The sequence below is a fragment of the Pieris napi genome, chromosome 18 (assembly GCF_905475465.1).
Source record: "Pieris napi chromosome 18, ilPieNapi1.2, whole genome shotgun sequence".
Classification (NCBI taxonomy): domain Eukaryota; kingdom Metazoa; phylum Arthropoda; class Insecta; order Lepidoptera; family Pieridae; genus Pieris; species Pieris napi.
This window is the reverse complement of record NC_062251.1, coordinates 3,616,345-3,688,433: the sequence shown is the minus strand read 5'-3', so window position 1 is coordinate 3,688,433 and position 72,089 is coordinate 3,616,345. Positions and strand designations below refer to the sequence as shown.

Below are 72,089 nucleotides of genomic sequence, written 5' to 3'. Positions count from 1 at the left end.
CTACCGTTATTTATTTATTTATAGAAAATCGACAGTAGTAATCTTAATGTATGGACAAATACTAGAACACTGACAAATCTAACCTTAATTTTTATAATGTTAACTAAACAAATATTGTATGGATTAATTAATAAAGCTTTAATCATAATAAAAATAAGATTTACACTATATATTATGATACAGTAAATATTGCACACAAAAGTTGGTGTCAATATTTTAGACACAGGATATATTTACCGTAAAAATAATATTTCAAAGAATTTATTTAATTCATAACACACATATATACACTCTTAACCTTCGTAGTAATAATAATTATTAAAAATGGATATATATACGTAGAAAATTAAATTTGTAAAAAGTTTGGACCTTGTGGCAGTGTAATGCTAGCATATGGTATTGCGATACTTATTCGTTGAGTGAAAGCAGTCTGTTTGACCACAGTGCCAACTTAAATCTTTAATTACAGCCTTGCGATTCTGTAACTCACTTTTGGAACTCACACAGCGGTTTTCACAGCGGCGGACGCGCTCAAATCAGTCGTAAAGCAGTAATTTTATGATTTGGCATTCTGATAAGGAGGGAACTTGTAGTTTATTGTTTGTATTGAGAGTTCGAAAAGTGAGTTACAGAATCGCAAGGCAGATTAAACGTCTTAGATGTCATTCCTACATTTTACGCTTATTTCTGGAAGCACGACAAATCGAATAGTATGTATATGATTCATCTTATATATAAAATTCTCGTGTCACAATGTTAATTAGGTACCATACTCCTCAATTCCGACCGATTTTCATCTAATTATATGCATATTCAGTAGGTCTTAGAATTGGCTACTATCTATCTTTTATATCCCTAAGTGATAAGGGGTGTCCCCAAAATTTTTATTTGTATTTTTTTGACAATTTTTTTGTTTTTATTTTTTTATGATACAGCATACAAAAATACATACAACCCTTAATTTTCACCTCTCTACGATCAACCCCTATTTTTTATTTTAGTATATGTATAGTTATTTTTATTGAACTAAAAAATTGTTTCCTATAAATGTTTCCTACATGGCAAAACAACGTTTGCCCGGTCAGCTAGTCTAAATGTCAGCTATCATAAATAAAATTTTATGTTGGTTTGTGTACGCTTCAAAAACTCAAAAATTTCTGCACCGATCGAGCATGACATTTTAGCATTATATATAATCCGCATAGAGGATTGTTTTTATCTATTTTTAAAAAAAAAAATTTTTTTTTCCACAAGTATTGCAAACTTAAACTTATATGAAATATTTTCATTGTTATGTTTCTCATTTCTCAACCATTCAATCACCATGTGCCATAGCGAAGCGTGGCAGGGAACAGCTAGTTTTACATATTATAATATCTAAACGTTTTACTTTACTAGTTTGAACTTATTAAAAATCTGATGGGATTAAATTAAAAGGCGTGCTGAATTTATAATCTCTATCAAGATTTAAAGAACGAGTTTAGGATGACCTTTTCGTAGGTTAATTGAATTCATTATAGCGATCTACAGGAAAAAAGTGTAAAAAATATTTGCAAACTAGTTTTGTACAGTCGCGAATATGAATAATGTTTCATTTTAACTTTAATAGTTCCCAAGCTCTGGCGACGCTTGTATCATAGGCTCCAGGTTTCAGATTATATGCCTTGACAACCCCAAGTTCAGTTAGCACAAGAATTTAACACACATACACATGTGGAACACATACACAGGGTACACACCCTATTATACTCAAATATCAATTTCGAAATAAGCTATTTGGACAAATATATATTTAAAAGCAAACGGAACTAAAACTAAATAGATAGTTTGAATATACAAGATAGCCTCCATTTTGATTTCGATTAAAATACAGAGCATATTTTGCATATAAAATACTAAAAACTTACTATATAGTAAGTTATTTGTATATGTTAATTGTTAGTTGTATATGTCGTGTATTCTAAATATATTTATATGTGTCGCAGCCAACTAGCTTATTTTGCCGTTCAATCAACAGCCTAGCCTCTTTACTAAACAGCGTAGTTTAACTGGCGGCCTCAAAGATATTGAGCCGTAGCATTTCTTACAACATTTAATAAACTGCCTATTTGTACGATCATGTGACAGAAATAAAAAAGATGAAAATTCTGACAAGAAATTCCTTATTTCATATATTTATAATGTAACTTATTAGTGTTTTGACGCTTACTCTTAGTGTCACTACACACTTCCACACAATTTTTCATTTAAATTAAATAAAACATGATCAAATTGGTTATTTGCCGACGTTTTATTGACATTTTGGAGTCGGTGGCCGAAACTGAAACTACTCGTAAATTGAAATGAACAGGATAGGCAAGTAATGTAACGTAATCGATTCAAGTCATTTGCCTTGCTGTTTAATCAATACCTAATCTTTCAGGCCGCTTGTTAAACGGCGAGGCTAGGCTGTTAATTAAACGGCTTATTATTCTAGTTGGCTGCGACAAATACAATTAATATAAAATTTTCAAAAAATAATACTAAATAAGTATAAGTTTTTTACTAACTATTTAAAAATTCTTTTTCACTTAACAAGATTAGGTAAGATATATTTTACAACGCTTTTTTTATAAATTGATCAGCCCACTACTGGATATCAAACTCTGAATAAGCTTCATTTGTTATATCGTTGTTACGGTATGAGATATGTTGATAAGATGAATTTAGGAACCTAAACTGTGCAACTGGATGCTTTAGTTTATTATAGACGTTATATGATGTTAATTTGATGAAAAACTAACAATTAGATACGTTTTTATGAATTTTTAATTGATTCTTATGAAATATTTGATACTTGTTTTATTTATAACTAGCTGGCCTGGCGAACATCGTACCGCCTAACAGTCGATTCTTTATTGTTTTTAAATACTTATTCTGCTATTCGGGACACCGGTCTAGCTAGTAAGATAAAAAAAAGAAAGTTGATAAGACAACAAATAAATCATGTCAAAAAATAATAATTTATCTTCCCGGAACCCCTCCACTAACACTTGAACTTTATGGTATGGTATTAAAGTTCAAATTGACTTTTAAGTATTATTACAAATATTATGTATGGGAATATAGAAAAGTGTTGTTTTAAGACTTTTTTTACTCGATTTTTTTAATTTTTCTCTCCGTAAGAACCATCCTCGTACTTCAAGGAATTTTATAAAAAAAGAATTGGCCAAATTGGTCCAGGCGTTGTTGAGTTATGCGTTTACCAACACATTTTGCGATTCATTTTTATATTATAGATATGAAGATTGTATAGTGCCTTGATCGCTCAAGGATTAAGTAACGAAACAGCGAGGGAATGCAAGCGTTAAAAAACACTGCCAGGCAAAAAACTTTTTAAATTTGTTTTAATTTTCTGTTCATTAATTTTTAATTGTTATATATTAGCGGACCGGGCGAACTTCGTGCTAACTTTAGTTCAACTAACTTTAGGATTTCATTAAGGTAATAATTTTTTTTTGCAAATATGAAATGTTTTATTGACAGTTTTACACATTAGAGCTCTTCTCTCTAGCGCCAATATTGCGATACTGCATGTTTAAACACTTTCTGATATCCAACATTTTTTGTTTTGTTATCCGTCGCAAGAACAAAGTGGTAGGTTTCTTTTATATGCGTATTTTTGTCACCAGATGGCACTTATTGCATTCGTTAATTTAATTTATTTTTATTTGATAACTTATCCGATATTACTTATTCTGCTATTCGGAGCGGAGAAGAATCTACCAAAAAAGAGATAACTAACATCGGTCCAGCCGATCTTGAGTTATAAGTGGTGTAACTAACACTTTGTTTTATCTATTTATAGATATGTTGGTTAAAAATCAGTAAATAATATTTGTACGGTGTAAATAAAGATATATATGAATAATATAATAAAAAACATACCGTCAACGCAATCACAGATTTAAATTCACCTTGAACACACAAACATTACGTCCAAACAGAACCGCGGTCACTTGTGTTTTAACTTGAGATTTTCCTCATCGCACAAGGCTGGTATTTGTGACATTAAGAACATCCATTTTGTAATAATGCATATTAACATGCCAATAAACTTATTGATTTTGCGTTCTTACAATATTTCTAGCTAAATAAAACAAATAATTCAAAGGCGCTACAACCTTTTAGCCCGTCACAGACTTAGCTATAATATATATTAATATTTTTATGGCTAGGCATATTACTATATATTTTCTATACTAATTTTCGCGAGACCGCACACTCAGCTATAATAATGGGTGTTTTTTTTAGAGGTATAGAACTTTAAATTGCAATAAAACAACGATGGATTATTGGACTGTCATGATTTTTTTTTTATTTGAAAGATAATCTTGTGGCAATACATTTTAAATATGATTTCTGGCATATGACTGCCACGGCTGGCTCGGATATAGTCCAATCTGGACGTCCAATTTTCGATGACTTTTTTCAACATTTGTGGCCGTATATCGGCAATAACACGGCGAATGTTGTCTTCCAAATGGTCAAGCGTTTGTGGCTTATCCACATAGACCAATGACTTGTGTTTCGACATACACTTGAGGATTAGCTTCACTCCAAATGCGGCAGTTTTGTTTGTTGATGTAGCCATTTAACCAGAAGTGTGCTTCATCGCTAAACAAAATTCGCTTATGAAAATCGGGAACAACGGACGGGAAAATTGGACTCCAGATTGGACTATATCCTAGCCAGCCGTGGCAGTCATATGCCAGAAATCATATTTAAAATGTATTGCCACAAGATTATCTTTCAAATAAAAAAAAAATCATGTCAGTCCAATAATCCATCGTTGTTTTATTGCAATTTAAAGTTCTATACCTCTAAAAAAAACACCCGATATATATTTCTGTGACGTCATCAAGCGATACCGTAATATACATTATTGCATATTACTATATATATATATATATAGCAAGACATCAATTAAATGAAGGCAAAATATATATTTCTCAGTGTGTGGTAGCTTGCTATAATATATATTATAGTACGGTATATTAATATATATTATAGCTAAGTCTGTGACGGGCTTTTAAGTTCTGGGCCTCAGATTTATGTATCTGTTTCATGATATGTCAATCTAAAAGGGAAATAGGTCGACTTATTGGGACAAAGGCAAGCTGGTGTCCACACGATGTTTTCTTCACCGTTCGAGCGAATGTTAAATACGCACATAGAAAGTCCATTGGTGCACAGCCGGGGATCGAACCTACGACCTCAGGGATGAGAGTCGCACGCTGAAGCCACTAGGCCTACACTGCTCTTCCGATGATAATTCCGTGCATTTTTAAGTTTGAATTCTTTTAAGCCATCTTGGATGCCGCGCTTCTAAACAATGACTTTGTGCTTGGACCAAACGATTTCGACTATGTGTTTGCGTGTTGTTCCCACGAGAATGTAAGTGCGTGCTCCTATTTCACCATGCCTCCTGCTGATAGAGGACAAATCTTTGTTTTTTTTTTAAATTTATGTTGTTATTATTAATTACTTGATATGTCATGTGGAACATGGTGTAATGGATGCAGCTCCTTACAAACGTTGTGTAAAAAAAAATGGCGATTAAAAAGAGTGGCGGAGAGTTTATTGCCAGTTCTTCTCTTCCATTCTACGCCCTTGATATGAGAACTGGCGGTAAATGTAACATTAGAAGCATTCATATGTATTTCTTTACTGACGAGTCATAAGTGTACATTATGTTACCAATATGATTAAATGATTTTTTACTTTACTTGTTTTGTTAATAAAGCTTAGTCTGTCGCTTTTGTAGGCATTATCATGTAAGAAACGTTTTAGTTGGAGTTTTTTCTCCGACTGCAAATCTGGCTACCACGAAAAAGTTTAATTTTTCAGATATAGCATGAGATTTTATATTTCGACTATTGGTTCAGTAGATCCAATATGAACTTTACCTATAATATTAGTATATAATTAGTATATAGTATATATATTATCTTGTGTTTTGCAGTAATTCAAGCGTACGCCAAAAGGCACCATACCAAAAGGTCGACCAAAAGCCAGATGGGCAGACGAAATTGTAGCATGCGCGGGTGGAAGTTGGCTAGACAGAGCTAACGACAGAGAAGGATGGAATTGGATTGGAATGGCTTTTGCCCGAATGGGGTCCATGCATTAAATTATAAAAATAATAATTATTATATTAAAATAAACTAAATTAATTAATAATCAAACAATAAATAAATTAAACAAACAATAATTTAGAATTTATAATTAGAAATCAAATAATTCATACAAGCGTAGCCACTGTTATTGATTATTATTTACTAATAAGTATCAAATTGTATTGTTAAATGTATATACTATGCATGGAATTAAATAAAGCTTTATTATTATTATTGTTATTATTATTATTATTGTTATTATTATTATTATTATATATTATTATTAGTTTCCTCTGGACTTGTTTTTTTTATGTTAATTAATTTGGTGTTAATTGTACAATCATAGTTTTTGAACACAAAGGTCGTGAGGTCAAATCACGGAGCTCAATCGGATTTTCGTATTGTTTATGCGTTGATATTAAACATAATATACAATCTAATAGCTTTAATATCATGCTGTGTTTACTAATTAATGTATTATTCATGAGAACTAAATATAATTTCTCCGTTTTGTCTGTCTCTTTTCATCTCAGCATAAACAATTTGCCAGAAAGAGACAAAAGACTTTAGTTATTACAGTTAAAATAATGCAATTAGATAACCTTTTTTTTATAAATTTGAGGGGGAATCTTTGATTAATAAGCTCGACAGTCACCAGTGGCGCTACAACCTTTTGAGGGCTGGGCCTCAAATCTGTCTCGTGATTTTTTTGAGCCTGACACACGCCGTTGACTTTTGTTTCTGGTTTCCTCACGGTTCTTTCCTTCATGAGCGACTGTTAAATGCGCACATAAAAACGTTGGTTTGCTGAGTTTCATCATCAGACGTTGAGGCAGAATACGAAATCCTTGAAAAGAGCGTACCATATCTTGAAAGGCCGGCAGCGCGCTTGCGAGCCTTCTGGCAGTGCGAGTGTCCATGGGCTTATCACTTAACATCAGATGAGCCTCTGCCTCCTGTAACATTAAAAAAAATCCACTTATATCACCTCGACGGCATCGTTCCACAACCGAGCGTTTTTCAAGGCAGATTCTAATAATCTGATTGATTGCCCGAACCTCTTATCTAAATTTAATATTCGAGTACCCTCTCGATATCCCATTGTTCCATTTGTCCCTCCTTTCCGTAGAACGCGGTTTGGTCAAAGCTCACTGATGTCCAGATTAATACGGGTTGCAGACCAAGAGCTAAGCTAAGTTAGTTTAGCTTAGCTCGCATAGCTGACGCGGTTTTCCATACTTGTGTGCAGACCGCAAACTATGCGAACTTTTTTTTTTTTTTTTTTTTTCGTGGGGAAATGCTTTACGCATACCCTCCCGCGGCACGGTTGACCTTGGTGAGGAAGGGTTATGTGGGACTCGCACAACAGTGCATACCCACTAAAACCCCACGGCGCCACCAGCAATCGCCCGGGGCAGGACACGGTAACAGCGTAGCCTTGTCCGCATCCAGCCACGCGATCAGCCGTTAGTATCACGGTCCTCTACGGCCACGAACGATGTGGAATGGACCTTGGCACAGCAAGGGCCTTTCACATCGGCCAATTCACCCTGTTTATAAAGCTGGGGGAGGTCGGGCACGATGCTTGCAGGGATGCGTCAGCATCCCTTCTTTTCGACGCATGAACCCCTGTTCCCCCGCTGGAGCAACTGCGTGCCCAAACTATGCGAACTAAGCTATGTGAGCTAACTAAAATATGCGAAGCTAAGTTAGTTGTGTATGCCGATGCGCAGCTACACGAGCTAAGCTAAGCCCCTCCCGCTACCCCGCACACCATTTGCACATCCTTCGCCACACTGACTGAGCTTTGGCTTAGCTGTTGGTGTGCACGCTATTATTTCTAGCTTAGCTTAGCCTAGCTTGCTTGGCATAGCTTAGTTTAGCCTTGGCATAGCTTAGTTTTCGGTATGCAACCGGCTTAAGCATTCTTATAAACGAGCTAGGTCTGGATATACATAGTTGCTCACCTCACAGTGTAAAATGGATTTTTGTAGATAGAATTTTTTCTTTGATAAGTAATTGTTTTGTATTTTTTTTGTTTTGTAATGTTTGTTTTGTTTAATAATCTCTTTATGATCTCTAAATGTATGTCATGTTTGCCTATAAGTGCTTGTCACATTAAAAATTGTATTTTGTGTTTGTCTCAGTGTGCAAAGCGTTGGAAAGCTTTTTATCAATAAAAAAAAAATAAAAAAAATTCTGACGCTCACCACCATTTGCCACCAGAACCTTATCGACTTAGGGTCCAAGATCACCGCACACGTGAGCCCTCTGGCATTGAGAGTGCCCATGGGCGGCGGTATCAACATCAGGTGAGCCCCGGGTTCATCAAAAACGATATCATGAGAGTCTATACTGTAGCCAATACTTGCGTTGATAGGTGATCACATCTAACCAGCTATCTTTGTTCTAGGAATTATTGAAATGACCTTACGATAAACAAACGAGAATTTCCCGCGGGTTTTTACAGAAAACGGCTCGTTACACATCTAAATTGCTTGATTTCAATCAAATCGTAGTTTTTCCCCTTGGTCTAAGATCCCTCTATACAACGACCTTCACCGAGGTGCTTATTTAATGAAACTTATTTTATATATAATTTAATATGTCAATAAATATAATCCATATGGGTTGCCTAGCAAATTTCAGTCCAGAGTATTTTTAATTAATTTAAAAAAAAAAAAAAATTTTAAACATTTCACCGGTATGATTATTAGATAAATTCTATACCAATCGAAAGTATGAAGCCCATAGAATATGCAAAAGTTAGGTTGTTTTTAATCAATTAATTATTTATGTGTATATTTTTTATGTGACACTAAAGTATATATACATCTTTAGTATAAAAGAAGGTTATAGTGATACATATAAAATACTATCCTGATTAAAAATATTGATTGAAAAAAGTTCAAAAAATTTACTACATGCTAATTATAAAAAAAAATTTTTTTTTAATATTAATTAAACATACTCTGGACTGGAATTTGCTAGGCAACCCATATGGATTATATTTATTGACATATTCAATTAAATATAAAATAAGTTTCATTAAATAAGCATCTCGGTGAAGGTCGTTGTATAGCGGGATCTTATACTACCTGTTTTATTAGTAACATCAAATGATTGAAACATTTTGCTATGCTACTAGACTGTTCACTTGTTGAATAAAAATGTAAGTACTAAATCTTAATATATATAAATTACGTGTCACGTTGTTTGTCCGCTATGGACTCCTAAACTACTTAACCGATTTCAATCAAATTTGCACACCGTGTGCAGTTTGAACTAACTTAAAAGATAGGATAGATTACATCTTCATTTATACCCGTAATATTATTTTATGGCAAATTATTTGTTTATTATTTGACAGTCACAATTCTAACAGATGGCGCTGTGTTGAAAGTGCCAACGTTTCACATAAGCTACAATTTAATGGCATAACCACCAAAAAAGCATGGTGGTCCCTATGACTGGTGTTCTCCTACCGTTTCCCTTGAATAGTTTACTACTATGTAATATAACAAAAATTTAGCAACAGCAAAGCTTGGCCGAGTCTGCTAGTAAAACTATATTTTTCAATTATTTCCTGATCCGATCTTTGGGTGTGTGTTTTCCTTACGATGTATTCCTTTGTACGAGCGACAACACAAAGAAAAGTCCTTTGGTGTAGCTGGGTTCGAATCTTCGACCTGATATGTGAGTTGCGTCTGAGGCACAAACTAGCTGCTGTGGTCTCTGGCAGAATGAACAGCGCTGTGGAACAGTCTGCTTCTTATAATGCTGAGCCAGGGCCAATAATAACCACAGCACACACGCATTACACACTTAAAACGTACCTTCTTCTTTTAAAGATGAAAAATTGTTATCTGTGTGTGTGTTTTATTTTTTCTTTGATTATTGTTATTCTGTGTGTGTGTGTGTGTGTGTTTTGTTAGTAATAAATGTTATGTCTATGGTAAATGTTATGTCATTAGGCCAACACTGCTGTTATCAGCACTACTCAACATTATTTGTTTAATTCCAACCAGTATTTCCTTTTTTTTGCTCACCTGATGTTAAGTGATGCCGCGGATGGGCAGTGTCCTATAGACACTCAAATTGCCAGAAGGCTCGCAAGTGCGTTGCCGGCCTTTCAAGAATTGGTACGCTCTTTTCTTTAAGGAACCTAAGTCGTATTGGTTCGGAAATACTTCAGTGGGCAGCTGGTTCCACATAGTGGTGGTGCGCGGCAAAAACTGCCTTGAAAAACGCTCAGTTGTGGAACGACGGACGTCGAGGTGATACGGATGGTATTTTGTATTCCGCCTTAACGTCCGATGATGAAACTCATTACTCAGTTGTAAGTATTAGTACTAAGTACTAGCAAAAAACTTATCCTCTTCCTTCCTGAGATGAAGATCTACCTTTTTTTTTAATATACAGCCCTTACATCCTAGCCTATCAGACACGCAATCAGGCAGATATGTGACCGAGTGGCTAAGCAGCAGGGGAGAGTGTCGAAATCTCCCCTCTCTTAAAAGGGGACATTTTTATCTTAAAGATCTATCTTTCAGCTATCTGCTATATGTATATAATCAAATAAACCAATCAGGATCAACTTCAACTGGAAGGATGGTGAACAAAACGACACACGAGACGCTTGACTTTTACGGAACGACTTTCAATTAGGGATGTGAAAAAATAATCGATATTAAAAAAATCTATTAAAATCGATTTTTTACGCGATTTTATATTTAAAATAATCGATTAATAATAATCGATTATTTTTATAATAATTGTAAATCGATCATAGTCGAAATTTCATCTGCCACCTCCCGACATTGTGTCTGGTCTTTTATACCCGGATCTCGAACTATTAGGGATATTCGATATACATCGATGTTTACAATGCGATACATTGAATCCGATTCTTTGAAGATGTATTGATATACTCGATGCAAATAAAAGTAAAATAAATTTATTCAGCAGCACAAGCGCGCTTTTTAATTGCGTACAATTAAAAAGACAACAAAAATACTGCAATGTACTACTGAAAAGGCATACACTCAGCATTTATCAAATTTCACCTAAAATCTATCAAAATGAGATTAAGTTAATTTCGATTTTGATTATTCTTAAACGTTAATTTGTGTTTATAATTTCTATTGTTTATTTTTAATTTAAAAAAACATGAAAAATAAAATATTTAGGGTGTTTATTTTGAAATTAATTAAAAATTAGGAAAAAATCGATTAATAAAAAAATCGATTATTTATTAATCGATTTTTTATGCAGAATGTCACATCCCTACTTGCTATATAATTCTAAGATGTCGTTATGCCATCGCGTTTTTTCACATGCCCAACGCCATCTATTGCTTAAACAACAAATTAGATGATGAAATTCAAGTGTTACGTAACTAATTTGGGGGGGGGGGGGTTGGTCCTTCTGTAAAACGTTACGATGCGGGGCGGGGATCGAATACGCGTTATTGTTAATATTATTTTCGACTTACACCCCATAATAGTAACTAAAGAGTCACTAGGTGGTGACGAAACGTTTTACTATACTTGGGTACTGAAAAACGTTACGGCGAGTTACATGGGGGGGGGGGTCGATAAATCCAAAAATTGCGTTACGTAATACTTGAACGCTCCCTTAGACAGGTGGTGTACTGTTCCTCCAACCCAAAGGGAGGAATGTTTAAGCAATGACTGGCCCGAATGTCGAAGTGGCTAAAGTCGAGACGTACCTGTTAACGTAAAATTGTAAACACCGTTAGATTGTAATCTATCTGCCGAGATTATAAACTGTCGAAAGATTGTGAACCTCAGCTTACTGCTTACAATTTAACGTATTATTATTCGGTGGATTGTACTACACTAACTTAGTTATCATTCAAACTTCTTTGGTCAATTACAGATTAATTTTACTTTCCAACAATTTCATATAACTACCGAATAATAATTTGTTAAATTGTAAGCAGTTCGTTGAGGTTCACAATCTTTCGACAGTTTATAATCTCGCGAGATAGATTACAATCTAACGGTGTTTACAATTTTACGGTGACATATATATCCTTAGTCAGAATTCCTTTGTTAGCGCGTTTCAGGGTTAGACGCCATCGCAGTAACTTGTAAGCGCAGATTTAAATCTACTAATTAAGTAAACATTAATTAACATTAATGAGTTTAGATTATTGTAGATAATTAAAATTATATGTTTTTCATATGAGGATAAAAATTCTTGTTTCCATTGAAATGTTACATTTGCTGAACATTTGTTAGAGGTCGCAATTTTATTTATGTAGAGGGGGTAAATACAAGCTTAAACCCAAGTTTGTGGGATTGGCACCCTTGTCCCCTGGCATTTTGGAAAAAGGGGTGAAAACAGGTTTTTGGCTATATCTCCTAAACTATCCATCGTACAAAAAATTTGTAAGAACATACTGTGTAGCAAATCGCTTTGCCAACAAATATGTTTGTGTGACGTTTTATTATAAATCCAAATATCTAAAAGTTTAAGAAAAAAATGTTTTTTTTAGCTTTTTTGCTTAATAACTTTTTTTTTTTGATTTTATCAAAAAAATATATCAGAACAATTTTGTACAGAATAGAGATTCTCAACAAAATTTCCGAAACGTGGCAAACTATGTAGGAAAATTAAGAGAATAGAATGAAGAAGAAGTAGAAACACAAATTTTTGTACGATTTTAGGAGATATAGGAGGAGAGTTTAGGAGACATAGCAGAAAACGTGTTTTCACCCCCTTTTTCCAAAATGGCGGCTGGGGGACAAGGGCGCCAATCCCACAAACTTGGAGTTAAGCTTGTATTGACCCCCCTTACATAAATAAAATCGCGTCCTCTATCAAATGTTCAGCAACAATTTGTTTAGACTCCAGTCACTATTGAATAATCTGAAATGGTTTTTAAAATCTTATAAGAATTTAGTAAAAGATATTTTTCGTAAAAAATTATTTTATTTAATTTCCATTGTGTATATCATAGGGTCAAACCCTTTGGCGGCCATTTTGCCGTCGATCCAGTCACGAAAGTTGGCTACGTCCACATAGACACTTGGAGTCCATTCTTGACCACACCCAATGCCCCACGCGACTATACCACTCTGCACGTATCTGTCATCCTCGTACTGGAATAAATTAAATACAATAAGATCTCTTACGGCGTGCTGGAGTGAGAGACAGCCGAGAGCCGGTGACCTAGTCCCATGCTAAGCTGGTGAAGCGTGTGATGGGTACTAGGCAACGGATATACATACATATTATAGATAGATAGACATATAAATACATATTTAAACACCCAAGACCTAAGCACAACACCAAATGCTCATCACATCGATGTTCGTCTCAGCCGGGGATCGAACCCATGGATTCGCAGTCAGGGGTACTAACCACTAGACCAATGAGTCGTTTTTTGTGTAATTTTAGTTAAGGCCGGAATTACATTACGAAATGGTTGGCATGCATGGGAGATCAGTTTCACGAAAGTAGTTTCTATATACGGGAAAGTAATTAGTGTCCTGAAATCGCAGTAATCATGGTCCCATCAGAATCAAAGCTTTATTTTTCTATATTCAATGTAGGTAAAGAGATGATTCTCTATAAACTTACAATGCTGCGTTTATTAGCAACTATCATAAGAATTCAGGGTGGCATCATGTACAGGGTGTCCCGTGGCAGATTTAGGATTTGAAATTCGAATATTTTTCTAACGGTTGCGCGGGGGACCAGGGAGAGGTTACAGGTTGGCGCTGCAATTGTGCGGATTGTTCAATAACGATGTCGCAGTGGACTGGCGCGCACCACGCTTTCGCAGTTGAAGCGTATTTTGAAGCTAATAAATCGAGCACTGTTGGTCGCCGAAGATTTTGTTCTCACTACAATATTCGTCGCTTAAGTGAAGCACCGAGGGAAAGTTTTATTAGGACGTGGGTCCAGAAGTTCCGTGCAACAGGTTCAATAGTTAACGAGCCAAGCCCAGGTCCTAGCCGAACGTCAAGGACTGCACAAAACATTGAACGCGTTGCAAACAGTGTGCAAGAAAATCCCCGCCACTCAGTGCGTAAGAGAGCGTCATGTTTGCGCCTTCCAAAAACCACGGTGCACCGTATTTTAAGCTTGGACATTAAATTCCATCCGTTCAAGATGAAATTGGTACAGGCACTTAAACCAAATGACTTCAGAGAACGCAAAGAGTTCTGTGATAACATGTTAAGTCGATCCCGAGCTGTTAACACCATTTCGTTTAGTGATGAAGCTCATTTCCATTTGAATGGCTTTGTCAATAAACAAAACTGTCGCTATTGGGCGCCAAGAGGACAAAACCCGCGATTGAAACACCAAACAGCATTGCATAGCCCAAAAGTAACTGTTTGGGCAGCTCTTTCTGTCAATGGAATAATTGGATCGTTTTTCTTTGAAAATTCTCGTGGAGCAACCGTAACTGTTGACGGTGATGTCTATCGCCCCATGCTTAGTGAGTATTTTATACCGAAACATAGAGAACATCCATCGAACAGCTCTCATACGTGGTTTCAACAAGATGGCGCCACGCCTCACACATCAAGAGCCACCATGAGCCTCCTTCGCGAAGAATTCCCCGGAAAATTGATAAGCCGATTTGGGGACATCGCATGGCCACCCAGATCGCAAGATTCACCCCATTAGATTTTTTTTAATGGGGTTACTTAAAGGGAAAAGTGTACGACAGTAACCCGACAGATCTATCGGATTTAAAAGAAAATATCGTGCGAGAAGTGAATGCTAATCCTCGGTCAGTTTTGCAGCACGTCACTCAGAATACTCTCGAAAGATTCCGCGAGTGTGTACGTCGCGATGGAAAACATTTGGACGGAGTGATCTTCAAAAAATAAAATCCGCATGTCTCGTCTTTCTTTTTATGACAAATATATGTATATTCTAAAATAATAACATTCTTTAATTTAATTAAGAAATCCAAAATCTGCCACGGGACACCCTGTATAAGCATCCATCTACATCATGAAATAATGTCATGAAAATAATATCACGAAATCATGCCACTAATTTCGTAATGTAATTCCGGCATTCGAATTATTGCTGTTGGTTTGAGATTAGTAGTACATTTCGTGTGTTTAAATTTTTATTTTAGTTAATCTGTGTAATAGTTTATAATAATACATATTCTATAGTAATTAAAATAAAAAAACAGAAATAGAAAAAAGGAGATCCCGCAAGATCTCCTTTTTTCTGTCGGATTGCATTCCCTAGTAACGTATAAATGGCGCCAAAGCGCAAGTACAGATACCGGCAAACATCTTAAACAAATGTCCTTGCCTGCGGTGAAGCGATTTTTAGGTATCACTGGGAGTGGGGCCGGCCGGCGGTGGTGCGCGGCGGCGGGAAAGTGACGTGATTGGTAAATCAGTTGACGTTTGTGTCCCGCACTGCGTCCACGTTCCTTTGCCTTCTAAGTCCACTGTGTGACATATATAGGCTGGGATGTATTATTAATAAATACATAAATAAATATATTCTTTAATTTTTTTCCTGGTATGGCTTGAATCGCACTTGGCCGGTTTTCATTTCTTGTTATCATATTTTAGAAGGTTATAAAAATTATATTTCACAACTCACAATAATATCTGATATACACTAACAATCTTTAAAAACTATTTTTCAAAGTTATCTACGTAAAAAGTATTCTACAGTTAATTGAAATAGACACTTTTTTCGTATGTGTCCGATGCACAAACTTTCCCCCACTCCCTTGTTTAATGCTCAAGAAGTTTGCCGGTATCTGTACGGCCACAGATAAGTGTATAACATCGAAAATGTCACCGGTTTTGATCATGTTTGAATGATGAATTTTGAACTGTAACCTTACCAGTATAGGGCAAACAAGTGGCGATCCACCATCTCCCTTACAAATATCCTTTCCATTCGCGCCCATAGCGCACATAAAAGACGAGTGCAGCTCAAAGAACTGACCCAGACGGGTATTACGTAGCGCAGTTTGACATGGACGTCTATCTACTACTGTGACCTTCACCTGTGAGGACAAAAAATCAAGTTTAAATTCAGCAGGGGGCCTCATAGCCTAGCGGTCTTATTAAGTGGCAGCTAGGGAGTACCGGGTTCGATTCCCGGTTCGTGGGCAAGTTTTAATTTAATTTAAATTTGTTCTCGGCCTTTGGGAGGGTTGTGCGGTACCGGGCGAGTGCTTAAACCGTACATGGAGGACACGGTCGAATTTCTAAGGCAAGCACGAATTATAAAAAAATCCAATACTTGACGCTGGCTAATACACAAATCGTGCCAGAGCCATTTTAGCAAGCAAACGTTAAGAAATAAGCTTGGTTTCGGAAGGCGGTTTGATAAAGTAAGTGTAGCTCAGGGAGCGTTCAAGTATTACGTCACGCAATTTTTGGAGATTATTGACCCTCCCCCCCATGTAACGCGCTGTAACGTTTTTCTGTACCCATTATGTGTTGTTACCAACCCAAGTTACCATTATGTGGTGTGTAAGTGAATCTCCGCCCCGTATCGTAACGTTTTACAACCCCCCCCCCCCCCAAATTCGTTATTATTCGCTATTAATGTTCTTATCCTTGTGCCTTTGTTCTTTATTATAGCTACTAGTATGTTTGGCGATTAAAAAGAGTGTCGGAGAGTTTACGGAGTGCTTCTCTTCCGTTCTATGCCCTTGATTTGAGAACTGGCAGTAAATGTGAAGTTAGAAGCATTCAATGTATATTTCTTTTTGACGTTCATAAGTGTACATTGTGTTATCTATATGAATAAATGATTTTTGACTTTGACTTTATCATGTTTTGTTTTGCTCTGTATCATATTTTTGATTAGTGAAACTTTTTGGGGATAGATCCAATGTGTTTATTTTATGTTTTATTGAAGTTAAACTTCTTTAGGCGCGTTATGAAAAATTGATGAGAATGAAATTTTACGAAGCGCGCGCACCGTTACACAAAATTAACAGAATGAAGTTGCCCACGGAAGATGCTACGGCATTGGACATAATTTAAAAACAACATTCGAATAATAATGGAATTTATGTCACACTTAATGTAAGAGAATAATAATAATTATTTATTTAATTTTTCAAATGTAAACTGAACTTTATTGACTATAATGACTCCTTTTCCAGTCTTTGATTATTTAATTGTAATTAATTATTTGCATGCAATCAAAAACTATTTTTAATAATGCCAAAGAAGTATAACTTCTTACGCGCGTACATAAGTATACGCACCCTTTTTTTCTAACCATTTTATTGTATAGAGATCTGTTTTGTTTCCCAAATAAATAACATAATACTTGAACGCTCCCTGACATTATAAATAAACTTACTTTTTTCAAAATATCTTGAAAGCGTCCATCTTTACCGAATTTGTCTTTTCCCCAACCAGAAGCTAAGCATTCAGTTCCAGCGAGAGTAAGTCCTCCTGGTGGTGGTAGGCACACGATGCCGACGTTCAGCGCATATTCCATTGGAGATGCGAGGAAGAGGAGAGCAATGTCGTAAAAGAGAGTTTCTGGAACAGGTTTTGTATATAATCTATGCAAAGAGGGAAGGCTGAGAAGTCATTGTATATTGTATATGAAAAAATAAAAATAAACAATCCTCGATGCGGATTATATATCATGCCAAAATATCTCGATCGGTGCAGAACTTTTTGAGTTTTTGAAGCGTACACAAACCAGCATAACATTTATATATATCTATAATCTATATATATAGGGTGTCTCAGTAAGAGTGCACTTTTTCATTTTTAAAAAAAGACAAGTATTTTATGACAGAGTTCTGATATTTTTATTGTATTGTAAAGAAGACATGTTCCGATTAAGTATTAGAATAAAATATCCGGCAAATGACCTCCACGGCTCTGATGACAGGCCATTACACTTTTCATGAAATTTTCCATGATTTTTGCACAGAAATGTGGCTGTATCTCACCGATGAGTCGTTGGATTTCCGATTGGAGCTCAGGAATGGTTTCGGGTTTATTCGCATATAACTCGAGATTTCACAAAACCCAAAAGAAAAAATCGCACGGCGTTAAATTGCACGATCTTGGTAGCTAGTTGACATCAAAATTTCGTGAGATAATGTGTTCTGTTCATCGGAGAAAAAGACTTTTTTCGAAAAATTGGCATCGACTTCCCATTGCTCCATTACTCATTGAGCAAATTGCCGGTGCTTTCCTTGGTCTGCTGGTTTGAGCTCCTGAGTTAACTGAATCTTGTACGCATGGAGGTGGAGGTCTTTAGTCAAAATTTGCTGCGTCGAATTGATGTTTTCGGGTATTCGGCGACACTCTCGTTTACAGCAGCAATGTTTTCAAGGGACCGACCGGTACGTTGACGCAAAGGATTCTTATAATCCATAATTGACCCAGTTTCTTCAAATTTTTTGGCCACTCTTCGATTGGTTGACACATTAGGTGCACTTTCTCGGCTGAAAATTTGGTGAAGTTTGCGAGCGTTTTCAGCGTTACTTTTGTGATGAGTTTTCACAATTATAACGAGTTGCTCTTTCAAAAAGTGCTCCATTTTTAATAATCGGAACAAACAGAGGTGACACCTGTCAAATTTCAGAGTTGCCACTTGCAGGAAAACAAAAATATTACAATTTTAAAAAGTGCACTCTTACTGAGACACCCTATATAAAAGAAAGTCGTGTTTGTTACAACACTTATAACTCGAGAACGGCTGGACCGATTGCCATGGTTTTTGATTTGTTGGATTTGTTTCCGTCCCGAATAGCAGAATAAGTAATAAAATATCGGATAAGTTATCGAATAACAATAAATAAATTAATTAATTTTACGAATGCAAAAACCATACGGTGCCATCTGTTGACAAAACTACGCATCATTTTACGTCGAATTCGTGTCAGTTCAAGAAATTCCGATCTTGAGGTGAATGAGGAGATGCATAACCATGCTTTGATCCTGATCAAAAGATGTTGGATATCAGAAAGTGCCTTACATGCAGTATCGCCATATTGACGCTAGAGAGAAGATGCCTAATGTGTATAACTGCCATTCTTCTTTCGCAATGGCAAGCAATAAAACATTTCTGTATTTGCAAAAAAGTTGTATTAATGTAATACTTAACATTAATGAAATCCTAAAATAAGTTAAATTAAAGTAACAACGATTTTATAAGGTTGTAGGGCGGAACGAAGTTAGCCAGGTCAGCTAGTATTTAGATATAATATTAAACACATTTATGGTTTTACGTAAATTTACTTCAATTTTAGGAAATCTTGCCAAATTACACGACCTTGCTTGGAATGTGTATATTTTTATGAGCTTTTAAATGTCAGATTGATTAAAGCAAATATCCTCTCATACATACTCGTAAATAAAACGTGTGGCACGCGGGGACTGCGGCGGTAAAGCTATTGCATATTATCAAAGAAAAAAAATGGCAGAGAAAAAAGACTCGCCTATATAGTTTGTCTCACTCTAACGCGCACCAGCTGTACCGATCTCGTCAGAGAGATATGAATACGCAGTATGCGTTCTGTCCCGCTCTAACGCGTAAGGTTTTTTTCGTTACGGAATTTCTGGATTCGGTCTCCACGCTAAGCCCGCGATAGCTATGCAATAGCTTCATAACGGTTATTAGTTAGTTGACACTTATAATTAATATTTATAGGAGTTCCATAATGAATCGGTTTTACATACTCTTATTAAAGTCCTGGTGAATTACAATTTCAGAGACATCTCTGTCTTGGTAAGGGTAAGTCTCCTTCGTGGTCTGGGTATCCCATTCTCCAGCTCTCACTCTAAATGCTTCAGAGGCAGCAACATAGTGTGCTACAGTCAGAACTGCACTGGGGTGAATTAGAGAGCCTCCACCAACGTAGACGTTCCGCTTCATTCCTTCTGGATCACCTGCATTCACTGGCTCGATCCTATGACCAAGGAATGCAGAGATGGGTTTAAGATTATGTGGTGCTTTTGAAATTTTTGTGTGTAAAAATATGTTTGTTTGTATACTAAAAAATCTATTTATGACAATGATGTCTATATTTTTGAAGTGAAACTTCTTAGTGAGGGTAAATTTTTACGAAAACGTCACGAAGATGTGCAGCGTTTTTGTCGAAGAGAGAGCGATTGAGATCGATGGAGAGAGAGTGAGAAGGGTAAATTTTTATTATAATTTTTTTTTTAAGAAGCACACCAATTGACCTAGTCCCATGCTAAGCTGGTGAAGCTTGGTACTAGGCAACGGATATACATACATATTATAGATAGATAGACATATAAATACATATTTAAACACCCAAGACCTAAGCACAACACCAAATGCTCATCACATCGATGTTCGTCTCAGCCGGGGATAGAACCCGGGATCCATGGATTCGCACTCAGGGATACTAACCACTAGACCAATGAGTCGTCAACTATATTTATTTCAAATATAATTGTAGAAATTCTTTTTTTTTAATTTAAATTTCGTAAAGAGAATTTATGAAATTAGTATTTTATATTTTATGCAAAATAATTTATTGAAATCTCAAATGACGAATTGTAAATTAAAATTAATAAATAAAAAAAAAATATAATTTGTATTAATTTGTATTTTTTGAATTTTTAATATTTTAATGACAATTAAATTCATTACATTCCTAACATATCTTCCTTTTTCCCTCCCTCTACGTCTCGGAAATCGAAAGTTTTAGATTAGTATAAATATGAACAAGACTTAAAAATTAGTTTGCCAAAGAAGTTTCACTTCTGACACGTGTACGCACGCACGCACTTTTTTTTTTAATAAGGAAACACTTACTGGAGAACGATAACAATCCACGGGAATTCCCCGAACTTCGCTTCGCCATCTCTGTGACCTGTGACACGATAGCCAACGCCACCTGGGTTACGCCAGCCGCAACTTCTTACCTGAAAAACCGCATAGTATGAAATAATAATTTTTGGAACGAAGTTCCTTATCGCGCGTTGTGAAAGGGGGCTAGACGGAAAAAATTCTTACGAAAAGTTGTCACGACACTTTTTTGCTATTTGCTATTGTAATACACCGGTTCTCGTCCGATCACCGAAGTTAAGCAACGTCGGGCGACGTCAGTACTTGGATGGGTGACCGCCTGAGAACACCTCGTGATGTTGGCTTTTTTTTTTCGTCGTAAGATTGGTGTCGAGAAAATCTATCATACTGTTATGATACCAATTATTAACATATAAATTAATCGAAAGGAATTTCGTTCCATCCGGGTGTCCCTTGACACCTCTAAAGTTTTTTATGTAATAGGAGGTAAACGGGCAGGAGGCGCATCTGATGTTAAGAAATCCCGCCGCCCATGGACACTCACACTGCCAGACGGCTCGCAAGTGCCAGCCTTTTAAGAATTGGTACGCTCTTTGAAGGACCCTAAGTCGAATTGGTTCGGAAATACTTCAGTAGGCAGCTGGTTCCACATAGTAGTTGTGCGCGGCAAAAAAAATCTGTGGCGCTAAAACCTGTTTAGGTCTTGGCCTCAGATTTCTGAATCTGTTTCATGATCATTTTTAAATCTAACAGGCAAGTAGGTGATCAGCCTCCAGTGCCTGACACACGCCGTCGACTTTTTGGGTCTAAGACATGTCGGTTTCCTCACGATGTTTTCCTTCACCGTTCGAGCAAATGAAGCCACTAGGCCAACACTGCTCCAAAAAAAAGCGCGGCAAAACCTGCTTTAAAAACGCTCAGTTGTGGAACGACAGACGTCAAGGTGATACGGATGGTATTTTGTATTCTGCCTTGACATCTGATAGCGAAACTCAGCTGCAAATTAAATAAATATTGATAAGTTAAACCCAGTGAGAATATATTATGTATGACGGCATCTGTTTTATGAATGTTTAAATTAAAATAGTGTGGTCTGTTTCGTTTTTTTTTTATATAATAGGGGGGCAAACGAGCTTGCGTGACGACCAAAAAGGACAGTCTGCGCAGCCCATAGACACCCACTTTTAGTGGGTGCGTTGCCGGCCTTTGAGGGAGGAGTAGACTCGCTTTTTATACTTAATACGTAAGTGTTCAGTTCGATGTTTAGCCTTCGACACACGCAGTCGAGTTGAGAGTCTTATCTGTAGGACGCTGCTTAAAAGTGTATTCCATACTCCAATAGCCACGTCCACACCGAACGATCCATCGCGATCCGATCGCGCGCGGCATGAGCGCGATCCAAATGTGCAGGAGGCGGGGAGTGCGCGCTCCACACCGCGTGCGATCCATTTGTTGTCGGTTTTGTGTTCACGCTCAAAGTCACTTGCCGCGCGCGGTGTGGACGGTTGTGATTTGAATAGCGTGATCCACCGATATGGATAACCCAATACTGTCTTTTTCGTTTTCGTAATTTTAATACAAGTAAAAGGTAGCTTGTTGCTGCTACGGCTATTTGTCGCCGTCGTTGCACATGTGACTCCATAGCCAGACAAAGTTATATTATATGGATCCGCTGGAGCGTGAAGGATCAGCCAGTCAGGATCCCAAAAGATTGCTGTTGGATCGTCGTAGTACGATCCACGCTCCACGCATCGCGATCTTGGATCGCGTGATCGCCGAACCGTTTTGGATCGTTCAGTGTGGACGCGGCTAATGGTAGGTCCTTGACCTGCGTAATTGATAAATCAATGGCGCTACAACCTTTATTTCTGGGCCTCAGATTTCTACCTGTTTCATGATCATTTTAAAAAAAGGCAAGTAGATATACATAGTTGCTCCCCTCACAGAATAAAATGGATTTTTGTTTAGTTTTTTGTAATTAGAATTTTTTCTTTGATAAGTAATTGTTTTGTTTTTTTTTTGTAATGTTTGTTTTGTTTAATAATCTCTATATGATCTTTATATGTATGTCATGTTTGTTTATAAGTGCTTGTCACATTAGAAATTGTATTTTGTGTTTGTTTTTACCAATGTCTCAGTGTGCCAAGCGTTGGCAAGCTTTTTCTCAAAAAAAAAAAAAAGTAGGTGATCAGCCTCCTGTTCCTGACACACGGCATCGACTTTGGGTCTAAGACATGTCGGTTTTTTCACGATGTTTTCCTTCACCGTTGGAGCGAATTAACTGCGCACATAGAAAGAAAGTCCATTGGTGCACACCCGGGGATCGAAAATACGACCTCGGCGGAGTCGCACGCTGAAGCCACTAGGCCAACACTGCTCAATTCAATTAAACATTCCAATAAACCAATGAGACATGAACAATACATACCCGATCAACGGGTGGTATTGGGGTTGTAAGGTTAGGCTTCACAGTGTCATACAATGGGCAGCACACCTCATAGTATGAGCAGGGGTTAGCTTGGAATCTGAAAATATAAAGCCTTCTACAATCTGCTACTTGACCTGTTCCAGCCTTGCGATTCTGTAACTCACTTTTCGAACTCACACAGCGGTTTTCGCATCGGCGGTCGCTCTCAAATCGTGAGAAAAAAAGGTGGGAGCTTGTAGTTTATTGTTTATCAGAATGCAAAATCATAAAATGACTGCTTCACGACTGATTTGAGAGCGACTGCCGATGCGAAAACCGCTGTGTGAGTTCGAAAAGTGAGTTACAGAATCGCAGGGCTGAACTGTATCAGTATTTCGGACCGCTCAGTATACAAGTACTGGACAATCAATGCTCTTTAGTCAAGTCCCCGTCTAAGTCAAAGTGTGAGTCCATATGGAAATTGTATTCGTTTTTACAACAAACTCCCGAACGAAATTAGAGAATTATCATTGAATAAATTCAAAACTCTCGTTAAACGTAAATTTAATCAATAAAGCTTTTAAATTTGATGATTATTTAAATGATTTTAAACTTTGGGTGTGATGTGCTCCAGTTCAAACAATTTGTATGACAGTTTAGTGCCAGTTCTTTTTGCTCACTCTACGCCTTAGCGAACTGGCAGTAAATTTAAATTTAGAATCAGTTTTCTTTTGACGTTTATAAGTGTAATTAGGGGGCCTCATAGCCTAGCGGTCTTATTAAGTGGCAGCTAGGTGAGGGGTACCGGGTTCGATTCCCGGTTCGAGGGCAAGTTTTAATTTAATTTAAATTTGTTCACGGCCTTTGGGAGGATTGTGCGGTACCGGGCGAGTGCTTAAACCGTACATGTAGGACACGGTCGAATTTCTAAAGACTAGCACGAATTATAAAAAATCCTTTACTTGACGCTGGTTAATGCACAAATCGTGCCAGAGCCATAAAAAAAAAAGTGTAATTACCTTTATGAATAAAGTTATTTTAAGTTTGAGTTTAGATTTCCCATTCATTTGGTATGGATATTACCTCTAATATTTTATTAAAGCAGTTGTTATAGCGTTAATAACAAATTAAAGGTATTCCGTATAAAAGTTACCTTATGTCAATGATACCTGCTCCATCAGTTCTGACAGGTTTGTTTGCGTTACACAAATAACTGATAACACAGGTGCCTGATGTTCCATCGTTCAATATACATGATCCGGGTGTGCTTGATGTAGCTGTCAAAACACAGATTTAGGGACACTATAATTAATTGTTGTAGAGCAGTATTGGCCTAGTGGCTTCAGCGTGCGACTCTCATACCTGATGTCGTAGGTTCGATCCCCGGCTGTGCACCAATGGACTTTCTTTCTTTGTGCGCATTTAACGAACGGTGAAGGAAAACATCGTCTTAGACCCAAAAAGTCGATGGCGTGTGTCAGGCACTGGAGGCTGATCACTTGCCTATTAGATTTAAAAATGATCATGAAACAGATTCACAAATCTGAGGCCGAGACTTAAAGAGGTTGTAGCGCCACTGATTTATTTAGTTTTTGAAGTTAAAACTTCTTTACTTTAAAAAATGTTAAACTCGCGTCAGGACACGTGACCTGATCGAAAATTCGTAAGACGGATGGAGAGTAGACAGCTGGCGCGGCGTATATAAACTGTCATGTTTGTGTACGATAGCGCAATAAATAAATATTGTATTCTACCACATAAATGATAGTACTTTTATACTGATAATTAAAGCAATTCGTGCAAAATTATTCCCTAACCATTCCAAAATTAAAATTCAAAGTTAATATTCAAGTTTTCACTTCTGCCGTCACTCCCGGAGTGCAACCCGTCGTTTTTTTTATACTTAATTGTGTGGGCCTTAAAGTCTGAGCGTGCTAGAATCCCTGAGGTTAGTTTTTTTATTGATGTACATTAAGTTGCCTACGTGAATAATGAATAATAGCTTTCCATCTGTGCTTCAATGGATTGTCTTTCTATATTCGTGTTGTTCCCACGAGAATGTAAGTGCGTGCTCCTATTTCACCATGCCTCCTGCTGATAGAGGACAAATCTTTGTTTTTAATTATTTTATCATTATTACTTAAGATGTCATGTGGAATATGGTTTAATGGTTGCAGCTTTACAAACGTTGTAAAAAAAAGAGTGGCGGAGAGTTTATTACCAGTTCTTTTCCTCCGTTCTACGCCCTTGATTTGAGAACTGCCAGTAAATATAAAATTAAAAACTAAATTTATTATTATTATTAAATTGTGTGTTTCGGTCAGTAATAAATGTTAAGTCTATCTAATATATAAAATTCTCGTGTTTGTGGTTAAACGGCTCCGAAACGGCTTGACCGAATCTCATGAAATTTTGTGTGCATATTAGGTAGGTCTGAGAATCGGACAACATTTATTTTTCACCCCCATAAATGTTAAGGGTAATCCACCCCTAAATATTTTTTTTTTATTTAATTTTTTTTTTGAGTTTATTTTTTTATATTACAGCATTAAAAAATACATACAACCCCTAACTTTCACTCCTCTACCATCAACCCCTATTTTTTATTATAAATGATATACATGGCAAAACGACGTTTGCCCGGTCAGCTAGTGTCTATATAAAAATAAATTATCGTTAAATACATCAAATTATCTAATACAACAGTATATTAAAAAAAACTATTCAATTAAAAAAAAAATCTTACCACGCAGAATCACCGGGGAGACAGTTGGAGTGGAGACGGTTGAAGATTTCAAAACGCTATCTTCAATCCTTTTCAAGAAATCGGGTTCAGTCTTACTATTCTGGCAAAACGCCAGGGATATAACAGGAACTAATATAAGTAATTTGTTCATCTGGAATAAATGATGTTAAATATTATTTTATTGTTTGTTGAAACCACTACACCACTACTTTATAAGATTTTATATTTGCTCTTAATAATCACAAAATGAGGAGAATCAAAAATCTATGAAAATCTAATATATAAAATTCTCGTGTCACAATGTTCCCATACTCCTCAGAAACGGCTTGACCGATTCTTATGAATTTCTTTGAGAATCGGCTACTATCTATCTTTTAAACCCCTAAAAGTGATGAGGGGAACTCAAATAAAAATTGGAGAAAAGTTCAAAGCGGTTACGTTTGAGTTGCATGATACGAACTATTATTCAATATTCGAAAATTATTATTAAATCCTTTCGTAGCTTCCTTTTCGATCCTATATGTAAAAACTATATAAAATTATCTATCCTTTTTACCATGTTACAGTTATTAAAGTCCTATCTCATATGGGATTTGCCCATGTTTCAAATTGCTTCTAGATTTTTCTAAATCACGAAGGACGTAGAACTTGGCAATAAACGTTTTTATTAAGAATCGTAAGATAATACACATGTGTTCTATCTACTATAATTTTTGGAAGAACTCTTACCGTCTCAAAAGCAGAACTGGCATTCCGGCAACGCACTTGCGAGCCTTCTGGCAATGTGTGTCCATGGGCGGCGGTTTGTTAATCTAATAGGCAAGTAGGTGATAAGCTTGCTGTGCCTGACGCACGCCGTCGACTTTTTGGATCTAAGGCAAGCCGGTTTCCTCGCGATGTTTTCCTTCACCGTTCGAGCGAATGTTAAAGACCTATTTGGTCGCCAAACTCCAAAAAAAGTACATTGTTTATTTCCATTTTTCGTCATCGTTTCTTGAAGTAAAAAACATAATAGCCTAAACTTTGTTTTATTTGATAGAATATTTCGTTTCTTTCGCAGGATTTGATTAATCCGAATAAAGTTGTGTTTTATAATAAATATACTTAGCTTTAGTTTTCCATGCAATAATAGTCATTTTAAACATCAATAGTAAAACACTAAATACTTTTAGTATTTAATTTCATAGAAATACAGTTATCAATGTAAACAATAATAAAATCAAGTATCAAGTAAGTTTAATCCACAAAATATATCAAACTTTTTGGGATACCATACTAATTTTTTTTGAATTTGCCGCGCTTTTTCGTTATCTATCTTTCATTAGCCAGACGAACAGTTAATTCGGTTATCTTCCGGAGCTGCTATACTGTGTTCGCTGTCAGATACACTTCAACTATGACACATGTTTACGCATATTTGACCTTTCAAAGGCCTTTGACCTTTTATCTTACGACGCTATAGGGAAAAAGATGTCATGATATACATCTGGTAGACGTCGTAAATTCTAATACTTTTATCAAACTTACCGTATTCACAAATTACATTCACCTTAAACACACAAACATTACGTCCAAACAGAAGCACGGTCACTTGTGTTATAACTTGAGATATTCCTCAACACACAAGCTATTTTTGACGTTGCAAAGTTTTGTCATGCCTTCATTGACGACACATATTTTTAGTTTATCTTAATATATATAAATTACGTGTCACGTTGTTTGTCCGCTATGGACTCCTAAACAACCGAACCGATATCAATCAAACTTGCACACCGTGTGTAGTTTGATCCAACTTAAAAGATAGGATAGCTTACATCTCAATTTATACCCGCAATATTATTTTATTGCAAAATATTTGTTTATTATTTGATAGTCACAATTAACAGATGGCGCTGTGTTGAAAGTACCAACGTTTCACATAAGCTACAATTTAATGGCATGACCACCAAAAAAGCATGGTGGTCCTCATGACTGGTGTTCTCCTACCGTTTCCCTTGAATTGTTTGCTACTATGTAATATAACAAAAACCTTAGCCACAGCAACGCTTGGCCGGTCTGCTAGTGTTGTTATACCCACAACCCTACAATTTATCTGTTCCATCTGTCCCTAAATTTGTAGATTCTCACATGTTTTCTGCAGTATTAACATCTGATGTTTGACATCAATATGGATTTTTATACGTCACTTACGTGTCAATAGTCATAGCTATCGGCCGTAGACGGGCTAAGGTATAGACCAGGCATCAGAGTACAGCGTGTGAGATAGCGAATGATCGACATATTATGTCGTATTATTTATTGAAGATTGAGCAAAATACACATTCGAATTAATAATTCTTGAACAAAGTTACTGAGTCGTGACAAAATTAGCTACTTACCGATGAAAGGTTATGTTTGGTCTTTACGTTCACTATAGCTTTTACAGCCAATTATGCAACAACTCACAATGACTGACACTTTAAATACACCTCTTATAAGGATAAAGTCTTAAAATATTGGTTTGACTTGGGTTTCACAGATTTATCAGTAAGCGGTGAAAACTTGTTTACCACCAAGGGCTCGGTGGTAAACAAATAAAACCCGATACGCAAATAGAGACAGAAAAACTGATACTCTGTTTCGCTCGCACTTAAGTATTTCACGTTAATGCCTTCTCTCTTTAGTTATTAATGTTATTTTAGAAGCTCATCTAGTTCTATACTCTATCTACGCTATCGGCTAACTTCGTCGGTGATGCTTTTTATCGAAATGTGGGAGAGTTGCATAATACCGAGCCCCTAAGGACTTGGACTTATAATTAGGAAACTGTTTGATATTAAAAGAAACAAAATAGAGTAATTTGTATGACATTTATTCAGGTACGTATACCGTATAACAAAAACTTCCAAAATTTAGTAGTTGGGTAAGTAATTCTTGCGTGAAGATAGGGAGACCCAAATCTTTTTCTAGAAATTAAATCAGTATATTATACATAAATCTTTTATCGAAGTAAAAACAAGTTGATATAAATAAAACATACTTTTCGTAGTTTACAATTACGCATCCTATTCGCGCGGAATTATCAAATTACATCATTTTATTTTTCAACCTCAAAATTATATGGAATATATTATAGTATGTAAAAACGTGTTCTGACATAATTTCTACAGTATATAAGCATTTAAAATATATATAGTATCAAAGTATTAAAATATAAATACAGTATTATTTATTTATTTCTGAAAGTACACAAAAAATTATAAGGAGTGATGAAAAAAACATCTACAGCGCATGCTATCTCCGTCGTGGCGCGAACCGTAATGGCGGTGCGGGAACTGGGAAGGGTGTACTGTGTAGGCATGTTCGGCTTCGATGTATAATATGTCACCGTAAAATTGTAAACACCGTTAGATTGTAATCTATCTCGCGAGACTGTAATCAATAAAATTATGCAACTCATCAACCCGTGAAAAGTTTGACGTTTGCTTACATAATAATAATTATTTATTAATTATGGCAAGGTTATGGTACAAAAATGTGTAAGGTGGTACAATCGTAAGTTCGCATATTCCCTACAATTGGCGCGCAAATTTGTCTTTAAGGAATTTTACATTTTACATTATTAGCCATATGAATTGGTCAATTCTTATATTATTTGTATCGTATATCATACTTTATTAAATTTATATCAACTTTTTTGTCAAAAATTTATATACAGTGTCTCACGCAAATAATCATTTTTTGAATAGTACATTTTTTCCAAAAGTAATATGTACCACCAAGTCGCTTTTTAAAGTCTAGTCGGAAGATCTTTTAATTCTTTTGGTAAATTATTGTTAACCTTAATTGCCATACGTATTTACAAGCATGGTACGTATGGGGGCCTCATAGCCTAGCGGTCTTATTAAGTGGCAGCTAGGTGAGGGGTACCGGGTTCGATTCCCGGTTCGAGGGCAAGTTTTAATTTAATTTAAACTTGTTCTCGGCCTTTGCGAGGGTTGTGCGGTACCGGGCGAGTGCTTAAACCGTACATGGAGGACACGGTCGAATTTCTAAAAACAAGCACGATTTATAAAAAATCCTATACTTGACGCTGGCTAATGCACAAATCGTGCCAGAGCCATCAAAAAAAAAGGATGGTACGTGGTAGAGACAGATACAACGCCATCTTTCCTAGAGAAAACCTTTTTCGGGTTTTTGAGATTATTAACATAAAACATTAAAAATTACAATTTGTGTAGGCTGCAGTTCACAAATTAATAATCTGAAATGGTTTTAAATCATAAGGCAAGAATTTAGAAAAAGATATTTTTCGAAACAATATGTGTACTTTAATTTAATATGTGTATATCATAGGGTCAATTCCTTTGCCGGCCATTTTGTCGTCAATCCAGTCGCGAAGGTTGGCTACATCCACATAGACACCTGGAGTCCCATCCTGACCACACCCAATGCCCCACGCGACTATACCACTCTGCATGTATCTGTCTTTCTCGTGCTGGAATAAATAAAATATGCAGTCTATAAAAATCTGAATAAAAAACAAACTGTGAAGGTGTGACAGATACTTCGGAACTTGGGACCTATTGATGCACCAACCAGGCTCCAAAAGATAAACCACCACTCCTTATATGGAAATTGTATTCGTTTTTACAACAAGCCAAGCGGAATTAGAGAATTATTACTAAATAAATTCAAAGCTCTCGTTAAACGTACATGAATAAATAAAGCTTTTTATAAATTTGACGAATATTTAAATGATCCAAATCTTATAAATCTAATGATCCAAAGTATTTGTCATCAGGTGATCTGCCGCCTGTGCCTGACACACGACTTTTTGGATCTAAGACATGTCGGTTTCCTCGCGATGTTTTCCTTCACCGTTCGAGCAAATGTTAAATGCGCGCATAGAAAGAAAGTCGGCGCACAGCCGGGGATCGAACCTACGACCTCAGGTATGAGCCACGCTGAAGCCACTCTCTTTCTTCTCAAGTAGAATTTTAAACATTTAATATGAGTAGCCTTACCGGTATAGGGCAAACAAGAGGAGATCCGCCGTCTCCCTTACAAGTATCCTTTCCATTCTCCCCACCAGCGCACATAAAGGTAGCGTGAAGCTTAAAGTATGGACCCAGACGGGTTTTCCGTAGCGCAGTTTGACATTGACGTCTATCTATTACTGGGACTTCCACCTGTCAAAATATAGATAAGATACTAACTATCTATATATATATATAATAAAAATGGTCTTCGTTTGAGGCTCAATCACGCCTAAACCACTGATCGTATCGACATGAAACTACCACCATTCGATGCGAATGATCCTAGATGGTTTATGGCTATTTATTTATTAAATTCCAACGTTCCTTCATTTTTATTGCTGTTTTACTTTTATGAAAATTTATCCATACGGACTTCACCGCGGAACATTCGGGGAGGCTTCCTAGAACCTCTAAACGTCAACATCTGTTAAAAACTCGATTTTCGAAATATTTCAATTTTCTTAGCGGGAAGTTAAAAAGAAGAATAATAAAAATATGAAAAAAAATAAAATAATGAAACATAAAATTTATTTTAATTCGTCCAGCAAAGCGGGCGCGAAACGGCTAGTTATTTATATAAAAATAAGTCGGGTTTTCCTTCCTGACGTTATAGCTCCAGAACGCACGAACCGATTTCTACGGTTTTGCATTCGTTGGAAAGGTCTCGGGCTCCGTGAGGTTTATAGTAAAGAAAATTCAGGAAAAATTTCAACAGAAAAGCGAACCACAAATTTCGGAGTAATCCCGAAAAAACACTTTTTCGGGTTTCTTTCGTTCACGATATCTCTCGAACTAATCAACCGCTTTTGACCAGCTTGGTGGCGATCGACGTGGTTTTTCAAGCTCAAAGGCGGATTAGTTTTTGAAGTTGATCGATAAAGAAACCACTTGAAAAAAAAAAATTCTTATTTTTTTAAGATTTTTCAAAATTTCTCAAAATCTATCGGTCCGAATCGGTTCAAATTCACAGGAAATATAATTTTGAGGGAAATATTTAGAACGCCGTTTAGTAGATTCCGATCGGTTTAAGGAAATGTAGGCATCACGCAGCTGCACGCATTTAACTTTATCGACGAATTTTTGTTATTTCGGCTTGCGGAAATCGTCAGATTATATATTTTTCATTATTCTTGAATTATTTCCTTCAAAATAAAAAAAAAATTAGCTACGCTCGAGAATGTCGAGATGACGTTTTTTTTTTTACAACTTTGTTGCCCTCCCCTTTTTCTCCGTCACTCTCAAATTGTCAGATTAGTGGAATATACACTTTTTAGGATGTAATTAACTCACCCTACCTTAATCTGACGCGCTCGGGAATTTCTGATGGTCAATTTTTTTTTACTAATCTGATCCTGTCTCCTTCACGGGCGGCCTTATATATGGGCCTCATATTTTGTGGAGGTACTTAACCGGGTACAAGGTATCCCCCTATATATTAATCTGCCGCGCTTTAGTAAATCCCGAAATCCCCTCTTGGGCTCCCCTACCATTATATTTTAAAGTTAGTTATTGTTATTATTGCCCTTTTGACGTGACAACGTCTTATACGAGTAATTCGATGGAGCCGGCTGCACGCACGAAAAAATATGACGCACGCGGCGTTACCTCCGAGGCGTTCCATTTAAGACTTGAAGTGCAAGCGAGAGCGCGGAACGAGCGACAAAGAGGCACATACGGTCTCCTGTGATGTCGACTAACCTTTTTGATATTTCCTAAAAAAACTTTATAGCGCACGGACCAAGAGTCTCGACACCGAATGGGACAAAATTTAGGATTCAAGTTGTTTCGGCACAACTTACAGTTTAGGAATGAACTCACCTTTTTCAAAATAACTTGAAAACGTCCATCTTTCCCATACTTGTCCTTTCCCCAACCCGACGCTAAGCATCGAGTCCCAGGGAGAGTTCGTTCTCTTGGTGGTGGCAGGCACACGATGCCGACGTTCACAGCATACTCCATTGGAGATGCGAGGAAGAGGAGAGCAATGTCGTAGAAGAGATTTTCTTGAAAAGGTTTTGTTTAAAAGTTTTGGAAGATATTTTAAAATGAATTCTAAACTTGTACGAATTTCAACAATAGTGTGTTTCAAAGGTAAAAATTGATTAAAGCAAATATCCTGTCACAACTAAAGGACGATTATTAGTTAGTAGACATTTATAATTTTAACTAGCTGTTCCCTGCCACGCTGTGGCACATTGTGATTGAATGGTTGAGAAATAAGAAACAAAACATAGAAAACATTTCATATAAGTTTAATTTTGCAATACTTGTGGAAAAAAACAAAAAAATGACACAAAAAAATAGATAAACACAATCCTTGATGCGGATTGAAAATATGAAAAATATTTATCATGCTGAAATTTCAGCTCGATCAGTGTAGAAGTTTTGAGTTTTTAAAGCGTACACAAACCTACATAACATTTTTATATATGTATATAGATAGACTAGCGGACCCGACAGACGTTGTCCTGCATGATATTTCAAGCGATTAGGATATTAAATAAAGTATGAAAGTATGGAGTGCAGCGCCATCTACTGGGCTGATTTGTGAATCCAAACCATCCAGGGTGCCCAAACGCATAAGATTCATTCAAATCGGTCTTTCTCTTTCTTTCTCTAACAGGAGACAAACGGGCAGGAGGCTCACCTGATGTTAAGTAATACCATGGACACTCTCAATACCAGAGGGCTCGCGAGTGCGTTGCCTGCCTTTTAAGAATTGGTACGTTTTTGAGTCTAATCGGTCAAATCGGTCCAGCCGTTTAAGAGGAATTCATGCACACGTACAGTAGAATTATATATATAAAGATGTTTAATAATTAATCGGTTTTAAACATACTCTTATTAAAGTCCTGGTGAATTACGATTTCTGAGACATCTCTGTCTTGGTAAGGGTAAGTCTCCTTCGTGGTCTGGGTATCCCATTCCCCAGCTCTCACTCTAAATGCTTCAGAGGCAGCAACATAGTGTGCTGCAGTCAGAACTGCTCTGGGGTGAATGAGAGAGCCTCCACCAACGTATACGTTCCGTTTCTTTCCTTCTGGATCCTCTGCATCCACTGGCTCGATCCTGGAATCAACGAATACAGTTATCATAAGTCATAATAGTATTTTTTGTCACAAATATATTATAAGAATGAAAAATCTATATTTTTACTAGCTGATCTGGCAAATGTCGTTTTGCCATGTATATTTAAAAAAAATATAGGGGTTGATCGTAGAGGGGTGAAAGTTAGGGGTTGTATGTATTTTTTAATGCTGTATCATAAAAATATCTAAAAATAAAAATAAAAAAAGGGGTGGACTACCCTTAACATTTAGGGGGATGAAAAATAGATGTTGTCCGATTCTCAGACATACCCAATAAGCACACAAAATTTTATGAGAATCGGTCGAGCCGTTTCGGAGGAGTATGGCAACGAAAACTGTGACACGAGAATTTTATATATTAGATTTTTTCATATAGAATTTTTTTTTACTTTAATATGGCAACCATCCACGGGAATTCTCCGAATTCCGCTTCATCATCTCTGTCGCCTGTGATACGAAAACCAACATCATCTCGATCACGCCGGCCGCAACCTTCGCGCTGGAAAATCGAATTGTACGAAATAAATATTGATAAGTTAAAACCAGTGAGAATATAATATAAGGTATCAAAATCAAAAATTATTTATTCATATAGGTAACACGATGTACACTTATGAACGCCAGTTCTCCAATCAAGGGCTTAGAACGGAAGAGAAGAACTGGCAGTTAACTCTCCGCCACTGTTTTTAATCGCCAAGTTTTTTGTTTTACACAATGTGTGTAAGGAGCTGCAACCATTACACCATGATCCACATGACATCTTGAGAAATAAATAATAATAAATTAAAAACAAAGAATTGTCCTCTATCAGCAGGAGGTACCTATGGTGAAATAGGAGTACGTACTTACATTAGCGTGGGAACAACACGCAAATACATAGTTGAAATACAAGAATTTAAGTACGACCAGTCACCACAAGTAGCACCCATTCACGAGTATCGTCATACTAGATGGCCAGCCATCGGCCTCCTCGCCATATTTTAGGGAGAGAGACAACCCGACGCATGGACGTCGCCACAAGCAATGACATAAGGCTATGTTCACATGTAACGCGCGTCAACGCGCGATCAAATTTGAAGAGCGTTCAGATGATGAGCGCTAACGCGCGTTGCGAGAGTACTCGTCAGTCTAGTTCGGTAGAACGTAGAAAATGGACGTGGAAGAGGCTATTATTTTGTGGTTATATTATAAAGAAAAATATAGAAAAAGAAAACGTACACATTGGGTTCATCCAATTTTGAAAAAAAATACAAATTATATTATATTTTTTATACAAATTTGCTATATTCCAACTTGCTGACCTTTTTTCTACTTCATCGATTAGTAATTCGATGTCAATATCTTCAATTTCACTCATTTTAAATGCGAGAACAAAATATAATTACGAAAATTAACAAAATTACATGCGATTGCGATGAAAGCGCGCGCTCATCTGAACAGCAAACGGACACATTACATTAATATCAAAGCGCGCGTCAACGCGCGATCACCTGGGTCTAGAGACTTTTTCTCTGAGCGCTGTGTTGACGCGCGTTAACGCGCGCTTATGTGAACAGTTGTATGAAAATACCACAATATCTAGTCGCGCGATTTGAAAACGCGCGTCAAGTTTTTGCCATCTGAACATAGCCTTCTGTGAACTTGGCTTCTATATCTGTTTGTTCTTAATACGCAAGTAGGTGATCAGCTCTCGGAGTTTGGCAGGACTATCTCGCTGTTGAATTGTAATAAGCTTCAAATGAACATGCTCTCCAATGAAACAATGAGACATGAACTATATATGGGCTAAAATTAAGGCGTCGCCGACATAAGAGTACATACCCGATCAACAGGTGGTGCTGTGGTTATAAGATCTCCAGGCTTCCATCTATTAGACAATGAGCAGCACACCTCATTGTATGAGCAGGGACGGCTTTGATCTCTGAAAACGTGAACATACATACAATCTGCAACATCGATGACGTCATCCTTATCAGTGTTTCAGACCACTGAGTATATTTAAAAGTACCAGCCAAGTCCCCACGCATCCTAACCCAAGGTCTGGAGACGCTCTTGTACTGGTGGTGGTAAAACCCTCCCATTCCCCCATAGGTGGGGTATGACACGAGCTGAGCTGCAAAGCCTTTAAGCCTTGCAAGATTCCAATTCTATAAGAAAAATTGCGTGCGTACAAAGTACACATGTCAGAAGTGAAACTTCTTTGTAAATTAATTATTACTTAGGTAAAAGCCCCAATAGCTGATCATGTACCAGTATATCACTCAATGTATTTGTATATCTATATTCACACTGTTTACACACTGTATACGTGCTAAAATAAATAAATAAAAATATGTGTTTACTGCACAAGAACTACTAATCGAATATATCAACCAAAAGCGTGTATTTTTTTTCGATTTCCCGTAGGTACTCTCTCTCTCAATCTATCTCACTATACCACTCTCCCACCTCTCGCTTCATGGCACTGTGCGTGATGCGACGTTCGCTCTATCTCACTCTGCCTCTAGATCTTTCTCACTTGCGTGCTCCATACTCTCGCTCCACGACTGTTTAATTTATGCTACGTTCGCCCTTTCTCACTCTCTCTCAATCGGTCTCAATCGCTCTCTCCCTTTTCTTCAAAAAAACGCTGCACATATTCTGCGCTTACGCTGCTAATTCATCTCTGTGCCATATTTTTCGTCTATCGAGCAACCCACGCTTTTTCACAATAATACCAGTATTTTTTGTTCATTACGATTTTCAGCCTAAATTAGGAATTATTTTTCACTTTTTAGTTTGATGTGCTTTAAAAGCGTGTGTTCTAGTTTTTTTAAACTATTATTTATTAAAATTAAAATTTCAAAATAAAATAATATTTTATATTTTATTCAGAATAATTTATTGAAATCTCAAATGACGAATTGTAAATTAAAATGCCACGTTAAGATTTGTATAAATATGAACAAGACTTAAAAATTAGTTTGCAAAAGAAGTTTCCCTTCTGACGTGTACTTTGTACGCACTTTTATTTACTATTTATTTATATAGAAGTGTACAAATAAAAGTTACCTCGTATCAATGATTCCCACTCCATCAGTTATCACAGAATTGTTTGCGTTACACAGATAACTGTTAACACACACGCCGGATGATCCATCATCCAACACACATGATGCGGGCGTGGCTGATGTAGCTGTCAAAAATAAGGCATAGAAATTATAAACATGTGTTAGCTTTTAATACAGTAATACCCCGGACTTACGCGATAGGTGGCACCGAGAGCTATCCGCGTAAGTCGGGGTACAATTTTGCATCTAAAGACATACAAAGTATGTTTAATTGGGACTGGAGACTAAATAGACCAATAACTTAGGAAATAATTAGTATCTAATTCTAGATAATATGATAATATATATAATATGATATATGACAAACTACATATTTATTTAATTAAATTCTAAGCATTTTTATGAAACATATGCTTTTGCTACAAGTGCGCATGTGCAATAATTACTCATTTGACTCATTCGGTTATTTACGAATTGTTAAGAATTGACTGGAACAACTGCCCGAAGTGGGAAGGTCGAGTCGGAGTGAGGACTAGATGATAAAAGAGGTTGTAACACATGCGCACAGGCAATTCCTTTGTTCAAGTTTGAAGTTATACAGTTTACGTAAAATCAATCTGTGAATTATAGTGAATCATGTCATCATTGGAGTGTTTAATTTCCTCAACTAGCCGCTAATACATGTGTGTAAACTATAAACTACAAGCTCATCAGAATGCCAAATCATAAAATGACTGCACGACTGATTTGAGCGCGACCGCCGCGGAAAACCGCTGTGAGAGTTCGTAAAGTGAGTTACAGAATCGCAAGGCAGATCCCATATTTTAGACATAGACATAACATTTATTACAAACGAAAACACACACACATAAACGCACAAAATAACAATACTTAAAAAAAAAAGACATCAAAAACAATAAAAATTAAAAATAAAAGATTCCCTTTTGCCATTCGGTTCGCTTCCAGTGTGCAATGTGTGTGTACTGTGGTTGTAATTGGCCCTGGCTCAGCATTATGCTGAGGAGCAAAAAGTTTTTGCAGTGCATCTGATCTCTAAAACTTCCTGGTGCTGATGAGTATTTAAAATTGCCTTTAGAATTTTAGAATTCTATAAATTGTCACCAAATTAGTATAATATAGTCTAAAACAACTTACCACGTACCGGCACAATGGTAGAAGGTTTCTTCTGACCAAGGTTTCGAGGACGTTCGCCAAATACCTGTTTGATCATCGTATCGAAGTCTCCAGAGATACTGTCCTGGCAAAACGCCAGGGATATGATAGCGCCTAGTATCAGTAATTTGTTCATCTGGAATAAAATGTTGTAATATGTTATATGCTATTTTATTGTTTATCTGAAATTAAGACCACTATAGCGTACCTTATGCAATTACATACATATAACAAAAAAAAGAAAATCAGGTTATACATAAGTAAGCAACGGGTGGCCTTATCGCTAACAAGCGATTTCTTCCAAGCAACCCTAATGTGGAACAATAAAAAAGAAACAAATACAGAAGGTACAAGAAGTGCATAAATAAAAATCACTAACACGTAACTATAACTAAAATAAAATAAAGTAAACTCGAAAGAAACATAAAAAAAATCTATAAATATAAAAATTAAACCCGTTTTCCGTTGTCACGACATAACATGAAAACGGCTTGACCGATTTGTCTGATTCTTTTTTTATAATATTCCTTGAAGTACTAGGATGGTTCTTACGGAGAGAAAAATAAAAAAAAATGAGTGAAAACGTCTAAAAACAACACTTTTCTATATTCCCATACAAAATATTCGTAATAATATTTAAAGTCAATTTGAACTTTAATACCATAGCATAAAGTTCAAGTGTGGAGGGGTTCCAGGAAGGTAAATTTTTATTTTTTGACATAATGTTTTTGTTGTCTTATCAATTTTCTTTTTTTTATCTTACTAGCTAGACCGGTGTCCTAGCTCTTTACCTTACTAGCTAGACGGAATCGACTGTTAGGCGGTACGATGTTCGCCAGGCCAGCTAGTAATTAATAAAAATATGTATAAACAAAAATTTAAAAGCCAATCAAAAGGTTAAATGAGTCACAATATATAAGTAGTAGCTAATTACGAGGCAGAAAAAAATGATCAAAAAGAAGCTTTTTAAACAAATTTAAAGACAGCTCGTCTGATATCAATAATTGGTAAGGAAATCCATAGCAGGATACTTTGCACAGTAAGGCCGTTTCTCCACTGCTCTGGTCCGGCAAACGTTAATTACCGATCCGATTTAGAAACTCACAACAGTACTTACGTACTTCTCCACTACTCCGGCATCCGGTTTTTAACGATCCGATAACTTGCTAGATCGGAACGCGGTGTTTTATCGGTCCAAGTATCCAAGAGGTTATAAATTATTATTCACAGGTTTATTTATAGTTTATTTAATTTGAAAGAATCTAGATAACCTGGACCAAACCACATTATGTTGCTATTTATTTATATTTTTATACCATAGTATTAGTGAATTATTTATTAAGTAGATTACAATATTTTAAGATAGGCAATATATAAAAGTAATAAACTTGCCAGCGCAATAAAATATTCAGGATTTAGAACGTTTTATTAATAAAATAAAGTATGTGGGTTTTAATTAATATAAGTGTTGCATGATAAATATACAAGTATCGATTATTGTCAGATCGGATATAGTGGAGAAGCGCTATCCGGCCTACCGATATTTTTATCATGACTCATTCCGGTATCCGACGCCGGACCGGAGCAGTGGAGAAAGGGCCTAAAGGAAGAGTGACGGAATTCATTTATATAACATTTGTTAGTCCAGTGCCTGTTATCTGTAGCTCTCATGATGCAATTATGAAACCATTAATAAAAATAATAATTGACAAATTTTAATAATATCTTCAACCTTGTATCGGTCTTGGGTTTTTACAATAATTGGAAACATACGACAACAAATATCAAGTTTGCAAATTCGAAGTAGTTATATAGTACTACGAGTAGATATACACACTCTAAATAGGTATATGTATGTCGCAGCCAACTAGATTAATAAGCCATTCAATGAACAGCCTAGCCTTTTAACTAAACGGCGCTGTTTAACTACCGGCCTGAAACATATTCAGCCGTAGCGTTTGTAACATCATTTAATAAACTGGCTGGCTAATGCTTAGGGCATAAAACAGCTAGCATAAAAATATTTCTCTAACATTAAATTGCTTAAGTCAAATTCACATTATTATTGTCAATACGTTTTCCATGGTACTTATTGTTTTTCATTAAACTTTGGAAAACACCATCAAAGTTGTGGTTTGCCAACGCCATATTGATAGTTTTTGAGTTTTGTTTCGAGTTTTAGAAAAGCGAACTAACTTTAAATTAACAGTCAACAGGCCTGGCAAGTAATTAAACGTCATCGATCAAGTCATTTTTCTAGCTGTTTGATCAACTAGCTAAATATCTTTTAGGCCGCTAGTTAAACGGCGCTGTTTACTTAAGAGGCTAGACTATTTATTGAATGGCTAATTTAGCTAGTTGGCTGCGACATCAGGCATAGCCCAGACTTTAAATATAATTCTAGTAAAACAAAAATTAGTTCACTTTTGTTTTGTTTAATAGAAATCATTTGTTTGTTTGTTGTGGTGTCGGAACGTGTTCTTAAAAATCAAGTTTAAAATTGCGCGGTAATAATATGTAAGCTACTCAATGAATTTTAATGAAACTTTATTGTTAAACAGCTTACACATCAGAAAAACAAACAGGCTGCATTTTATAAAGATATCGTGTGATTTGTCCAAAATATCAATATTATCTACCATCTGCGAGCTATTCTGGCGTGCGCTGGCAAAACCGCTAGAGTTACACATATGTAATGTATGATGGAAATGTTTATCGTAAATAGTCCTACAAAAAAGTCCGCCACAATATATATTTATATCTTATGTGTAAGCCATTATAGCCAAAATAGTGAACCATAACTACAATAAAAATTTATAATTAATTTCTAATGCTCATTTAATTGATGTCTAAATGAAAATAGATACTTATATCGCTTCTCTTCTGGTATTTAAATTTATATTATTTTAATCCTGCACAGACGAAGTCGCGGGCACCAGCTAGTACATATATAGAAAGCGTCCAACATTATACACAACCATTTGGGAATGACGCGCACGTATTGTTTTCTGACGTGCAAAACAACACAAACGAGACAAGAGACCTTCAAAAAGCTGTTTGGTTTGTTACAACCAGATCTTGACTGATTATGTCTCCATTCATAACTATTGACGAAACATGGCTTCACACTAAAATCAAAAGTGTGTGTGTCAGCTACGACGCACGATTGGAGTTTACTCCTTACGAACGATAATTATGATATATATCGAATAGAAAAAAAGGGGAAATGAACGCATCTGCTAAAATGATAAGAGAAACAAACATATATCTGTAATTATTCGGATTATTTATATTACTTCAATAAAGCGTATTACATAAAGTATGTTACAAAACAATATAAATAATAATAATAATCTATTATTTAAAATAAATATTGATTTCTATACAAAACGGCACGAACGCCTTCCATACTTTATAAGCTGTGGTGTTTCCCAGGCTTATAGTTTCGGCTTGTGTCAAATGCACTGCAGAACAAAGATGGCGATAATGTTCTGTGGCTGTCGACCATATTTTCATACTAAAGGTGGTAAGAATATATGTTTTTATAATGTAAATGTTTGTAGTCATCTATGCCCAAATAGGATTTTCTTTCTGTGACCAAAGTTACCTTTATAGTAAGAGAAGAATAAGAATGAACAATCTTTTTAGTTTTAATTTCACTGACCATTACTATTGACAAATGGCACGCTAGACAATCTACTTTTATTTTTTACACCTTTCAACACTGACAATGTTGTAACGTGGCTGTCAAAACGTGAATTCAAAATAGAAAAGTCTGTGTAATGTATTCCATCTCATTCTTTTACACGTTCAATCCTACAGATATATATGTTTGTCTCTTTCTACATAACGCCTCAACTTTTCGTGTTACACTTGATTTTACTCCTCATAAAATTTCCGTACCGGCCTTATAACTCAAATCGTTTCTTAAGGAGTAAACTCCAAAAAACAGTCCATAACTTGGAAAACACGATATCTAACTGATGGCTGGGCAATGGCCATGCGTCATACTCGTGAACGGGTGCTACTTGTGGTAACTGGTCGTACTTGGATTCGTGTATGCGGTGATGTTAGTTATTTCGACTATGTGTTTGCGTGTTGTTCCCACGAGAATGTAAGTGCAATCTATTTCACCATGCCTCCTGCTGATAAAGGACAAAACTTTGTTTTTTTTGACGTGATAACGTCTTTAAAATCGTTTTAGTCGGGTGACATGTTCAGAAACTTGTGTCACACCAAAACCTCACGAGCGCGATCGCAGGTATAACGAGAGAGAGACGGACCGATCTCCCGTCTCATCTCGAGCGCTGCCAGTCATTCCGTGAATGTATGAAGAAAAATGTATATCATAGTCGAATAAGTAAACTTGTCATTTTACACCCGAAATGTATCATCAAAAGTGTGAATAAAACGATAGATATAATTTAAAATTTGAAAAAATTGTTATCTTCATTAATTCCTTACTTCCCAAAAACTTATATCACCAATAAGACGTTATCACGTAAACATCTCGATCGTAAACCTACTTTACACACAACCAATTTTTTTTTTTTAATTCATGTTATTATTATTAATTACTTAATATGTCATGTGGAACATGGTGTAATGGTTGCAGATCCTTTATAAGGTTGTCTAAAAAAATGGCGATTAAAAAGAGAGGCGGAGAGTTTATTGCCAGTTCTTCTCTTCCGTTCTACGCCCTTGATTTGAGAACTGGCAGTAAATGTAAAATTAGAAGCATTAATTTACTGACGAGTCATAAGTGTACATTATGTTACCTATATGATTAAATGATTTTTTACTTTACTTTTACTAACTCCGAAGCAATTTAAAGGCGATTCCATCAACCGGTCAGATCAGCTGTTTTTACTGGGGCAGTTGATCGAATCAACATTTCGAAATCAGTGATGAAACGTAATATTTACTATAAGAGGCGATAGCCATATTCACGTTTATTATTTATTTATAACTAGCTGGCCTGGCGAACATCGTACCGCTTAACAGTCGATTCTTTATTTTTTTTAAATACTTATTCTGCTATTCGGGACACCGGTCTAGCTAAGATAAAAAAAAGAAAGTTGATAATACAACAAATACATTATGTCAAAAAATTAAAATTTACCTTCCCGGAACCCCTCCACTAACACTTGAACTTTATGATATGGTATTAAAATTCAAATTGACTTTTAAGTATTATTACGAATATTATGTATGGGAATATAGAAAAGTGTTGTTTTTAGACTTTTTCACTCATTTTTTTTAATTTTTCTCCATCCTCGTACTTCAAAGAATATTCTAAAAAAGAATTGGCCAAATCGGTCAAGCCGTTTTCATGTTATGTCGTGACAACGGAAAACGGGTTTCATTTTTATATATATAGATAGGTTGGGGAAAAAGTTTCTTCGCATTTTTTAAGAAAATTGAAAATCATTTTTTAATATAGTTTATTTACATTTAACTAGAGTATGTAGGTACCATTTTGTTCGATAACTTTTTGCCATCATTTAGGTAGGGACATGATCCCATTGCTATAGAAATTTAGGGGCTTCTGATCAAAATACCGCGACAATTGGTTTTGGCAGTCCTCTCGTGATGTTAACCTGACACTGCCTAAAGAATTCTGAAGAGACTGAAACAGGAAATCTGAAGGTGCAAGGTCAGGACTAAACGTCGGATGCATTATCACCTCCCAGCCAAGCTCTCTTAGTTTTTGCTGAGTGGCTAAAGATGATTGGAATTATCTTCTTTAAAATCTCAACTTTCCTGCCAACAAAACCAGCCAGATGCATAATATAGTATAGCCAAAGAGATTTTATTACAAGTTCATACATACTATAATGCGAAAAGACTTTTTCCCCAACCTAATACAATATATAAATATAACACTTCGTTGTAGTATAATACAATTGACAAAATTAAATGTAAAGGAGGACAACTGGTGGACTTATAGCTTTCGAGCGATCACTTCCAGACAACCACTTTTTTATTACATCCGTTAAGTTTTATGTTTTTTTTTTAATTATGATCGAATGAATAATTAATGTATTTAAACAGGTATAATCTTATTATTTTCCTCTATATATTTTAGTTTCTTTATCATTTTAGATACTCGTCAGAATCATAGTAAGGGCGGGGCTAGTTTAGCAATTTTTCACTTGCTTGGATATAGCTCCTCAATGATAAGTCTCAATGAGTTGTTATGTGTCCTGATGGATTAGTAATTTATCCCTCAACAAAAGTGTTCATAGTATTTTTTTGTAACAAGTCCAATATAATAGCTACAGATGTTTAAATGCAGAAAGTCGAATGTAATGTACCCCATAGGTGGGGTAAGTTGAGCAAGGGTATGGGGCAAGTTGAGCACTAAGAAGTAAGAATGTCTAGGCCAAACCATGGATTCTATGTTAATTTGAGATGAAATAAAATATGTGTTAGACAGTCAGCTTATTATTTATAGTCTTTTATTGACAGAACAACAAAATTTAAAGAAATTTTCTTTGTATAATTAACCGAAACTAGAAGCAACAAAACATGAGCATCCATATCTATTCATTACTTCCGATAATTTCTAAAAAAGATTACCAAGGCTGGTGGGTTCTGGTGTCTGTATGGATAGCTACGATTTTTTTGTTTTTAAAACATCATCAACCATTCTTTTCCGGAAATCTTTTTTGCAATTCAGCTTGGTGGAATTTCAGCACACTCTTAGGCAAGGCGATGGACGTCTTTTAGAGAAAAATGCCATTTGTAGCAAGAATTTTTTCAGCAATTCTCTTGTGAGAGAGGATATACTTCCCTCGGTGTTGTATAAGCCCATAAATGAATCATCACCTTCATTTAATTTATTTAAAAGTCAACCAATACCGAATTCTTTAGCGGCGGTATTCACACTTTTTCCCTCATCGTGGACAGCCTTTGCAACATTATTTAAGTATTCAGTAGTGTAAGAACATTTTGTAGTCTTCCTCTTGTTAGTCCGCATCCAAACAAAAATAAAAGATTCATTACTCATCAGTTATTTAAATCGTAGAGTTAGTTGAGCTATAGTTGCTCAACTTACCCCAACCCGGAATTTTAAAAGAAAAGTAGGATTGTAAATAAATGCCTAGAATTAGACCCAAAACCTATTTACAAATCAAAAATACAATAATCTTCTGAAAGATTAACACTCTCCTGATTGAAAACAGAGAACATTTGACAAAGACAGACGAAAACTTGCGATAAACAATGTTTTTACTTTTTGGTCACAAAATAAACAAAACGCCGTGACACTTCACTCACTCGTCGAGCTGCCACTAGCTATCGTGCGATGATTACCTCTCCTACGACTCCTTCTTTTCGCTATTTGATACTCCCGCGTAAGGTGAATAGTTTCCGAGATATTTCGATTGCCCAACTTGCCCCTATGCTCAACTAGCCCCGCTCTACCCTATATCAGTATTCTTAATCTAATAAATTCAAACCCCTAAGTGATAAGGGGTGTCCACCACAAAAAAAAATTATACATCATAAAAAATAATATACCTAATTTTCGACCCCTCTACGATCAACCCCTATTTTTTATTATAGTAATTAGTAGATAGTTATATTATTGAACTAAAAAAAATGGTTCCTAGAAATAAGATAAATGAAAAACAAACGTTTGCCGGGTCACCTAGTAAATACATACATAAATAACTATTAACAGTTAAAAGACAGTCAGTTGAGTTATTGTCCGCGGCTGTGTACTAAATCTTTTTAAATTTAATAAAGTATAATATGTACGATACAGATAATATAAGAATCGACTTTGACTAATAATGTGAAATTCCTTAAGACAAATTTGCGCGCCATTTTGTGTGGCAGAATATGCGAACGATATAGGATTGTACCACCTTAAAAAATTTGTACCATATTCTTGCAATAAATAAATTATTATTATGCTGTGTTTGAAGAATCCTGTCAAATACTTCAACAATATCACCTGTTTACGCTCCTTGACCTTTCGAAGTCATTTGACCTTGCATCTTACGTCGCTCTAGGGAAAAATAGGTTGATAAACATTTGGTAGATGTCGTAAACTCTACTAGTTTTATAAAACTTACCGTTGACGTATTCACAGATTACATTCACCTTGAACACACAAACATTACGTCCAAACATAAGCACGGTCACTTGTGTTATAACTTGAGGTATTCCTCAACAAACAAGCTATTTTTGACGTTGCAAAGTTTTAGACGCCTTTAAGCCGGGTGCAGATCGAAAACTAAGCTATGTCAAGGCTAAACTAAGCTATGCCAAGGAAGCTAGGCTAAGCTAAGCTAGAAATAAATAGCGTGCACACCAACAGCTAAGTCAAAGCTCAGTCAGTGTTGCGTAGTTCAATTAGATGTATGTGCAAAGGGTGTGCGGGGTAGCGGGAGGGGCTTAGTTTAGCTCGTGTAGCTGCGCATCGGCATACACAACTAACTTAGTTCGCATAGTTTGCGGTCTGCACACAAGTATGGAAAACTGCATCAGCTATGCGAGCTAAGCTAAACTAACTTAGCATAGCTCTTTGTCTGCAACCTGTATTATTGACGAGACATATTTTTTTGTTTACGTTGTTGTACGCGCTACAACTCTACAATTTACGACGGTCTCTACGTATATAAAGACATGTCAAATTTTGTTTTTTTTTTTCATTTTTACCTTTCTCTTGTCTACCTTTATGTGTATGTAAGATTTTTTTATAATATTTTTTGGTTTACTAGATAAACTTATCGTATAATAGAACCAGTAGATTGGTTTCACTTACTTGATGTCGGATATACAAACAACTATATATATAGATATAAATATATATATATATATATCTGCAGTGGATTTCGATGCTATAGTCATCAGTCTATCAATCACTGTGCCTAGATATCGTATTTTCGAGACACGTTCCAAGGTCTGATTGGTGAGGTATATATGTTGCGTGAAAAACTTCGGTGTTCGGTTTATTGTCATATATTTTGTTTTATATTTCCCTAGTTACTAGGGAAATAGAATTATAATATTGCGTTCTACCAGGACCTAGTACGCAATATTTTAATACGGTTAAGTGGTGTGTTTTTATAGTTATTTTGCATTAATCTATATTACTGTGAAACATAAGCCAGAGAGATGGAAAACGTTGATATAATAGAAGCTCAATTAGCTCAAAAATTTGTAAGTACAGCCCTGCGATTCTATAACTCACTTTTCGAACTCACACAGCGGTTTTCGCATCGGCGGTCGCTCTCAAATCAGTCGTGAAGCAGTCATTTTATGATTTGGCATTCTAAAAAGGTGGGAGCTTGTAGTTTATTGTTTATCCGCCGATGCGAAAACCGCTGTGTGAGTTCGAAAAGTGAGTTACAGAATCGCAGGGCAGCAATGATTGGTTTTCAGAAAATTAATAACACTCATTCTAACATCAGAGTTCTAACCAATATTAGTAAAATTATGTACGAATATAGTTTTACTATTTTTAGTGCTGGAATAAAAGAAGCTGTTTGTTACATGTGGAACGAAACAAGACAATATCTTTATAAATTGTAGCCTATGTGTTATTCTAATGTATAAGCTATATTATTGTAGTTTCTAAAATCCATTCAGTAGTTTAACATCCATCCATACTTACAAACTTTCGCGTTTTTAATATAAGTAGGATTCTATTCTTATCAAATAATTTCGTATAGACTTTTGAAATTGTCTATTAGCCGTTAGTGTATATTGATAAATTAGATTTGTTTATAGAATTGGCATTCTTAAAAAAAATTTCAATTCATTGTACGATAAAATATATTTATTCACAAAAATTCATAGAATATCCTTACACTAGATACTAACGCCCGAACTCAATAACCTATCTCAATCCATAATCCACCATCTGAGATAGTAATCTTAATCCTAATGTTGTAACAAGTGTGCCAATAACCGATCGACGGCTTGTAATAGCCATCTGTCGATACAAGCTATCCATGGGAGGTCGTATCGGTGTCCGTGGATAGACCTATGTATGAAAATGACAGTTGACGAAAGCTCGATTTTAACAGATTTTAACTTACACCAGTTTTATTAAATAATTAAAAAAAACTGTTTGTTATGTCTTAAACATACACATGTATATTTTAATGTTATTTGTACGGTTTTATTTACTTTATTCGGTTTACATTGATTATCAAATATGAGTGAAAACTCGGTTAATGGAACGACAAAGAGCATTTTAACTGTTGCCAAAAATGAATTGTCGTCGTAGGGTTTGGTTATTGGGATGCAGATAGGAGATCGATCGACTGTCACGGTCTGATAATCCACAATATTAGATTGAAAACTATCTGAGATTGTGGATTAATTATTGGGTTCGGGCGCAAGATGTCGATAGTGTCGGAGACAGCATTTAGTAGCAACGTCTTTGTTAATGGGGATCTGTGCAACAGACTGGTTCTAGCCATTGGTAACGCAAGCAACCTTGGTCTTCAACGTACATATTCTCTAAGTACAAAGAAATGTAGTTCTTGGAGAACACTTGGGTTGCTTAAGACTTTCTGTAGATATGGGCTAGTGATAAACGTGATTTATTTAAAAAAAATAATAAACAAATTACTACTACACTAATTTACATTACAAAATATACATTAACAAACACATACAAGTCACAACATCATAAGTAGAAAAATGATTATGACATCAGTTTTATTAAAATTCATTAAGGCCGATTTACATTATCATTAGTGTTTAGGAGAGTGCTTTAGGATAGTACTTTAGTTGAAACATATAAACGCTACTTGCTTTAGTAAACGCTACGCTAAAGAACTTGCCTTTCAAGTTGTACTAAAGCACTCTCCTAAACACTAAGATAATGTAAATCGGCCTTTATACATAATAACATCGTCAACTTGAACGCCATGCGTAATTTCGCACGCATTTATTCAAGATGGCCGCTTATTGTTATTTATAATCTATATGTATTTTTTGAAGTTATACTTCTTTAGGCGCGTTATGAAAAATTGATGAGAGTGAAATTTTACGATGCGCGCACTGTGACTCAAAATTAACAGAATTACTTACGTTATACCTACTTATGTAAAAAACTGACATTTTGATCGTTTTGAAGTTAGTTTTAACGTGCCCTTGAATGGTTATAAACTATTCCCGCCACGTTTTGACAATTCCAAATTTGACCATAGAGTATTAATCGCTTCGCGATATCTTTATCTGTTAAGGCCGATTTACATTATATTAGTGTTTAGAAGAGTGCTTTAGTACAAGTGGAAAGGCAAGTTCTTTAGTGCTTTAGTGCGTTGCGAGTGAACGTTTACATTTCTTCCAGTAGAGTATCATTACAGCGCCACAATGAACGCGCAACGACGTCGGCAAATACGCTCTATTCTAAACAAAATAGCTTCTTTTAAGGCAGTGTATGCCGAATGCCTAGCCGGTTTGTTTTTGTATAAATTGTTTTTAACGTTCCCCAAACATTCGTGAATAACATATTCAGACACAAATTTGATAGTTGTATCTTCCGACCATTTAGCCATCTTTAAAAATAAAAAAACACGCACGCGTTTCACGGCACTTATGCACTCTCCTAAAGATTTGACTAAATTACGTGTTTACACACAACGAGGGAAGATCTCGGGGGGTGCGCGGGTGCGGGAGGGGTATCACTTGAAACAAAAATAAAAAGCGATTCTATTTTGATTCAACTTGAAAGTCAAGTAGAACCGTACTTAAGCAAGTAGCGTTTACTAAAGCAAGTAGCGTTTACATGTTTCAACTAAAGTACTATCCTAAAGCACTCTCCTAAACACTAAGATAATGTAAATCGGCCTTTAGGGAGCGTTCAAGTATTACGTAACGAATTGCGGGGGAGGGGGGTCCTTTTGTAAAACGTTACGTTACAGGGCTGGGATTGAATTACGCGTTATTGTTAATATTATTTTCGACTTTCCAGTACTTTACACCACATAATGGTTACTTTTACGTATAAGAGTCACTAGGTGGTAACGAAACGTTTTACTGTACGTGGGCACAGAAAAACGTTACAGCGCGTTACATGGGGGGGGGGTCAATAATCTCCAAACATCGCGTGACGTAATACTTGAACGCTCCCTTAGGGATTAGAGCCAATCTAATAGGTATACGAAGAAGTGTCAAAGTTTCGAGTTGCCATCTGATGATCTATCCATTGTCGGAAGAAGGTCACATCAACATAGACGCCTGGTAGACCGTTGTCACCACAACCGATGCCCCACGATACAATACCATTTTGCACGTATCGATCATTTTGATCCTGTAATAAAAAAAAAATGTTTTATTTGTGTTGCAGAGCGGTTCCCTTGCGTAGAGATGTGGGGTCACTTTGCATCTCCTACCGAATTTACCATGGAGAGTGTTCAGAGGAGTTGTTCGGATTAATACCTGCAGCTGAGTTTCATCATCGGACGTCCGCGATTCCACAACTGAGCGTTTTTCAAGGCAGTTTTTGCCGCGCACCACCACTATGTGGAACCAGCTGCCCACTGAAGTATTTCCGAACCAATTCGACTTAGGGTCCTTCAAAAGAGCGTACGAATTCTTAAAAGGCCGGCAACGCACTCGCGAGCCCTCTGGCATTGAGAGTGTCCATGGGCGGCGGTATCACTTAACATCAGGTGAGCCTCCGGCCCGTTTGCCCCCCGTTCTATAAAAAAAAATATGAGCGACTGATAAATGCGCATATAGACAGGATAGTCCATTGGTGCTCACCTCAGCCAACATAGCCTAGCGGTCTTATTAGGTGGCAGCTAGGTGACGGGTACCGGGTTCGATTCCCGGAGCGCAAGTTTTAATTTAATTTAAATTTGTTGTCGGCCTTTGGGAGGGTTGTGCGGTACCGGGCGAGTGCTTAAACCGTACATGTAGGACACGGTCGAATTTCTAAAGACAAGCACGAATTATAAAAAATCCTTATACTTGACGCTGGCTAATGCACAAATCGTGCCAGAGCCATAAAAAAAAACTTCTTTGTAAATTAATTCCCATAATTTAAGTTTGCCAGTCTTTCTATATTAATGAATGATAAGGCCAATTAAAAACCAGAACTAAAATTAGTTGTTGTTATGTATGTATTCAACCATAAATATGGTAACAATTACCAAATAACAAGTTCATTATTATCATAATTGCTAGCTTATGTCCACATTTTCTAAAATAGCCAACTTGGTCTAGCAAAAAAGGTCTTGGTTTTGTGCCCTTATAAAAATAAAAATAAATGGTAATTTAGTTACTTAATAAAATAATAATGATATTGACATAATTAAAACACCATCGGTGTTCAACTCTCAATCGCTCTCTCTCTTTTCTTCGGCAATTTTTTTTCCTTAATTTTACAAAATAACATAATGTTAGCGGACTGACGTCATCTTGGAGCAGAAACTTATTTAAGGCGAAACAAAACTGGCGTTGACTCACTTTTATTTCGAGACTTTTTGCGGAACGGACGTGTTACTACCCTACCCTCAGTAAATTTTAAAAGTGTAAAAGTACATACACGTTCTAATCTTTTGATTGTTGTTTTTTGTAAATTCAATTTCGTGTGTATTCTTTTGTTTTTAAATTAAATCTGCTTCTGTAAACTTATAATAATATAATCACAATATGTTACATTAGAATACCGCTGTGGTTTGTATTAATGTAACCATAGCAGTCATGTTTAGGAGCGCGACAAATGCATATAAAAGTAGTTTTTAATTTACTGTTTATGTTGATTAGCGTTAGGCAATCTAATATCTGATCGGGTAGACCATTTATTACCCCGTGAACTCGCCGTAACGTTTTTAACGTTCAACGTACAGTACTGTATCCAAGTCTAGTAAAACGTTTCGTGAGCACCTAGTGACTCTTTAGTTACTATTATGTGGTGTAAGTAGAAAATAATATTAACAATAACGCGTAATTCAATCCCCGCCCCGCATCGTAACGTTTTACAAAAGGACACCCCCCCTCCCAAAATTCGTTACGTAATACTTGAACGCTCCCTTAGCTTACATCTTTTCGACTGTTTAGATCACTAGAGTACTGATAACAATTTACCGGTATTGGACAAGCAAGAGGCGCTCCACCGTCCCCTGTACAAGTATCTATACCCGCTTCGGCTCCAGCGCACATGAAACTCTTATGAAGCTTAAAATATTTGCCCAGGCGAGTCCTTCGCAGTAAATATTGACAATACCTTCGGTCTACGACTGGTAACTCAACCTGTAAGAAAAATATGTGTTTATTCCTGTGTCAGGATTCCCAGGTCTTCCAATACATACCCTATATATCATACTTTCACACTACACAGCTGATTTTGGTATTGCTTAGTTAAATGTATATAAGACAATAGTTTGTATTTCAATTGTAAGAGGCTAAATAAAACTTCTATTTGTTTCTCTGTAAGTAAAGAATGCAATTTTATTTATCAAGTAGGTTACACACTGATACAATCCTTACAAGACTAACACAATCTCACCTGTAAGTAAAGAAACGACAATAAAAGTTCATTGTTATCACCTCTCGATGCATATAGCTTAACTAAGTATGAAATTAATTAACAAATAAGATTAAAATACAATTCAACAATCTCAGCATATTTGTCCTTTACATCTTTGACAATGTCAGCTAGCTTAACGTGACACGACGCGGCTCACTCACGAACTAGCAGTGCGCGCGAATATTCAAATTAAAGAGATCATTCTCTTTACATGTATTTTATATTGAAGAAAACTACTTTAGGCGCGACTAGGGAGTAACTCAGATTTTTTTCTGACGGAAGTAACGTGTAGTGCTTTCTATAGTCTGTGTAGTTTCCGCTATTTAAAAATAACAACGATAGCGCGTTTTAAAAGTCCGTCAGCGCCATCTAGTGGTGCATTATTTGAACTGATTTAAGTCAGTTTCTTGGTAGTGTTTATTGAGGATAGCATTCACTCGTTTTATTTGATACTGATTCTTGTAATTATGATATTATTAGTATATCTATTTTTAAAATAAAAAAACCATACTATGTGACCAAGTTAAAATTCCACTAAAGAGGGAAGGTCTCCATCCTAGCTTGCTTTTCTTTTGTTATACATGTGGCCAGTTTTTTCGCTTAATTTCGTATTTTACCATTTTGGAAGAAGTAAATGAATACCAAATTAATTATCCTAAAAATCTGGTCTATTTTATATAAAAGTAACAAAGTTGTATAAGAGAAAAGCAAAGTGAATAAAAAAAATTCAACAGTTTAAACATACTTATTGTTTTATTGACTCTTTCCTTTCGTCAATGTTCTCAAAATAAACTCAAACTTAAAATAACTTTTTTCATATAAGTAACCAAGTAGATTTTTGGACATCAACAGAAAGGATGTTAAATTGATTCTAAACAGCATGAAATTCTAAATGGCAAGAAACTCTCTGCCACTCTTTTTAATCGCCAAGTTTTAAGTCATACAAACGTGTTTGAACTGGAGCAAACCAATCCCAAGGATTAGGATCATTTAAATAATCGTCAAATTTATAAAAAGCTTTATTGATAAATTTACGTTGAACGAGAGTTTTGAGTTTATTTAGTGATGATTCTGAAATTTCGCTTGAGAGTTTATTGTAAAAGCGAATAAATAATATTAAGATTTTAACTTCTATGGAGCAATCCTAATTCATACTAACTTTTTCAAGTGCGAAATTAAAACGGTGAAAACCGAGAGGTTGTGTCCAAAAACCAAGTATCAGGCATAGAATGCTGTATGAAAAAATCAAGCTGAAGAATCGAAATCTTAGACAAACAAACAAAGTCTTTCGTTTACGCTGAAACTTTTTGACATACATAACAATAACTCCTCTTCTATATACCTTTTTTAGTATATTTTGATAACGCCCATTCTGGAACTTGTCCTTGCCCCAGCCGGTTGCCAAGCATCTCGTTCCTGTGGGGGTCCTTGCTGTCTCCGGAGGGGGCAAACAGACAGCCCCAACGTGGTCTGTCATTATTAGGGACGACGATAGGATGAGCATAGCTATATCGTAATGCATGTTCTCTGAAAATAAATGTTTATGTTATTTATAGTTAGGGGATTTAAAAAGTTAGTACCTATAAAACCCTGGTTAGTGTATGTTCCAAACAAACTGTCCATTTCGGGCCAGTAATTCCTGAAATCGGCCTTTGAGGGATTCCAGGAATTCCTTAAACAATTGGAGGTCGTATCTCACAGGGACGACTTCCACCAGGAGTCGATTCCACAGTCTTGTGAAGCGGACTTTCAGCCATGTGATGATGCTGATATGCGTGGAAGTCGCAAAAAATATTGGATTTTGACGGGAGTTATAGTATCCTTAGGGAGTGTTCAAGTTACGTTACGAATTTGGGGAGGGGGGTCCTCTTGTAAAACGTTACGATGCGGGCGGGGATTAAATTACGCGTCATTGTTAATATTTTTTTCGACTGTCCAGTACTCTCATCCCTGAGGTTGTAGGTTCGCTCCCCGGATTTCCTAATGGATTTTTGCGCATGAAACCAGCTTGCCTTAGTCGAAGACGTGTGTCAGGCACAGGATGCTGATCACCTACGTGCTCATAACAGCCCGTTCCCACTAGTCGTAAGTCACATAAGACTAAAAGTCGAAAGTCTGATGTGTCTGTTCACACTGCGTCGCGAGTCGTATAGGTCGTAGTTTCGCGCCATTCGGTACGTAGCGAATTCGCGAGATGGACGCCGACGAAGAACTTGTTGTGCTCTACTACTTACGAAGAAAATTAAAAAAGCTGAAAAAATGTCAATTCCAAGAAAATACTGGATGCACCCAATCCTAACAGAAAGATCGACTTTGGAAAGTTATAAAAATTTAATACATGAATTAAGAAATGATGAATAAAACACGAATGGAGTGAGCAAGCAATGTGTAGCGATCTAGGAAGCGGGGCGGGGAGAGAGGTAACAACGCGCTCGAGTCGATTAGACGCACGACTAGTGTGAACAGCAACAAGCAGACACCTATGCGAGCACGATTCGACGCGACTTTTAGTCTTAAAACGGGCGCTGGCCCGTCGGATGGTTTTTGGAGTCGTATTAGACTAAAAGTCGCGTCTCATCTAATGTGAACAGCTCCATATAAAGTGTATGGTGACCAGAGCATTCGACTTTTAGTCTTATGCGACTTACGACTAGTGGGAACGGGCTGTTAGGTTGACAAATGATCATGAAACAGATACATAAATCTGAGGCCTAGACTTAAAAGCTTGCAGCGCCACTGATTACCTTACTGCTTATACGAACTAATACGAAAACTCACGCCTATGCCTTGAATACTTCTCATGCACGACGATCTCCTTAACACCAACGGTTTGATGGGCGAACGGCTCGTTGGTGGTCTTTGAGTCCCATTCACCAGCTCTGACACCCATAACACTACCCGTGATGTGGGCGGCAGTCAAGACCACTTCTGGATGTATGATAGAACCGGCGCCCATGTAAACCATTGTATTTGCACCATTTATTCTGAAAACGATAAGCATGCTATGTGTAGTATAAATAGTGACTGTGCGACTCATAGTCCATGTTCCATCGCCCATTTTTGCACTTGATTACTATCAAGCAAATTTTCCGTGAGTAGCTTTATTTTGATGAGACGCCCAATAATTTCCTCAATTGTGGTAGCTAACAGAAGTAGCAAGGATAAAATATGTTGATTTGATGATTATCAAATATTTATTACTAACTGAATTTTTTTTTGTTAAATCTTAAGACAATTATCTAAATTATTCGAAAAAATATTTGTCCTACAAAATCTATGGTTTGATCAAAGAGTCCCCTCTTTCCGACATGTATCGATAACGAGGTCATCATAAATCATTACTAACCAGCAGATTTTTTTTTTACTTAGTTAATATTAATGTAATTTAACAGACATATTGTCCTACAAATTGCGCGGTACGTTATCCTGGTCCTACGCTCAAAAGTAGTAGTACAGATCCTTGATGTAAAAATAATTTCTATCAAGCTGAATTTTCGTGAATAGCTTCGTTTCGATGAGTCGCCCAACAATTTCCTATGCGAATGAAGATGATAGCGATGTTAGTAGCGAAGATTTATCAGATGAATCTTATGAAGATTAACTTCTTTATATATGAATACACACATTTTTGTACCTAGATTACTAAAAAATTAAATTATTTAAATTTAAAAAAAGATTTTTCACTGTATCTTATTTTACAAATATGAAAACGAAAAAATTACAATTCTTGTCGGACTAGTGATACATACCTGTTTTCTTGTAGGACGTTGTTTAATTTGGGCAGAGAACACACTAACCTATTATATGATATTTTTGTCCTACAGTTAGTACTGAGAAAAATGGTCTTGTGGTATTAACAATTTCTGAGCGTAGGACCGGGATAACGTACCGCGCAATTTGTAGGACAATATGTCTGTTAAATTACATTAATATTAACTAAGTAAAAAAAAAATCAGCTGGTTAGTAATCATTTATGATGACCTCGTTATCGATACATTTCGGAAAGAGGGGACTCTTTGATCAAACCAAACAAATATTTTTTCGAATAATTTAGATAATTGTCTTAAGATTTAACAAAAAAAAATTCAGTTAGTAATCAATATTTGAGAATGATCAAATCAACATATTTTATCCTTGCTACTTCTGTTAGCTACCACAATTGAGGAAATTATTGGGCGTCTCATCAAAATAAAGCTACTCACGGAAAATTAGCTTGATAGTAATCAAGTGCAAAAATGGGCGATGGATCCTGGACTATCATCCCAAGGTCGTAGGTTCGAACCCTGGCTGCACAGCTCAGCTAATTTTTCTCATTTGCATCATTCAAGTCCACGACGTGTGATCACCTATTTGGCTATTGGTAACAGATAGAGGAATCTGAGGCCCAGACACAAATGGTTTTAGGTGAGTGGTGCTTTTAATTATTGAAGTGAAACTTCTTTATCGGGGTTGGAAAAAAATGTAGTGTAACATTTTTTCGTTGCGCGTCACATTTTTCCGTTACGCGCCATCTTTTGAAGTGAAAATTCTTTATCGACGTATGGGAGAAATTTTGTAGCAGGTTACGCGCCATGTTGCTTTTTGAAGTCAAACTTCTTTATCGGCGTTGGAATAAAATTTACACACATTTGTCACATGTTTCGGTTACGCGCCATCTTTTTCTTGTCCCTACCACGGTTGATCCGAAGAGATTCGAAGCCATTAGTAACAAAAATATATAATAACGATAACAATGATAGTAATACTAATAATCTAAGTAATTAATGAAATTCTGTAATAATCTTAGTACTACATAGTAAGTAGTACAGTAATAAGTTAAAATGAAATATTTGTATTCATGTCTATGATAATAAAAGCCTTTTGTTAAACTTTCTGTAAAGTTGCATATAGTAGATCATTTTTCGAAAAATAAGGTCATAAAGAAGTTTCACTTCTTACGTGTGTACACCTAGTACACGCACACATTTTTATTTTTAATTGCCAGTTGTTCTATGAGAATGTCCGCAATCGGTCAAGATAAAATTTCTCCAAGATTTTTTGGTTTCTTACAGTTTGTTCTCAAAAACTGCGACTATCCAGGGAAATTCGCCAAACTTCGTCTCGCTATTATCTCCGCCCATAGTACGCATGCTGCTAGTATCCATCTCTATCCCATTTGGATTATACTTGCCGCAACCCACTTCTTCCTAGAAAACATAAATCTGGTAGTATTATTTATTTCTACCAAGTTAATACTCGATACAAAATGTGTTAAGAATAATTAAGAAAAATACAAGATCAGCCCTGCGATTCTGTAACTCACTTCACGAACTCACACAGCGGTTTTCGCATCGGCGGTCTCTCTCAAATCGGTCGTGAAGCAGTCATTTTATGATTTGGCATTCTGATAAACAATAAAGTACAAGCTCCCACCTTTTCAGAATGCCAAATCATAAAATGACTGCTTCACGACTGATTTGAGAGCGACCGCCGATGCGAAAACCGCTGTGTGAGTTCGTGAAGTGAGTTACAGAATCGCAGGGCAGATCAGATGTCAAGACAGGGAAGAAAAGAATACATAATTAAGAAGAATAACTAAGGTAGTCTACTACTAAGTGCTACTTATACTTATAATAAAAATAATATAATTAGAATAAAATAAATAAACTTAAGTGGAAAAAGCACATGGCAAGAGGAAGAGGAAAATGGAGCTAGAAAGTACTAAACTGGTACTTTAAACGCAAAAGAGGAAGATTTAGAAGACGGATATTAATCTGGTATTAAGGAAACAGCAGATGGTACATAGCAGAGAGTGGCACAATGCAAGCAGTGGCGGGATTTGTATGAGGCCTGTGCTGAAAAAGGACACACACATATTTAAAAAGAACAGGTTGGCAGTGACGAGATATGGAATACAGTGGTATCCTTCTCTGAGCATATAATTCTACAGAAGGAGCACAACGAGAGAGATAGTGCTTTAGGACGAATCCAAGGTAGAAGACGGGGAGTACAAAGGAGAAGATATGCCCTTCACCTATCTCCTATGTGGTGTATACTGCACTGGAGGTTTTTGAGTGTTACATGCCGTTGAGGTCCCGGTAGAATGTGACAGCGACCCCGGAGCCTCTGTGACGCGGCTTTGTAGGAACTACTCGAGGTGGTTTTAGTGGGTATAGCTCGCGGTGTGGGTCGAGTCCCACATACCCCTGCAACTTTTGAGGGCAGGCGATACGCAAATGCATTTCCACATTGGATATCAAAAATAAAAAAGGTGATCAAGCCACTAGGCCAATACTGCTATAAACGTCAACAAAAAAAGCAATTTAAGCAGCTCATGAAGAGAAGCACCAGAAGTTGTTAATTTGATTCCTGAGTGCTATAATTTGGGTTTCATTATCCTCGGAACGGTGAGGTCGCTCCGTGAAGCCTGTGAAGAGCCCAGGAGACTTCTGTGCTTCTGGAAGGAGCTGGGCTGGCTAAATTAGCCAGGACTTTTAAGCACAACGGACCAATTATGAGTCAAAGTGCGGAAAATGAGTCCACCAACCATACTATTGGCTTTCATTATTTTTGAAGTTATACTTCTTTAGGCGCGTTATGAAAAATTGATAAGAGTGAAATTTTACGATGCGGGCGCACCGTGACACAAAATTAACAGAATGAAGTTGCCCACGGAAGATGCTACGGCATTGGACATAATTTAAAAACAACGTTCGAATAATAATAGAATTTATGTTACACTTAATGTAAGAGAATAATAATAAATATTTATTTATATAATTTTTCAAATGTAAACTGAACTTTATTGACTATAATGACTCCTTTTCCAGTCTTTGATTATTAAATTGTAATTAATTATTTGCATGCAATCAAAAACTATTTTTAATAATGCCAAAGAAGTATAACTTCTTACGCGCGTACAAAAGTACACGCACCCTTTTTTTTAATTCTTGTAGGGATAAGATTTATATTAAAAGGAAAACAGGTGTATTTTTTATAGTTCAAAGATAATACCTCATCATAGATTTCGTCTGAATCGGTGGCATTTTCATCATCCTCTTTGGTAATAGAACAGCATGTATCCAAATAAACCTTACACTCTTGATGTACTCTGAAACAATCATATTGCAATTTTTTTTTTTTTTGATTGGACAATTCACACCAATTGACCGAGTCCCATGCTAAGCTGGTGAAGCTTGTGTTATGGGTACTAGGCAACGGATATACATACATAGATAGATAGACATATAAATACATATTTCAACACCCAAGACCTAAGCACAACACCAAATGCTCATCACATCGATGTTGGTCTCAGCCGGGGATCGAACCCGGGACCCATGGATTCGCAGTCAGGGGTACTAACCACTAGACCAATGAGCTGTCACTTGAATCGATATCTAAAATTTTGCCTATATCCGCTCCTACCCTTGCCCTTCTCGCAAGTGCGATTGAAGTGATTGAGTCGAAAATGTTACTGCCAGGAGTAAACCCGCTAGTGCAGTATGCAAGCAGAGTGTATATAAAATAATCTATACTAATAATATAAAGAGGAAAGGTTTGATTGTTTGTTTGAAATGAATAGGCTCCGAAACTACTGGACCGATTTCAAAAATTCTTTCACCGTTAGCAAGCTACATCATTCCCGAGTGACATCGGCTTGTTTCATGAAAAAAAATAGGAATGCTTACTAAAACTTGAATAATATAACCCAAGGTGTAAAAAAATAAACCAAAAACTTCCTTCAATCGTGTGCGCTGCGAAAACTATTAATGATAGAACAAAATGATGTATTACAATTTTTCTGGACACATCACTATCTATAAAAAATGTCGCGACAGCATGTCTCTATCTTTTATAGTTACGTCACAATAAGCGTCCTTTTATTAAAATACCACCGCTAGAAAAGGCTCTTTATTCGTACCTAGGTATTGATCCTTATCAAAATAATTACCAATGTTTCACATAAGCTACAATTTAATGGCATAGCCACCAAAAAAGCATGGTGGATTGGTGTTCTCCTGCCGTTTCTCTTGAATAGTTTGCTACTGAGTAATATAACAAAAATCTTAGCCACAGCAACGCTTGGCCGAGTCTGCTAGTATATCGATCTTTATATATATATATATATAAAGATCTTTATCGTCAAATCTGAATGATCAAAATCGCACGTTTCCTGAATTGATACGCTGTTCAATTTTGTTCGAGATATTTGTGGATAAAATTTTGTTTACTTTTTTGTAATTTTAATTTTTTCTTTGATTAGTAATTGTTTTTTTTTTTTGTTATGTTTGTTTTAATAGGTTATGATCTCTATATGTATGTCATGTTTGCCTTTAAGTGCTTGTCACATTTAAAATTATATTTTGTGTTTGTTTTTACCAATGTGTCAAGCTTTTTCTCAATAAAAAAAATTAACTTACTGAATATCAATAGTCTTGTTCGAAGTACCACATAAATTATACGGCATACATCTTCCTTCACCGCCATTTTTTTTAATACATCTTTCGTTGGTGTCTGAAACAGATAAAATTCATTGTCATACAACTGATGTTACACATGCAACATCGGATTTCGAGCATACATAGAAAGAATAAAAAACACTAACATCAAATAAACAGTGTTGGCCTAGTGGCTTCAGCCTGCTACTCTCATAACTGAGGTCGTAGGTTCGATCCCCGGCTGTGCACCAATGGACTTTCTTTCTATGTGCGCATTTAACATTTGCTCGAACGGTGAAGGAAAACATCGTGAGGAAACCGACATGTCTTAGACCCATAAAGTCGACAGCGTGTGTCAGGCACTGGAGGCTGATGTTGCCTATTAGATTTAAAAATGATCATGAAACAGATTCAGAAATCTAAACAATAAACTACAAGCTCCCACCTTTTCAGAATGCCAAATCATAAAATGACTGCTTCACGACTGATTTGAGAGCGACCGCCAATGCGAAAACCGCTGTGTGAGTTCGAAAAGTGAGTTACAGAATCGCAGGGCAGGTACGACAAGGCCAACCCAATCCATTTTCACCATCCACGGTTGCATATCCTACTTTTAAACCGCTTGTCATCCGTTCTCCATTGCCATACCACCTAAGCATTCCCTTTCCATACATCTTCTTTTTTCTTCATGATGATTTGTCAATCTAATTATTATGTGTGCCGCACACTGTTGACTTTTTGAGTCTAAGGCAAGGTTTCCTCACGATGTTTTCCTTCACCGTTCGAGCGAATGTTAAATGCGCACATAGAAAGTCTATTGGTGGCTGGTGCACAGCCGGGGTTCGAACCTACGACCTCAGGGATGAGAATTGCACGCTGGATTAGGCAAACATTGCACTCTGATATTAGTGTAGTTGAACAAAAAACCTTTCACAAACACAACACAAATTCTCTTACTATTTATTATTAAAATAGAGGGACACTTTTGCAAGTAAGCTTCATTAAATTAAAAATCTTCTAAATCTTCTACTATATAAAAATAAGTCGGGTTTCCCTTCCTGACGCTATAACTCCAGAACGCACGAACCGATTTCCACGGTTTTGTATTCGTTGGAAAGGTTTCGGGCTCCGTGAGGTTTATAGCAAAGAAAATTCAGGAAAAATTCAACAGAAAAGCGGGATCACCAAACGAAATGTTACATAAAACGAAGCCGTCTGGTGGCGAAACGGAGTTCGCCGAGTTAGCTAGTGTTATATAATTCTAAGATGTCGGTTATGCCATCGCGTTTTTGCACACGCCTAACGCCATCTATTGCTCAAACAAAAAAATTCTAATTAATTTACACAGTTAAAATTTATTAAAAGAAATAATTACAATTGACAAACCTGGTAATGGCGGTGGTGTCCCAAACACGTCGTCAAAAATATCATGTATGTCTTGAGCCGCCACCGACAGTACTCCAAGTAACAAAAACCTTATCTGTAAAAGCAAATTAAATACTTGACTTATTTCAGATGTATTTGGAATTTCTAAAACAACGTGTGTGCATAGTAAAAAGTAAAAGTAAAAAATCATTTAATCATATAGGTAACATAATGTACACTTATGACTCGTCATAACGAAATACATATTAATGCTTCTAATTTTACATTCACTGCCAGTTCTCAAATCAAGGGCGTAGAACGGAAGAGAAGAACTGGCAATAAACTCTCCGAAACTCTTTTTAATCGCCATTTTTTTTCTTACACAACGTTTGTAAGCTGCAACCATTACACCATGTTCCACGTGACATATCAAGTAATTAATAATAATAACATAAATTAAAAACAAAGAGTTGTCCTCTATCAGCAGGAGGCATGGTGAAATAGGAGCACGCACTTACATTCTCGTGGGAACAACACGCAAACACATAGTCGAAATAAGCAACATCACCGCATACACGAATTCAAGTACGACCAGTCACCACAAGCAGCACCCGTTCACGAGCATGACGCATGGCCAGCCATCGGCCCCCTCGCCGTACAATTATACAAGAAAATATAACGTCACAAATTTTACACACTCGCGTAGATACTAATCTCGTGGTAGTGGAAATACGAAGTCGGACTAAAGATATATTTTTGTTACACGCTTTATATTAGCTTCACCTGTATGTATGTATATAACCGACTCCTTCGGACTCGATTTTGACCCACTTTAAACGGACAGATTTTATTCAAATTTTGCGCACCTGTCAATGATCGATGACAATGCAATAATCCGAAAAAAAATAAAAAAAAATTACTAAAAAAATAATAATAATAATAGTTAAAAAAAAACTAAAAAACACGCTTTTAATATGGCTCTGTGCCATATTTTTCGTCTATACAGCAACCCACGCTTTTTCACAATAATACCAGTATTTTTTGTTCATTACATTTTCAGCCTAAATTAGGAATTATTTTTCACTTTTTAGTTTGATGTGCTTTAAAAGCGTGTTTTTTAGTTTTTTTTAACTATTATTTATTATCATAAAAGTTTCGTTTTATTTAGTTTTTAATTACTTATTTCTGGTATCACCTATTCCGCGTTATTAAATCGGTAGACAGCCCTACTCATTGGCAAAGAAGACAGAGGGTGTAGGCCAAGAGAAAAAGCCGGCGTAAAAAACTCTCGCTACTCTTTTAATATAGCAAATCATCAAACAACAATTATTTTAAAACAAATATCGAAAATTAATTAGCCTGTCTAGTACTAGTCCCAGGCCCTTTTATCAACTAGATAATCGTTAACGTTTTACACAGCTTTTCTAATACATTTCTTAAATAAATTATTACAATTAAAGTTAATACATACGATTAAATCCATTTTTAATTCCACTAAAATCACACAACAATACTGATTAACGGCATGAAGTGTACTGATGAATTCGGCTTACTAAATGTTATCTCTACATTATTGGTACTCGCGGCTGATTCATATAACGCCAAAATTGTAAAACTATTTCGATTTTGTTTCCTTTAAGCTGGCCATAGACGGACCGCATGTTGCAGTCGGCTACGACTGCTTGGAGCAGTTGTGTCCGCAAAATAATACTGATGCGAGTTCATTTACAAAATGGAATTCGATGAAGAAACACTGCTACTTGTACTATTATTACGCAAGCTTAGGCGTAGAATACACCGTAGTATGTGGGTGCTATACTACAATCAAGAGAACAGCCCTGCGATTCTGTAACTCACTTCACGAACTCACACAGCGGTTTTTGCATCGGCGGTCGCTCTCAAATCAGTCGTGAAGCAGTCATTTTATGATTTGGCATTCTGATAAACAATAAACTACAAGCTCCCACCTTTTCAGAATGCCAAATCATAAAATGACTGCTTCACGACTGATTTGAGAGCGACCGCCGATGCGAAAACCGCTGTGTGAGTTCGTGAAGTGAGTTACAGAATCGCAGGGCTGCATGGAATATTTCATACTTTGTATCCCCAGCTGAGAGAAGACACTAAAATGTTTTTCAACTACTTTAGAATGTCCGTGGTTTCATTTGATGAATTAGTTAGTATTTTATTTTATTTGAGGGAGAGGCGCGCGGTCGGCAGCAACCGCTTGTAGCTGTCCGTGTATGGTGGGTCCGGTAGCTCTAAGCAATCGACCGCACGGCGAAACTCGACCGCAGCGAATCCATTCGTAATCCATCTTATAAATGAACTCGCATCACTTTTATTTTGCGGTCAAACACAACTGCTCCAAGCAGTCGTAGTCGACTGCATTATGCGGTCGTGTTGCAGTCGAGTACGACTTCAACGCGACCGCTCTAGAGTAGTCGGTCTCGACTGCAACATGCGGTCCGTCTATGTCCAGCGAAACTCGACCGCAGAGCGACTGCTCCGACCGCTCTGAAACTGGTCGTGCGGTCCGTGTATTGCGGATATGAATTTAGTATGGAAACTGCAGATCGCCGTGCGGCGACCGCATATTGCAGTCGGTATCGACTGCAACATGCGGTCCGTCTATGGCCACACTATGGGGTACAAGTGTACAGCTAATTAAAAATTTAAGTTGCCGCCTGGTAGATAGTACCGGAGACCCCAGAGCTGGTGCTTTCCTCGCTCAACGCATAAGTGTCGCAATACTCTACGCCCATGACTTGCGAACTGGTAGTAAATGTAAATTTAGAAACAATTGAACATCTTTTAATTACAAGTGTACTTATACTTATAAACGTCAACAGAAAAGATGTTGGTTATCTATATAAATAAAGTTATTTTGAGTTTCAGTTTGAGTTCGAATACAGCAAAGAAATGCTGCCAGCGTTAAAGGTACACAGCCACAGGGACCAAACTTTATAAATCTGTTTTAATTTTCTATTTATTAATATAGGTTAAGAATATCTTAATATATAATATAAATTACGTGTCACGTTGTTTGTCCGCTATGGACTCCTAAACTACCGAACCGATTTGAATCAAATTTGCATACCGTGTGCAGTTTAATCTAACTTAAAAGATAGGATAGCTTACATCTCAATTTATACCCGCAATATTATTTTATTGCAAAATATTTGTTTATAATTTGATAGTCACAATTCTAACAGATGGCGCCGTGTTGAAAGTACCAACGTTTCACATAAGCTACAATTTAATGGCATAACCACCAAAAAAGCATGGTGGTCCCCATGACTGGTGTTCTCCTACCGTTTCCCTTGAATAGGTTACTACTATTCAATATAACTAAAACCTTAGCCATAGCAACGCTTGGCCGGTCTGCTGTGTATTTGTGTGTTGGAAATAAATAAATGTACAATATAATTTTTAATAAGTCTTGGATTGTTTTTATCTGAAATCTAAACTTCAACTAACGATTTGTGCCCATTGCTGGTATCAGCAAGCGGTCATGACCCCATGACCTGGGGGAGACCCCTTAAGATTTGGTGGGTGGCACCAGCGATTTTGAGGTTGATTTTATTTTTTGGACTTGGTCATGAGTTCTCAGCACCATAACTAGTGTTGTTATGATGGCGCATGACCTTTTTTGCCATCAAAAAGTACCCAAAACCGAATCAGAGCACTCCACTATCCACGTTGTGTTTGTCTGCTTTACCCCTAGAGTGTATAAATTTTTTACACGCTTTATTTTAGCTTCACCTGTATGTATGTATGTATGTAACCGACTCCTTCGGACTCGATTTTGACCCACTTTTAACGGACAGATTTAATTCAAACTTTGCGCACCTGTCAAAGATCGATGACGATGCAATAATCCGAAAAATTAAAAAAATTACCTAAAAAATAAATAATAGTTTAAAAAAACGTGTGCTTTTAAAGCACATCAAACTAAAAAGTGAAAAATAATTCCTAATTTAGGCTGAAAATGGTAATGAACAAAAAATACTGGTATTATTGTGAAAAAGCGTGGGTTGCTCGATAGACGAAAAATATGGCAGAGCGCCCCACGCTTTAAAAGTTTAGTTTAGTTTTTTTATACTATTTAATAATAATAATAATAATGTTCCTCTGTAGTTACAAAATATGTGTATAATGTATATATTTAGGATGTCAGTTCAATTTTAAGCATTTATCACTTCACGGTTCCACCAATAGCAATTGGTGAGTCCCGTATGTGAAATCCAGGATATTTTTGACCTACAAAAGCCAGACATAGCACTGAAGGAATTCAGTAACGAGATACTGAATTCCTTCAGCGTTTAATACTCGTCACAATCGAACTCATCACCATCATCACAGCTTGTAAACTTGAACTCACTTCCCCAGCTGTCAGTTCAGCTGTTTTATTGGAATCGCTATAATCGTGAGTACGCAAAGTCGTTACAATTACGAAATACAAACGCTAGCGTCCAGCTCTAATAATTAATAACAATCAAACGTGTTAGGGGGATCACAATTACAATATTTTTAGGTCTGGGCCTCAGATTTCTGTATCACATGATCATTTGACAATCTAATAGGCCAGTGGGTCCGTCCTGTGCCTGACACACGCCGTCGACTTTTTATACGCTTTATATTAGCTTCACCTGTATGTATGTATGTATGTAACCGACTCCTTCGGAATCGATTTTGACCCACTTTTAACGGACAGATTTAATTCAAACTTTGCGCACCTGTCAAAGATCGATGACGATGCAATAATCCGAAAAATTAAAAAAATTACCTAAAAAATAAATAATAGTTTAAAAAAACGTGTGCTTTTAAAGCACATCAAACTAAAAAGTGAAAAATAATTCCTAATTTAGGCTGAAAATGGTAATGAACAAAAAATACTGGTATTATTGTGAAAAAGCGTGGGTTGCTCGATAGACGAAAAATATGGCAGAGCGCCCCACGCTTTAAAAGTTTAGTTTAGTTTTTTTATACTATTTAATAATAATAATAATAATGTTCCTCCGTAGTTACAAAATATGTGTATATATTTAGGATATCAGTTCAATTTTAAGCATTTATCACTTCACGGTTCGACTGATAGAAATGGGTGAGTCCCGTATGTGAAATCCAGGATATTTTTGACCTACAAAAGTCAGACATAGCGCTGAAGGAATTCAGTAACGAGATACTGAATTCCTTCAGCGTTTAATACTCATCACAATCGAACTCATCACCATCATCACAGCTTGTACGTAAACTTGAACTTACTTCCCCAGTTGTCAGTTCAGCCCTGCGATTCTGTAACTCACTTTTCGACTGCTTCACGACTGATTTCAAAGCGACCGCCGATGCGAAAACCGCTGTGTGAGTTCGTGAAGTGAGTTACAGAATCGCAGGGCTGCTATTTTATTGTAATCGCTATAATCGTGAGTATGCAGGCGTTACAATTCCAAAATACAAACGCTAGCGTCCAGTTCTAATAATTAATAACAATCAAACGTGTTAGGGGATTACAATATTTTTAGGTCTGGGCCTCAGATTTCTGTATCACATGATCATTAGACAATCTAATAGGCCAGTAGGTCCGTCCTGTGCCTGACACACGCCGTCGACTTTTTGGATCTAAGGCGGCTTCCTCGCGATGTTTTCCTTCATCGTTCGAGCGAATGTTAAATGCGCACATAGAAAGAAAGTGCATTAATGTTTTAACCGGGGATCGAACGTGAAACCTCAGGGATGGAGTCTAGGCCGACACTGCTTCTATGTACTCTCTTTCATATGTACCGCGCATATTCAGTTTTTCTTTTATTGGAACGAAGTTCCCTAACGCGCGTTATGAAAGAGGGCTAGACGGAAAAAATTCTTACGAAAAGTTGTCACGACACTTTTTTGCTATTTGCTATTGTAATACACCGGTTCTCGTCCGATCACCGAAGTTAAACAACGTCGGGCGAGGTCAGTACTTGGATTAAGACCGCCTGGGAACACCTCGTGATGTTGGCTTTTTGTTTCGTCGTAAGATTGGTGTCGAGAAAATCTATCATACTGTTATGATACCAATTAACATATAAATTAATCGAAAGGAATTTCGTTCCATCCGGGTGTCCCTTGACACCTCTAAAGTTTTTTTATATAATAATTTTCCAATTCTGCTCTCGTACGCTATTAGGTGCTATTTATGTATTTACAGATAAAAATAAAGCTCCAGTCACTATCAAGTGTATCAATTTAATATGGGTTTATTTACGTAATGATTAATATTTATTTTACCCTAATAAGAACAAAATTAATTGGTAACCTATTTTAAGATATCGGCAGTGGTTTTCCCAATATGACGCATCGTGAATTAACGCACTTTAGATTAGTATTTATTTATTTTATTTATTTGCTTAACGGTATTCCTACAGCTACTTACGAGTACTATACAATTCAAAAAATTACACTATACACAAGCCAAAAACGGAATACACATTTAAACACACACAAAGCACAGTTACACCTATACAAATAAAAAAAATACAAAAAAAAATATAAAGAATAGTATATGTATTTATAATAAACTAGCTGGCCTGGCGAACATCGTACCGCCTAACAGTCGTTTCTTTATTTTTTTTTAATACTTATTCTGCTATTCGGGACACCGGTCTAGCTAGTAAGATAAAAAAAGAAAGTTGATAATACAACAAATACATTATGTCAAAAAATAAAAAAAAATACCTTCCCGGAACCCCTCCACTAACACTTGAACTTTATGATATGGTATTAAAGTTCCAATTGCCTTTAAATATTATTACGAATATTTTGTATGGGAATATAGAAAAGTGTTGTTTTTAGACGTTTTCACTCATTTTTTTTTTAATTTTTCTCTCCGTAAGAACCATCCTCGTACTTCAAGGAATATTATAAAAAAAGAATCAGACAAATCGGTCAAGCCGTTTTCATGTTATGTCGTGACAACGGAAAACGGGTTTCATTTTTATATATATAGATTCTAAAATCTAAGATTTATAGTTCATGAGGAATAACAAAGCCATTCTATTCTATCTAATAAAGGACACTAGAGTTTTTATATAATTTCTTAAGCATTTTTAAGATACATTAAATATATCTATTTGCTGGTAATTTCTGTTATAATCTGAAGTTATACGATACATGACTGAGTTACGTAAATAGTTTGTATTAGACCGAGGAATTTTAAATAGTTGGGTTTGCCTTGTATTGTGTGAATAGTATTTATTAATTAATTAATTTAAGTTTCAGAACGAACGTTACATACATCGCTTTTTGAAGTGAAACTTCTTTATGGGGGTTGGAAAAAAATTTAGTGTAACATTTTTTCGTTACGCGTCACATTTTTCCGTTACGCGCCATCTTTTGAAGTGAAACTTCTTTATCGACGTATGGGAGAAATTTTGTAGCAGGTTACGCGCCATGTTGCTTTTTGAAGTCAAACTTCTTTATCGGCGTTGGAAAAAAATTTACACACATTTGTCACATTTTCCGGTTACGCGCCATCTTTTTCTTGTCCCTACCACGCTTGATCCGAAGAGATTCGAAGCCATTAGTAACAAAAATATGTAATAACGATAACAATGATAGTAATAATTCTATTACAATTAATGAAATTCTGTAATAATCTTAGTACTACATAGTAGTACAGTAATAAGTTAAAATGAAATAATTGTATTTGTATTCATGTCTATGATAATAAAAGCCTTTTGTTAAACTTTATCTAATTTAACTTTATTTAACCAATTTCTGTAAAGTTGCATATAGTAGATCATTTTTCGAAAAATAAGGTCGTAAAGAAGTTTCACTTCTTACGTGTGTACACCAAGTACACGCACACATTTTTTTTCCTTCAGAGACCCTTTCATCTAAAACCACTTTCTTAAAAACAAATTTTCATTATCTACAAACTCCCAAGCGAAATTAGGGAATCACTGAATAAATTCAAAACTCTCGTTAAACGTAAATTAATCAATAAAGCTTTTTATAAATTTGACGATTATTTAAATGATCCTAATCTTTGGGATTGATTTGCTCCAGTTCAAACAATTTGTATGACAGAACTTAGCGATTAAAAAAGAGTGGCAGAGAGTTTTTAGTGCACTTTATCTTTTAACTAAACATCATTTTTTATATGTATCATAAAGAATTTTCTTTCTTTGTGAGCGTTCAAGTATTACGTAACGAATTTTGGGAGGGGGGGTGGTCATTTTGTAAAACGTTACGATGCGGGGCGGGGATTGAATTACACGTTACTGTTAATATTACTTTCGACTTACTAACTAGGTGGTCACGAAACGTTTTACTATACTTGGGTACAGTACTGCACTTGGGTACTGAAAAACGTTACGGCCAGTTACATGGGGGAGGGGGGGTCAATACGTCGTTACGTAATACTTGAACGCTCACTTTTCTATAAATTTATTCTAATTCTTCTATTTCTAATTCTTTTCTTTAATTTTATCAAGAGAAAAGTTTTTTGTATAGACAACATGGAAAAGTAGTGAAAATTTATTAAAAATTACCATAATATATAACTGTATTATGAGTTAGATATATTATTCATAACATCGAACGGTTGTCCAAGTGGCTTGGAAGTGCTCTCATCCCTGAGGTCATAGGTGCGATCCCCGTCTGTGCACCAATGGACTTTCTATGTGCGCATTTAACATTCGCTTGAAAGGTGAAGGAATACATCATGAGAAAACATTGCCTTGGACCCAAAAAGTCGACGGCACAGCAGGCTGATCACCCACTTATCTATTAGATTGGCAAATGAGCATGAAACCGATACAAAAATCTGAGGCCCAGACCTAAAAAAAGTTGTAGCGCCATTGGTGTTTTAATTTTTGAAGTTATACTTCCTTAGGCGCGTTATGAAAAATTGATGAGAGTGAAATTTTACGATGCGCGCGCACCGTGACACAAAATAAACAGAATGAAGTTGCCCACGGAAGATGCTACGGCATTGGACATAATTTAAAAACAACATTCGAATAATAATAGAATTTATGTGACACTTAATGTAAGAGAATAATAATAAATATTTATTTATTTAATTTTTCAAATGTAAACTGAACTTTATTGACTATAATGACTCCTTTTCCAGTCTTTGATTATTTAATTGTAATTAATTATTTGCATACAATCAAAAACTATTTTTAATAATGCCAAAGAAGTATAACTTCTTACGCGCGTACATAAGTACATAAACAATATTTACTTATTAACGTTGGTGAAGCAGAGCACAGCTAGAATAATAACAAAACAATACTCATTTAATTTCTAATTACTATTACAAATAAGACAAATTAATATCTAATACATTTTGTTTTGAACTATATACGTCACG

The 72,089-nt window shown here is 36.2% G+C and overlaps 3 protein-coding genes across 4 annotated transcripts in view; all 3 read right to left on the bottom strand.

Annotated features, from left to right (window-relative positions):
• Positions 1-4,077, bottom strand: part of LOC125058297 (phenoloxidase-activating factor 2-like) — a 20,241-nt gene extending 16,164 nt beyond the window's left edge. For both annotated transcript variants that reach the window (XM_047662352.1, XM_047662353.1), the window contains exon 1: positions 3,928-4,077. The gene's annotated coding sequence lies outside the window, so the exon portion shown is untranslated. The remainder of the gene's footprint in view (positions 1-3,927) is intronic.
• A 26,271-nt stretch (positions 4,078-30,348) lies between these two features.
• LOC125058857 (phenoloxidase-activating factor 2-like) lies at positions 30,349-46,686 on the bottom strand. Its single transcript, XM_047663002.1, has 9 exons — positions 46,522-46,686; positions 38,420-38,573; positions 37,266-37,389; positions 36,036-36,135; positions 34,604-34,713; positions 33,965-34,194; positions 32,944-33,128; positions 31,111-31,275; positions 30,349-30,581 (listed from the first exon to the last, which is right to left on the bottom strand). The coding sequence occupies exons 2-9, from the start codon at positions 38,571-38,573 to the stop codon at positions 30,420-30,422; spliced, it is 1,230 nt and encodes a 409-aa protein (XP_047518958.1). The 5' UTR covers positions 46,522-46,686; the 3' UTR covers positions 30,349-30,419.
• Positions 46,687-50,454: 3,768 nt separating this feature from the next.
• LOC125058304 (phenoloxidase-activating factor 2-like) lies at positions 50,455-64,266 on the bottom strand. The gene is made up of 9 exons (XM_047662365.1): positions 64,200-64,266; positions 62,750-62,843; positions 61,346-61,439; positions 59,937-60,033; positions 57,993-58,129; positions 55,722-55,927; positions 54,286-54,470; positions 52,502-52,666; positions 50,455-50,720 (listed from the first exon to the last, which is right to left on the bottom strand). Exons 1-9 carry the CDS (start codon positions 64,209-64,211, stop codon positions 50,559-50,561), a joined length of 1,152 nt encoding a protein of 383 aa, XP_047518321.1. The 5' UTR covers positions 64,212-64,266; the 3' UTR covers positions 50,455-50,558.
• Positions 64,267-72,089: the final 7,823 nt, after the last annotated feature.

Excerpts from the sequence above, each read along its gene's own strand:
- LOC125058857 (XM_047663002.1), bottom strand. The coding sequence starts at position 38,573 with ATGAACAAATTACTGATACTAGGCGCTATCATATCCCTGGCGTTTTGC. Across the intron at positions 36,136-37,265 it reads GTGGGAATCATTGATACGAG|AGATCAAAGCCGTCCCTGCT; the intron begins GTAACTTTTATT and ends TCACGTTTTCAG. Across the intron at positions 34,714-36,035 it reads CAGCACCACCTGTTGATCGG|CGCGAAGGTTGCGGCCGGCG; the intron begins GTATGTACTCTT and ends TCGATTTTCCAG.
- LOC125058304 (XM_047662365.1), bottom strand. Across the intron at positions 60,034-61,345 it reads AACAAGACTATTGATATTCA|AGTACATCAAGAGTGTAAGG; the intron begins GTAAGTTAATTT and ends TGATTGTTTCAG. Across the intron at positions 55,928-57,992 it reads GCAGTTTTTGAGAACAAACT|AATAAATGGTGCAAATACAA; the intron begins GTAAGAAACCAA and ends TATCGTTTTCAG.